Source organism: Cetorhinus maximus, chromosome 19 (genome assembly GCF_964194155.1).
Source record: "Cetorhinus maximus chromosome 19, sCetMax3.hap1.1, whole genome shotgun sequence".
Classification (NCBI taxonomy): Eukaryota; Metazoa; Chordata; class Chondrichthyes; order Lamniformes; family Cetorhinidae; genus Cetorhinus; species Cetorhinus maximus.
The window spans coordinates 71,551,799-71,616,194 of NC_135897.1; the positions used below are offsets into that span (position 1 = coordinate 71,551,799).

Below are 64,396 nucleotides of genomic sequence, written 5' to 3' on the forward strand. Positions count from 1 at the left end.
AGCAATAACTATGTGCAATGTCTACCGCCAGACAGTTACATGGAATATGTATTCTCTGAAAGTGCATATCCTATTTCCAAAACAATATTCAGATCTGTACTTAATGTCATCTCATTTTCGAACTCCAATACAATACATGCATAGTTCAAATGTTAAGGCAAAATTACAAATGGGTCTTCAGTGATGTCATAGCCAACATTAAATAAATGGGTCTTCAGTTAATTACTTTTTTCATGGCTTATTTCTTTTTAAGAAAAAAAACACACTTTATTAAATATTAACAGAGGTGCATATCTCAGTTGTGAGACTACCTTTTTTATATTTTCTTCATCTAATGCTTCTGTGATTGTAAACAAGGGAGGAGTCAAAAGGAGACAGATTGAAACTGATGTTGGAAGCTCTATGTAACATGATGCCAGTGAACTATAACTATAACTTTGCATCTGGCCTTATGTCCCACCTCAGCAACAATCACATCTGCGAACAAACAAAATGTTTACTCTGAAGTCCAGCTTTACTCAATAACTTGAGGCAATGCATATTTCCTCAGAGTCATTTTGATTGCACTAGGGTTCGCAACAAATAAGGCTGTTGTGCAAATCTAAAACAAGGTGAAACCAAATGTGGACATTCTTCTAACATATGGCTGTCAGAACCATTGGGGGAGGGGAGGGAAGGGAAAATCTCCTTCTAATGACCAATGGAATAAATATTGATACAGACTTGGGTTGAAGTCATCTGTGTGCTCTTTCAATGTAGCTGAATAAGAGAAAGAAGCCTATTAAAAAGAGTAAAAAATAATTTGAGAACATGTTAAATAAAACAAATTTAAATTTGGAAATAAAAAATAAAAAAGCGCTCAAATTTGAAATCCAGATTGATAATATTACTTAAAATCAAACATAACTTTTGTCTTGTAAATATTTTGTGAGTTGCAGTGTACTTCATTAAAAAGAGTGTTATTCGGAGCTATAATGTGAGAATGTGAGTACATGTCCTACACATGCTTTTTAACACAAGTGTGTGATACAATGAAAGTTTGTTATATAACTTCTAAATATGGTTTTTACTTCTCCGTTAATCCATTAAATTAATTAGCACAAAATAATGCCTTAAATACAGGAAAAAGGAAGTGTCCATAATAATTACTACCTAATCAATCACTAACTGCCATGACTCAGGATATCCTGGATTAGGTTATATTGTTTCAGCCTGTGCTAAATTGATTCCTTGAAGCGTGAGTATTTTTCTGTCCAATGAGACTGAGGGAAAGTTTCTGTATTTGAGTGAAGTGCTCAAAGCCAATAAGGCTAGAACAAAATCATCTGTTTTGTAAAATAACTTTGAGTTGCATCTTTTTATCAAGTGAAGTTTTAACGGTCCTGGATTTCCTGCTGTTGCTTCACTGTAGCTTTAGGAGTATAGCTGAACCCTTGTTTACATATGTAAACCCTGCACATTTGCTAAAGTTGTGGTGACATGGTGACAGAATGTGCAAGGTAATTAGTCTTTTAAGTATGCCCCTTTTATTTTCTAGATTGATTAGATTGCCCATCTCTCCCCTATACTGCTATCTTTTAAATCTCCCCACACCAGCCATAATTCCATGAACTAGGGGAATAACTTCTGTGTTGCTTTGTGCAACATAACTAAATATACTCAAAAACAACACAATTATCATGTTGCTACATATGTAGAGACCAAAAGCAATTCTTGTAAGCAGCAAAGTTGTCTATGTCAATGCCATTCCTAAAGCATCCACAAGGTCCTCCCCTTAACTGAACATGTTAATTGTTGCCGCCCGACTCCATGCCCAAACAGAAATTTCTTACCAGTTGGGGAATTGTTGGAAAGAGAATTAAAATGGACAACTGAAGTACAACATTGGCATACACGCCAACCTAGACAATGAGCAAATGCCAACACAGCCCCTATTTCAAGAACAGGCCAGAAATATAAGAATAAGTAGTTATTAGTTCGTCTCTTATGTTGTTGTACACAGTAATTTGGAACATTAACTCCCTCCCCCACGTGTCTCTGTTGTCTTCATGTTGCCGCTTCTCTACCTCACCACTGTGGCTTTTTTCTCTCCCTTTCCCTTCTGATTCTGTCTCCCTAGTTATTAATTTTGCTTCTCTCTCTCTGTCCTCTTTTGCTTTTTCCCTTTTTTTACTCTTTTGGGATGGCAGTGTCACAGTGTGGCCTGGAAAGGAGACAGCAATGGCTGCAGTCTACATTTGGAGTGGTGGCTGTGGTGGAATGAGGCTGTCAGCAGCTCCCTTCTCATTTCCTCCCCCTATTACTAGTGTTTCCCCACTCCCTTTCTGCCATTGCATCCTCAATGGCTTCACTTTTCCACTACCCTCTGCCCTTCCGATTACACCCCGTGATCTCATCCCTATCTATTATCCTTTGAACTACCCACTCAACTCCTACATTCCCTCCCCAACAATCCCACCCTTGACTTCACTGTGTCTCATCTCTGTATATAGTACACTTTGGAAAGGATACTTGGATGAGTGCAGCAAAGATTTCCCCAGAAAGTTTCTAGACTCCAGGTGTTAAATTATGTGGAGGGATTACATAAGATCATAAGAACATAATAGGAGCAGGAGTAGGCCATTAACCTAGCTCCACCATTCAATCAAATTATGACTGATCTTATACCTTATCTCCACCTTCCCACAAACTTCTATCTCAACTCAATCTTACATAGACTAGGCTTGAATTCCATGGAATATAAAGGTAAATGGATACTTTGATTGAGATTCTTAGGCCAGAATCTTCAGGATGGTGTGTGGGGGCAGTGACATCGGGCGTGCATCCTGACGTCACTGCGCATCATTCCGATCTTCAGTTTGACGGCACGCACCAGAATTGTCTGCACGCCCGTCGAACTGTCAAAAGCCTATTTAGGCCATTTAAAAACTAATTAAAACGATTAACAGAGCTGCCTGTCCAACCTTAGGGTTGGTGGGCAGGCGAAGAGCCCAGACGGCCTATGGAATTATCATGAAACCTCATCCACGGGCGGGATGAGGTTTCATGAAGGATTTATAAATCAAGTCAATCTTTTCATTAAAATTCATTGACATGTCACAGCTCATGTGACACTGTCAATTGAGGGAACATGTCTGAAATTTTTTTTCTTTATTTAAATTTTTAATAAAGAAATAAAACTCCCTGAGGCAGCTCTGTGCCTCAGGGAGATTTCTGCGCTCTTTCTTGTGCATGCGCGAAAGAGCGCAGGCTCTGACACAGCCTCCTCCCCCCACCTGCACAGGGTGCTCTCAGTGCTTCTGGGTGCAAGTCACGCTGGGTGGGCCTTAATTGGCCCGCCCACATAAAATGGCGGCATGCATCCATGCCCGCTTCCGCTCCTGCTTAGCCCCCCCCGACGGAGATAAAATTCTCCCCTTAGAGTTTTGAAGAGAAGTAATAGGGTAGATAGAGAGAAACATTTTCTTCTGGACAAGGGAACATAATGTTAAAATCAGAGTCAGGTCATTCAGGAGGGAAGGAAAGATGTTTATTAGGAGTGTAGAATGCTCTCTTACAAGATGCAGTAAGTGCTAGCTCAGGTTTTTTGCTAAACAAGGATATTAAAGGATGTGGAGCCAAGGGATGTGGATGGAGTTAGGATCAGCTTTGAATGATGGAACAGGCTTAAGGAGCTGGGTGGTCTATTTTAATGTTTCTATCTCATTCTAACCCTCCATCACGCACTCCTCTCTATTGGGATCATTCTTTAGTTATCATTTTGTAAAGCTAGAGACATTAATGTGTCTAAGAATTAACTTAATTTATTCTGGTTTCCAAACATTCATCATTTAACATTTCATGGGGTAGTACAAGTCCAGTACCATGCCTGAAACCATCTGTGCAGGAAACTTCTAGATGTTAATCACGAGAAAGCATTATGTAACCTTGAAGGTCATGTTATGATCTGGTTAGGAACAGGTAACCTTTTGTTTAAAGTAGACAAAGTTTGAAATCCCAGTTACCCACTAAGAGATCCATGGTTTTAAACAAACAAAAGCTTTACAAAGTAAGAAAAGTACAACAATTTACAATACCTATCTTATGTTAATTCTGAATATTAGAGAATGAGGCAAATATAAATTAACAGACAAACTGTGATCAAACACACCACACTATACATTAAATGGCAGATGTGACCAAGGTAGATCACACAGACTTCTCAGCAATCCACCCAGACATCAGTGACCACTGCGAGTCACAAAATCTCTGAAAAATTCTGTCTCCCTCAGGAGGGGTTTCAACTCTTCAATTTCAAAGTTCTAGCCCCTGAATTCTCTCAAAAGCCGCTCCCGACTTGGACTACCTCAAGGACTGTTCACTTCCCAATTGTTCAATCTCTCCTCCATGGAATTCACAAAGCTGCACTCCTACATGTAATTACCAGCATACTTCCAACTCTTTTGCAGATCACAAGCTTCACTAAGCTGGCACTGCCCTCTGGGCTTCTCTGAACTCCAATATCCCAGTTGCACTGAGCTACAAATGACTTTGCTGAGCGCTAATTGCCTCCAGCACAGAACCAGCAACCTTCTACCACCATCTCAACTCTCTAGGACTTCTCAGAGCCCTAGCTGTCTGGAGCATGAAAACAGCTTCCAGGGCTTCTCTGTGAGCTGTTAGCCACACGAGGTCCAAACTGCAACAAATCCCCTCTCCCCGAAAATACACAGATAAATTGAAACTAGAGAACCTTCTTAAGCTCCACCCACCTCCATGATGATGTAGCCTTTCAGGATTCACTGAATGCTTTTAAACGAAATTACCTGTGATTCCCAAAACAAAACATCTCTCTGGACTGCACTTCTTTGCAAGCAGTGTAGATATCATGTCTCCAGCTAAGTAAGCCCTGCTGTTTTATGGCTCTAATCTTTCTAGCTGCTAACCCGTCACCGTGGCCCCAACCTTTTAAGTGTAATAGACTCTGAGCTGCTTTAGTTGCATTTATCCCATTTTCTATAGTTAAACTTTAATCTTCCCAGAATTAAACATTATCTCTGAAATATTTCCATGAACCAGACATATATTTGTCACAGTTGGCAAAGCAAATTTTCCACCTAGTCAAATTTTCAACTTTTTATATTTTCTATCTGCTGGTGGAACACCATCGGGTGTTTTATGACCCCCCAATTCTTTGAACAGATTACCAGATCAGGATGAGAGGTCTCGTATCTTTTTATATCATGATGTTACTTTCCATCATTGCTTTTCAAGAGCCATAGCACTGTGGTACAAACCTTTGATGTATCCTCCATGGTGACCAATTCTTTTCTTATGGTGCAGTACTCTCCTCTTTTACATTCCCCTTCTGCTGTGAACAAAGATCTGAGTTTTAAAGAGGTATGGGAGCTAAATTGGATAGCCCCCGAAATTGCACATGGAGATTATGATGCGCAATTAACCTGTGTCCATTCAAAATTGATGCAGGCAGCAATGCAAACTTCATGCCACCTGATCATCACAATGATTGTGGCATGCAGCCTAGTGCTGTTGACTAGGGAGCCCACGTTTGTGCGAGATGAGCACCATTTAAAGCTAGCCTGCAATACTTAATGCCAGACTACACCTCTTAAGAGGTGAGGTGCATTCTGATTGCAGCAGGTGCTGGAACTTTTTAAAAGAAGAGTTGAAGATTAGGCTGACATTAAAGAGCGTGGAGTACTTACAACTTCTTTGCTCAGGGACTAGATTGATAAAAATTTGATCACTGTTGCTACCAAGAAATGCTCTATGGCAATGGAGTCTGGAAAGGAAGGGTGAGAAAAAAAATTAAACGTTCAGCAATTTGAAAACAAAGCAATAACAGCATGTGTGAAGTGAAGGGAACTAGTCCATATCAAAGCCCAAGGGCAGGGCTATCAGACCTTCCACGGGACAATAAGCACCAGGCTTTTAGTTGAAAAATAACCAAAGGAGAATCCACGTCTGTTTAATACAGATTACAGATATGTAATTTAATTTTATGTGAAGAGTTTAATAGAAGTAATTAAATCAGTACCTCTGAGTAATCTGAAGTGGCTCTTTATTACTTCCCCTTTATCCGCAGCAGAAGAATTCTAAGCACATGGAGGTTATCAGAATGTACAGAGAGTTAATTAAAAATTGTAATCCAATCTGTCTTCATAGTAGCTTCAAATCGAACTTCCAGAAAAGAACAGGTCTGTTTTTTTTTCCCCTCATGTGCTTATAGGTACAAATATATAATTTTCCTCTTGGTAGCTTTTGTACCTATAAATGTAGTTTGGATAAAATTAATCTGTGGAATTCAAATTTAGCAAGTTGTTGAAACAAGCAGCAGAAAACATTGATACACTGGAAGGCTTTGCCATAGAATGCTAAAAGAGGGGTTGGGGGCTGTCACCTTTCCCTATATATAACCTCTCAGCAAGGGCAGCAGGACAGGCACTGAGGTGAAGGTAGGAGCCTTTGAGGCAAAGTAAAGGTATAACATATTACTGGGTTATGCAGAACAGGAAAGGCTCAGGCTTGTGCTCAGTTACTTGCTCTCAACTGAGGGAGCAGTGGAGCGCTCAGGACTTTTTCCACTGAAGCACGAATCATAAAATTACAGAGCTATGTTATGGCACAGCCGATGGTAAATGTGGAGTTGTTCAAATCCCAGAGGGAAGCTTGAGACAACTGCCAGAACTATTTTTTGCAATTTGTATGTTTTGAGATGTGGGCTTTGAATTCAATAGTAACAAGACCACTGAGTCTTACAGGTTTTTATAAAACTAGATTAAACATTTATTAATAAAAGAAATTATTTTAAGCACATGCCTATGTCTACAAATTACTACTATAATAACTTCTAAATCCCATAATTAATCTGACTCCCAGTTACATCTCCATTAAGGCAACAGTAAGTCACATTGATTTTAAAAGATCCAGGCAAAGAAACATGATACCCTGAACAATCCAATTCAGAGTGAGTTTCCTTAATTTTAGTTCATTGTAGACAGCAGCTTGAGGCATAGATGCTAAAGGCTTTTCACACTTGTTAGATCTTAAAATGCCTACCATTGCACACAGCCTTCGCTCCTTTATAAATATTTTTCCATTTGAATGCAAATTCCCATTGTTTCACTATGTCTTTGGACTTCACCTCCCTGATCATAAAAATTTATCATAGTACCAATTTTACCAATAAGCTTTGGGAAAAATAAACGCACTGTTTCTTAACTTCACCTGGCTAGGTAACACATTTCACTCCTCTTTTGAAAACAATCTGGTCTGTTTATTTAAAAATGCAAGCGTCCTTTTACACCTTACATTCTAAACTTTCCCCATGTTTACCTATTTAACATTTCAAACCTAGCTTATCTTTTAACACACCAAAGCCTTCAGACCAGCTGCCTTTAATCCAATTATGTCTCTCTCTCTCTCACACACACACACACATACATATATAGACACAGATACCACTATTTTACAATAAATTCCAATAATATTGTTATATCTTCCTGACAGCTGTGGAAACTTTTATCTACTTAAACAAACCCTTGTTTTGTAGTATCTTTTTTATTTACTGTCATCATTATAGTGCTAGTATTATTTAACAGCATAATTCCATTTGGCCCAAATCAATCACTATAAACTGAATTCTACTGTATCAGTGTGCTTTTAATCAGCTGTATGTTACTGCCCTAGTCAACAAATCTGCATCAGAATTACCCTGATCGCAGCAATTTAGGAAATTACCAGTTTTCAGCAAGCTGTCATCCAAAGGTTATTGAGCTGTGATCTCTAGGTAATTAGGCTGTTAATTAGGCTAGTATGCTGCTGTGGCCAAGTTATTAAGCTGTTGTCTCAAGATAACTAGTTTGCTATTTCAAGGACCTGGTTCTTAGGTACCTGAACTATTATCATTAGCTGCAGTCTTCAAGCTGTAATCATTTTGCAGTTATATAAGTTAATACTCCATTATCACTGGGTTATTGAGCTGTTTTTGCCAGATTACTGGGTTATCAAGTTGCACAGGAACTATTAAATATTTATTTTCTTTTTAACTCTACGGCCGCTTTCCTTCTCTTAATTTGCCTTTAGCAGCAGTGAAGATACTAATTATAGCTTTTCTAATTAAGCCCATCTGAGTTGCTGTCAACTCTGGAAATTAAATTGGCAGGTTTTAGTTACAAAAGTAGCTTAATTTCAAGGTGAGAGTAATTGAGGAACCTTTGGTATTAAATATAAACAGCTGGAGTCTGCAGATGAAAACAGAATTTACAAAGGAATGTGCAGTAATGGTCGCCATTTTAAAAAGAGTATTTTTCAAACTACTGCATCATTACTACCACAATTATACCCCTCCTTTTCTCACCTTTTATGAATAGCAATAAGGGTATAATTCATAGTATTCATGTGTCTGCTGATTTTCTCTGTTGACCTATCTATCCACAGCCTCCCATGCCACAACATTCTAACTTCTTCCATTTCCAATAACCAGACTCATTTCCTCTATGAGACTTGGCACCAGCTCCTTTGATCTTATCCCAGCCAAGCTCTTAGCCACTTAACCACCATTTTACAATGTGCTCACTGACATTGTTCATTCCTGCCCTTCAAAAATTCCCTGCCCCTTTTAAAAAGATTACCTTGAAACGTCTCTGATTAAAGCATTACCTCCAGCTTCTTCTAAGTCATCAACTTGAAATGTTTACTCTATTTCTCTCTTCATAGATGCTGCCTGGCCAGCATCGAACGTTTTTATGCCAACTTCCCCTTGCTCTGTTAAGATGTATAAAGTTTTCCACCCATCTCTTCCTGTTGCAGGCCTACCAGTCCATCCTATTTTCTGAAGAGTCATATTGGACTAAAAATGTTAACTCTGTTTCTCTGCCAGACCTGCTGAGTTTCTCCAGCACTTTGTTTTTATTTCAGAACTCCAGCTTCCACAGTATTTTGCTTTTATCCCATCTTCTGACTCTGGTCTAATGTGCATCTATCTCCCTTCCCTCCACCTAGACTTGCCGACTCTCCAGGAATTACAGGAGGCTGCTGTAAGTATCCCAGGAGAAGGGTCATAGGGACATCAAAAGAAACTTATTTTTTCATTTTCTTTAATTTCTTTAATTATAAACAAAAGGAATTGAGTAAAAGACTGACTGATAGTCAGGAATTATCCAATTGGGTAACAATGAATCAGCTTAGTTTCCAACTGGCATGGGAATGTGATGCACCGAGATGAAGGGCACATCATGCAACTAATATCAGGAGCAAGGGGGCCAGATGGGTTGGAGGCCATGTGAATGGAATGTAACCATCATCGTCGGCTCTGCCTTGATTCAACGATGTCTATATAGAGTCACAAATTTCTGCCATGAATCTTCATGTGATTGAACAGGCCGACACCAGCACATCTTTGGGTACATGGGCCAAATAGGTCCAATCACAGCCTGTAACCCTAACCCCTCCACTGATAACAGAGTTTTCAATTACCATAGTTCTGCACTCTAGAATTGTGTTCTTCAACTTTGCTACTGATTTCTCCATCTCCTGGCAGAATCTTTTTTTATTCCTTCATGGGATGTGGGCGTCACTGGCTAGGCCAGCATTTATTGCCCATCCCTATTTGCCCTTGTGTTGGATCCTGGTCTTTAGTTTAGTTCGACTAATGGATCCAGGTATTCCTGAGTAAAGGGGGAGGAATGTAGTAATCTGATGTGTAATATACCTTTAAGAAAAATGCATAATGGAAGATCACATGATCTTAGCTTTGTCAGGAACCTCTTTTTCAGGTGTTGTCTGAATATCAGGTTCTTCGGTGGGCACCTGCAAATCTGTTTCCTCAACTCTTGTAGGTACAGCCAATCCTTCAGGCACATCTGTACTCAGTTGAGTTCTTTCAACAGGAGATGTTGACGCAGTTTTGAACACCGGAGGAATCATTTCCTGATACTTTGTTTCTCTCCTCCTTATACATGTCTCCTTATGACTTAGTCTTCCACTTTCACGTGGTAAGAAAGAGGCCCAGTCACTGCACTTATTTCACCTGATAACCATTTAGGTCGTTCACCAAAATTTTTCACATATACCATCTCTCCTATGGTAAACTTTCTGTCATGACTATGCCAGTCATGTCCAGTTTTCTGACTTCCCTGAATCTTCTCCACCTTCGCCCCCCTAAATTTGGAACAGTGAACCAGTGAAGCCCAATGCAAACTGGAGGAACAGCACCTCAACTTCCGACTAAGCACTTTACAGCCTTCCGGACTGAATATTGAATTCAACAACTTTAGATCTTGAACTCCCTCGTCCATCCCCACCCCCTTTCCGTTTCTTCCCCCTCCTTTTTGTTTTTTCCAATAATTTATATAGATTTTTCTTTTCCCACCTATTTCCATTATTTTTAAATCTATACCTGTAATGCCCTGTCAGTCTTTCCACCCCACCCCCACTAGAGCTGTACCTTGAGTGTCCTGCCATCCATTCTTAATTAGCACATTCTCTTAGATAATATCACCACCTTTAACACCTCTTTGTTCCTTTATCTGTGACATCTTTTGATTATCTGCTCCTATCACTGCTTGCTTGTCCCTACAACCACACCCACCCCCCCCAACTTCTCTCCCTCCCACCTCCCCCCCCCACCTTCTCCCCCCACCCCCCCCCACCCCCCACCTTAAACCAGCTTATATTTCACACCTCTCCTAATATTACTCAGTTCTGTTGAAGGGTCGTGAGGACTCGAAACGTCAACTCTTTTCTTCTCCACCGATGCTGCCAGATCTGCTGAGTTTTTCCAGGTAATTCTGTTTTTGTTTTGGATTTCCAGCATCCGCAGTAGTTTTTTGTTTTTATCACACATACTGGTGATGAATCTAAGAAGTCTAGTAATAAAACGAGTTCTTGAGGAACTGGAACATATTCATTGTTTTCTTTCAAAGGCAAACGATTAAGTGCATCAGCATTTGCAATCTGATTTTCAGGTCTGTGGATGAAAGTATACTCATACGCTGCCAGAATAAATGCCCATCTCTGTATTCTTGCTGAGGCTATGGGTGGTATAGCCTCATCCTCGCTGAACAATCCTAGCAAAGGCTTGTGGTCCGAAACGATAGTAAAATGACAACCTTGTACCTACTGGTGAAATTTCTTGACACCAAAGATAGTTGATAAGCCTTCTTTTTCTGTCTGTGAGTATTCCTTTTCCGCTGTGCTGAGCATTCTTGATAAATATCAAATAGGTTGTTCTGATCTATTGTCCATTCGATGGGAGACCATTGCTCCCACTCCATAGGGTGATGCGTCACATGTCAAAACTAACTCTTTTCTTTGGTCAAAATGTACTAACAGGGTGGATAAGTGTAACAGTTGTTTCACTTTTGTGAAAGCTTCTTTCTGTGGTGTTTGCCAAGACCAATGTTGGTTTTTCTTGAGTAGGTAATACAGGGGTGCCAGTTCTGTCGACAAATTAGGCAAGAAGCATCCATAGTAATTGATCATCCCCAAGAATGATTTGAGCTCGGAGGTGTTTTTTGGCGCTGGTGCTTCTCTAATGGCTTTCACTTTTTCCTCAACCAGGTTGGGGGTCCTGTGCATCTACCCTGTGACCTAGATAAATGACCTTCTTCACTTGGAACATGCACTTTTCTTTTTTTTTAAAAACACACTCCCACCTGTGAAAAACGTTGCAAAACTGATTCCAAGTTTGCCAAATGCTCCTTTTCAGTGAGCCCTGTCACCAGAACGTCACCTAAATAAACTACAACATGGGGCAGTCCCTGCGGTAAATTTTCCATTGTTCCCTGGAATATGGCGCATGCTGATACTACACCAAAAGGCAAACGGGTATATTAATTGTGACAAACTTCTGGGAGGCCTTCTCTAACTCCAATTGTCGATAAGCATGACTCATATCAAGCTTCGTGTAGGCGGGTCCACCTGCCAGTTTAGCATACAGATCTTCAATTTTTGGTATAGGGCGTTCTGTCCAACTTAGCCACTTAATTGACAGTCAATTTGTAGACTTTACGTTTTTGAATGTTTTGGTTAGGTTTCAGTATGGGACAATTGGTAGAACTGCACAGGTTGTGTAACTCCTAGTTTCTCTAATCTGTCCAATTCGGTGTCTACCTTTTCCCACATTGCATAAGGTACTGGCCTTGCCTTCAAAAATCTGGAGGGAGCATCTGAATCCATGTGAAGTTTTGCTTGTGGTCCCTGGATCTTCCTGAGTTCATCTTGGAAAACTGAAGTGTATTTCTGTAGTAGCTCAGGTAGCCCACTAGCTCTCAGTTGGAAGATCTCAGTCCAATCCAATTTAATTTCTTTCAACCAGTTTCGCCCAAGGGGGCTTGGTCCCTCACCTGTTACCACCGTCAAGGGTAATTTTACTGATTGACTTCCGTACTGTACAGTAACCCTGATTATGCCTTTGATTTTCACATCTATCTGTTTCTTCCAAACTTAATTTACATTCTCCATGATTCAGGTATTTGAAGGTATGCTCACCTATTACCGTAGTGGATGCTCCTGTGACCACCTCTGATAAGCCTATCATTCACCCTTAGAGTTACATAGATTGGTTCTGTTCTTCCTACCTTTAAATGATACAACAAATAAATATCTGAATCTGTTACTTTAGGCTCTTCTATGTTATGGATCTCATGGGGTTTTTTCTTTAGATTGAAAATCTGCCTGATTCTATCCTTGCAATGTCTCATGAGGTGTCTGTTTCGATGACAGTAAAAACATTCGATTTTTAAAAATTTCCATTCATTACAAGGTTGTCTGCTTCCATTTCTGTTACCATTATTCCATGTTTTAGCTGCTGAGTCATTTCTTTTTATTTGTCTGCAAGTGGTGGCTGCTTCCAGCTCCTCATCAGCGCCGTGCATTTTCCCGCCCTTTTTGGCTGGGGCTCACCGCCCAATGTGTTGGACAGCGCCATTTTGCGCTCCCTGTATGGCTTTTGAGTCCCTCACTGCACTTTCCATGGCCAGTGCTATTTCTAGCGCCTTCTGAACATCCAAATTTGTTTCAGACAATAATCTCTTCTGAATCGCATCTTCATTTAGACCACACACCAAACAATCACTAAGCATATCATTTCTAGATGTACCAGACTTGCAATATTCTGTTAACTGTTTCAGACTTGCCACACAACAAGCGACTGTCTCCCCTGGTGCTCTATTTCTTGAATTAAATTTGAACCGTTGTATAGTTACTGAGGGCTTGGGCTGGTAATGACTCTTCACAACGTTCACCAAGTCGTCAAAACATTTTGAATCTGGGGCTGTCAAACTTCGATCAATCCATATGTCTTATTCCCACGCATGGATAAGAGGATCACTTGCCTCTTCTCTTCCCCCAAAGTGTCATTAGCTTGGAAAAAGAATGCAAGGCTTCCAACAATAACGAGACCAATTGTCCGCAGTTGGGTTGAAAGAATCAACTCTTCCAAACTGCGGCATGCTTTGAGGGGGCTGCTTTGACGATTAGGTCAGAAATTCATACCGTGCGAGGTATGGCCTGATTTTGGTTCACTTGATTTCCTTCCTCACTTTTTCTTACATTTTTTTCATCCCTTCTTGCTTTTTCGGTCATTGCCAGTTTGAAGGTATATCACACATCAGATTACTACACCTCGGGAAGGTGCAGGTGAGCTGCCTTCTTGAACTGCTGCAGCCCACGTGGTGTAGGTACACCCACAGTGCTGTTAAGGAGGGTGTTTTGGGATTTTGACCCAGCGACAGTGAAGAAACAGTGATACAGTTTCAAGTCAGGATGAGTGGCTTGGAGGGGAACTTCCAGGTGGTGGGTGTTCCCATGTGTCTGCTGCCCTTGTCCTTCTAGATGGTAGTGGTCATGGATTTGGAAGGTGCTGCCTAAGGAGCCTTGGTGAGTTCCTGCAGTGCGTCTTGTAGATGATACACACTGCTGCCACTGTGCGTTGGTGGTGGAGGGAGTGAATGTTTGTGGATGGGGTACCAATCAAGCAGGCTGCTTTGTCTTGGATGGTGTCAAGCTTCTTGAGTGTTGTTGGAGCTGCACTCATCCAGACAAGTGGAAAGTATTTCATTGCACGCCTGACTTGTGCCTTGTAGATGGTGAACAGGCTTTGGGAAGTCAGGAGGTGAGTTACTCACCATAGGATTCCCAGCCGCTGACCTGCTCTTGTAGTCACAGTATTTTTACGGCTAATCCAATTCAGCTTCTGGTCAATGGTAACCCCCCAGGATGTTGATAGCGGAGGGTTCAGTGATGGTAACATAATTGAATGTCAAGGGGAGAGGGTTAGATTCCCTCTTGCTGGAGATGGTCATTGCCTGGCACTTGTGTGGCATGAATGTTACTTGCCACTTGTCAGCCCAAGCCATAAGACCATAAGACATAGGAGCAGAAATTGGCCATTCGGCCCATCGAGTCTGCTCTGCCATTCAATCATGGCTGATAAGTTTCTCAACCCCATTCTCCCGCCTTCTCCCCGTAACCTTTGATCCCCTTACCAATCAAGAACCTATCTATCTTGGTCTTAAATACACTCAATGACCTGGCCTCCACAGTCTTCTGTGGCAATGAATTCCATAGATTCACCACTCTCTGGCTAAAGAAGTTTCTCCTCATCTCTGTTCTAAAATGTCTTCCCTTTACTCTGAGGCTGTGCCCTCGGGTCCTAGTCTCTCCTACTAATGGAAACATCTTCCCCACGTCCACTCTATCCAGGCCTTTCAGTATTCTGTAAGTTTCAATCTGATCCCCCCTCATCCTTCTAAACTCCATCGAGTATAGACCCAGAGTCCTCAAACGTTCCTCATATGTTAAGCCTTTCATTCCTGGGATCGTTCTCATGAACCTCCTCTGGACTCTCTCTAGGGCCAGCACATTCTTCCTGAGATACGGGACCCAAAATTGCTCACAATATTCTAAATGTGGTCTGACCAGAGCCTTATAAAGCCTCAGCAGCACATCCCTGCTTTTATATTCTAGTCCTCTCGAAATAAATGCCAACATTGCATTTGCCTTCCTAACTACCGACTCAACCTGCAAGTTAACCTTAAGAGAATCCTGGACTAGGACTCCCAAGTCCCTTTGCACTCCAGATTTCCGAATTCTCTCCGCATTTAGAAAATAGTCTATGCCTCTATTCTTCCTACCAAAGTGCATGACCTCACACTTCCCCACGTTGTATTCCATCTGCCACTTCTTTGCCCATCCTCCTAACCTGTCCAAATCCTTCTGCAGCCTACCCGCCTCCTCAATACTACCTGTCCCTCCACCTATCTTTGTGTAATCTGCAAACTTAGCCAGGATGCCCTCAGTTCCTTCATCTAGATCATTAATGTATAAAGTGAAAAGTTGTGGTCCCAACACTGACCCCTGTGGAACTCCACTAGTCACCTGCTGCCATCCTGAGAAGGACCCCCTTATCCCCACTCTCTGCCTCCTGCCAGACAGCCAATCTTCTATACATGTTAGTACCTTGCCTCTAACACCATGGGCTCTTATCTTACTGAGCAGCCTCCTGTGCGGCACCTTGTCAAAGGCCTTCTAGAAGTCCAAGTAGATAACATCCATTGGCTCTCCTTTGTCTAACCTACTCGTTACCTCCTCAAAGAATTCTAACAGATTTGTCAGGCATGACCTCCCCTTGATGAAACCATGCTGACTTTGCCCTATTTTACCATGCACTTCCAAGTATTCTGAAATCTCATCCTTAATGATGGACTCTAAAATCTTACCAACGACCGAGGTCAGGCTAATCGGTCTGTAATTTCCCGTCTTTTGCCTCACTCCCTTCTTAAACAGGGGGGTTACATTAGCGATTTTCCAGTCCTCTGGGACCCTCCCTGACTCCAGTGATTCCTGAAAGATCACCACTAACGCCTCCACTATCTCTTCAACTATCTCCTTCAGAACTCTTGGGTGTAATCCATCTGGTCCAGGTGATTTATCCACCTTCAGACCTTTCAGTTTTCCTAGCACCTTCTCTTGGTAATGGCCACCATACTCACCTCTGCCCCCCGACTCTCTTGAACTTTGGGGATGTTACTAGTGTCTTCCACCGTGAAGACTGACGCAAAGTACCAATTCAGTTCCTCCGCCATTTCTTTGTTCCCCACTACTACTTCTCCAGCGTCATTTTCCAGCGGCCCAATGTCCATTTTTGCCTCTCTCTTACCCTTTATATATCTAAAAAAACTCTTGCAATCTTCTTTTATATTACTGGCTAGTTTACCCTCATATTTAATCTTCTCCCTCCTTATTTCTTTTTTAGTTGTCCTCTGTTGGTCTTTGTAGGCTTCCCAATCCCCTGGTTTCCCACTGCTCTTCGCCGCATTGTATGCTTTCTCTTTTGCTTTTCTGCTGTCCCTGACTTCCCTTGTCAGCCATGGTTGTCTCGTCCTCCATTTAGCATGCTTCTTCTTCCTAGGGATGAATTTTTGCTGTGTCTCCCAAATTACTCCCAGAAACTCCTGCCATTGCTGTTTCACTGTCTTTCCTGCTAGGCTCATCTCCCAGTCAATTCTGGCCAGCTCCTCCCTCATGCCTCTGTAGTTGCCTTTATTCAACTGTAATACCGTTACATCTGATTCCAGCTTTTTCCTCTCAAATTGCAGGGTAAATTCTATCATATTATGGTCACTTCCTCCTAGGGGTTCCTTCACCTTAAGCTCCCTTATCAAATCTGCCTCATTACACATCATTAAATCTAGAATTGCCTGTTCCCTAATGGGCTCCACCACAAGCTGCTCCAAAAAGCCATCTCGTAGACATTCCACAAATTCCTTTTCTTGGGATCCACTACCAACCTGATTTTCCCAGTCTACCTGCATATTGAAATCCCCCATGATCACTGTAACCTTGCCTTTCTTACACGCCTTTTCTATCTCCTGGCGTATCTTGTGCCCCACATCCTGACTACTGTTCGGAGGCCTGTACATAACTCCCATTATGGTTTTTTTATCTTTGCGATTCCTCAACTCTACCCACACAGATTCTACATCATCTGACCCTACGTCGTTTCTTGCTATCGATTTAATTTCATTTCTTACTAACAAAGCAACCCCACCCCCTCTGCCAACCTGCCTATCTTTTCGATAGGATGTATATCCTTGGATATTTAGCTCCCAGTCCTGATCCCCTTGCAGCCATGTCTCCGTGATGCCCACCACATCATACCTGCCAATTTCAAGCTGCGCCACAAGCTCATTTACCTTATTTCGTATACTGCATGCATTCAGATACAACACCTTCCGTCCTGTATTTCCCGTCCCCTTTCTCATTGTCGTCCCTTTATCTGATGTGCTTGAAGTTAGATTCCTAGCCCTTTCCAAACACCCTGTCCTATTTTGTGTTCTGGGGACTTTAATAGCCTCTCCTTTCTTTTCAATTTTTTCATAATTTTCCATAAAGTTGAATCCACCACCCCCCCCCCCCCCCCCCCCCCCCAAACGCTAACCTGCTGCTTTGTTTCCCATTAGTCATACTTCTTGGAGTTTTACCCTTCCCTCCCCCGCCACTTTCTAGTTTAAAGTTCTGTTGACCACCTTATTTACCCTTTTCACTAGAACACTGGTCCCAGATCGGTTCAGGTGGAGACCATCCCAACGTTACAGATCCCTCCTGTTCCAATACTGATGCCAGTGCCCCATGAAATGGAACCCCTCTTTCACACACCACTCCTTTAGCCACGTGTTTACTTCCCTTATTCTCCTGTCCCTATGCCAATTTACACGTGGCTCGGGTAGTAATCCTGAGATTATAACCCTTGAGGACCTGTTCTTTAATTTAGTTCCTAGTTCCTGATAATCCCCAAACAGGTCCTCTTTCCTAGTCTTACCTGTTATTTGTCCCAACGTGGACCACAACAACTGGATCCTCCCCCTCCCTCTCCAATATCCTTTCAAGCCGGTCAGGGATATCCCTCACCCTGGCACCGGGCAGGCAACATACCATGTGGGACTCTCGATCCTGCTTACAAAGGATGCTATCAATTCCCCTAATTATAGAATCCCCTACAACTACTACTTGTCTTTTTGCTCCCCCCTCTTGAATGGCCTCCTGTGCCACGGTGCCATGGTCAGCTGGCTCATCCTCCCTACAATCCTGTTCCTGATCCACACAGGGAGCAAGTACCTCATACCTGTTGGACAAGGTCAAAAGCTGAGGCTCCTCTGTTCCTGAACACAGGATCCCTCTACCTGCCTCACTTGCAGTCACACCGTGCTGACCCTGACCACTGACCAAACTTGAGGTACTTAATCTACCGGGTGTGACCGCTTCCTGAAACAAAGCGTCCAGGTAACTCTCCCCCTCCTGGATGTGCCGCAGCATCCGGAGCTCGGACTCCAGCTCATCAATTCTGAGCCGGAGTTCCTCCAGCAACCAACACTTGCTGCAGATGTGGTCACTACGGCTCGCAATGGGATCTGCCAGCTACCATATCATACGGCTACAGCACATCACCTGCCCAGCCATCTCGACTTAGATAATTAATTTATTAATTAGCTTTGCAGTGTTTTTTTTTCAAATTTGGTGCAGATATCCTACCAACCAATCAGATCACAGCTTTCCTGTGATGTCACTTTTTCAGTTTTGGCTTCAGTTACTCTGTGCCCCGAGGTCACCGCTCCGGTGCTCCTCCCTCTGAGTCTGCTCCCTGGAGACAAGGCCGCGAATCCCCGAGGTAAGCTAGATTTATACTCACCACCCCGGTGCCCCTCCCTCCAAGTCTGCTCCCAGGATTTACTCACCAATCAGCTGCTTTTTCTTTTAAAATCCACTTTCAGAAGAGTGTCCCCCACAGGTCTGGTGCACTCCTGAAGGCACTGTCTCTTCCCCTCCCTCCTTTTTTTTTAGGTTTGAGGAGGGAGGGAGGGATGGAAACACTACAGCAATGTAATGTTCGGGGCTATTCCGTTCTTTGACAGTGGGTCCTCCTCGATTACCTCCTGAGTCGTAGTGGCTGCGGTGACTTCTCCCAGAATGCTTCAGTCACTTCTCACCAGCGCCCTTTGTTGGATCTCCAAGCCTGGATATTGTCCAGGTCTTGCTGCATTTGGACAAAATGGGAAGCGTTTGTCCTACTAGGATCAATGCTGGGACCATTGTTGCTCACCATGTACATAAATGATTTGGACTCAAACATTTGGATGAAAATTTGTAGATGATAGTAAACTGAAGGGTATAGCTAATAATGTGGAGCATTGTGCCAAAATACAGGAAGATGTAACTGGCTCTAGAGTGGGCCCATAAATGCAGATGAAATCAAATGTAGCAAAATGTGAGGTGATTCATTTTGGTTGAAGGATTAATGAGGCCACTTAGTGCTTAGAAGGTAATAAACTGAATAGGTTGTGGAGCAAAGAGATCTAAGAGTACAGATACATAAATCATTAAAAGTAGTAACATAAATTGGTAAAAACCATGAAGCATTTGAAGTAGTGGGGCTAGTTTCTTTTGTAATAGAATACAAAAGCAGGAAGGTAATGATGAATTTATATTAAAAAAAACCTTGGTTGCTTCACACATGGAATGATGTGCACAGTTCTGGCCTCTTATGTTACAAGAAATATATTGAAATACTGGAGAAAATGCAGAAAAGCTTTACAGGTATTCTACCAGAATTGAGTGAATGCAAATATCAGCAAATACTAAGTGGACTGGAGCTTTTTTCCTCTGGAATAGAGAATATTAAAAGCAAGTCTTTAAAATTATGCTGGGATTAGGTAGGGGGATGTGGAGAAAATGTTTCCACTTGTGGGTGAACCCATGACAAGGAGGCATTTACTGTCCAGCCACCAGTAGATCAAATAAATAATTTAGGAGGAATTTACTTACACAGGATGATGAGAATGTGGAACTCGCTGCCACATGGAGTGGCTAAAGCAAATAGCGATGATCCATTTAAAGGGAGGCTTGATGTGTGTATGAAAGAGAAGGGGATAGACGGATACAGATGTAAGTGGGGAAAGGTAGCTAGAGTGGGGAGGGAACTCATCTAGAGTATGAGTGCCAGAATAGACCAGTGGGCTGAATGGCCTGTTTCTGCACAATGTACAGTAATTCAAAAGCCCCACAGGACTTATCTCTCTCTGTGCAGCTTCAATTACCTCCCCTAAATTTTGCCGCAATAGCCGGCTCATTTCTCTATAAAGAACTTTGTTATATAAATGGTTCTGTATTAACTGTGCTCTGTATGTCATAATCTGCTGACTTTTGTGTCACTGCCTTATTGCCATTCTTACTCCTGATTTCCAATTTTTAAATGGCTTTTGAATTGTCAGTGATGATTTGGGATCAACTTTGTTAGTTCTTGCATTCATTTTTGCCTGTTGCGAGGTAGACCCAAAAAGGGAGAGCTCTAAATTTGAGGAGGTGCAGAATACAGATTACCAAAGCTTCTAGATATTTGAGTCTTACTCATTGTTTTCCATGTCATTGAAATGGTGGGTGTCAGTGAGGTCATTTCATGAATGGGACTGGTCAAATCCTGTCCCTGCAGCAGTATTGTTTATAATTGTGAACCTTAAACCAGGGAAAAAAAAAACTCTCCAACAGCTCAACTGTTTCTCTCCGCCGCAAATGGTGTTTTGCTGACACGAGTTTAAAAAATAGCATTAGCAAAAGCCAAGCCGCTGTTTAGTGTATTTCAACAATGACTATCCTACAGTACATTTGGGTGAAAATATACAAATAGATTGTGAGGTGGCATGCCCTGATACAACAGAAGAAAATAGAGATTTTCCAGTCATATCGTGGGCTGCAAGTTATCTGAATGCTTGGCAGTCTTGTGTGGTAACACAGTACCAGGCTGTACAAAAGAGTTGTTATTCCTCCTGAAAACACCAGGGAGAATTTGTGCTAACGGCTGAATGACTGGTTTGTTCAATGGCAATACCTTTTAACATTTACTCCCTCATCAGCTTGATTTGTGTCACAGTTAAAGTGTGAGTTTTGCCACAGGATCATTTATAAAGAATGGCTTTCACTCTCATCTTTTGAGAATAAAGTCTCATAAACAGCCATGTGTCTTGTTGGGATATATTTCTGCGGGTACCCTGCCCATGTGGATATGGAAAGTCAGTAGACTAACCATGGGGAGCAAGGGTGTTGATTCCAGTCTTGTTCTCACTTATTGATCACACAAACACTTTCCCAAACATTGATTCATATTTATCATCCTCCATAGTACAGGAACACAAAGGCTAAGTGTATTGTCACATTGGCTAAGGTCAGCTAACAGCACAGATCAGGAATTGATTCTGGGGATCACTATATACCAAGTTGCATTTACTCATTGAGCCACTGGCAGAGTTTTAGGATCTCTTTTGATGGAGGAATATCACCAATCAATGTGCTTTAAAAGGTGGAATGGGGTGATCCCTCACTTGTAAAATTTTTTAAAAATATAGCACAAAGTAATGGTGTTAAAAGGGGAACATTATCTCAGGGATCCCTCTTTAAATCAGGATAGCTTCAGTCCCATTGCTGCTGCACCGCCTCCCTCCCCCTCACCTGCCCGCACACTGCTTTAGCTCTTATGTCATTTGCTCACATGGTGACATTCGCTGGACATGCATCAGCAACATAGGCCGGTGTTTGTGGGTATAGGTTCTGGTATGGTGATATCACACATGCTTCAGCAACAGGAAGGTTTGTTAACAGTGGCTGAATGAAGAGAGGAAAGGGACAGGAATGCACAAAAACTACTCAACCTTGATCGGTATGCTAATCTATTCTGGTTTGGCAGCCGTTTTGCCACAATTTGTGGCACCTAGAATGAGGATAGACAATTTATAAAAGAAAATCACTTCGCTTTAATGATGGGGTAATAAAAGAGAAGTGAATTCTCTATCACTAAATCAGAACTTCATATCTCATTGTTCTCTGCAAATAGCCTGTCTCAGATTGTCTCCAGGCAGTCATTAAAAAACACTAAATATGATGCTAATATGATTAGCCGAGAAAGATCAGCATATCTGCATTACAACACTTGTGAATATGGAAGTTCCACTTTGAATCTCAGCCAAATATTTGCTGCTCCTTGGCTGCAGGTTTTTTTTCAAGATGAAAGTTTCAAGCATAATGATCAGTGGCCACCCGCCAACCTCCCCGCCACCAGCCTGCCAATGCCAGGAGGATGGTGATGGATAATGATAAAATCACATTCATGCAACAAGCTGACAATTTTGTGACTCAAGTGCACCCTCTGCTGTTAGCACATAGCCAATCAAGGAAAACCTCCACAAAACAGTTCAGGTATGGGTGTGGTGGATGACCTATCAGATAGCAAAGCTTTTAAAAGATACCTCAATAAGGACGGTCCCAGGTTTCTGCGAGGAAGGCAGCGATACATATCTGAAGCCCCAAATACCGTGAAATCAAAGGTAAAATTCAATTACTAAAAAACGGGTTCCTCCAACTACAGTTTATTGGCGATTTGACTTGTGGTTTCACCTTTTGGCACTAAATATATTTCAGTTTTGCAGGAGCTCTCATTTGGTAATTTGCTATTAGTGCTAAGTTAAATCTCCAAACAAACTTTAGTCAAATCATGCAAGACGACTGGAATTTTCCTGCTGACTTTGGTTAGAAAGAGGCTCATTGTCGATTGGAAGTGGAATGAGGAAGCTGGGTCCAGAGTAATGAGCAGAAACATTATAGGGGGCAAAGTTACATTTATATTAAGGGAGCCAGTCATTAGATGGCAAGGAGATTCTTAGATCCATTAAGTTCTGGGTGTCAAAAGTTTGGGCTCAGGAGATCAAAAATTTAAAATGCTCTGTTATAATTACCTTTAAATAATTAATATTTGGACTTCTGGCACCTAGGGAATGATTGGTTATCGATGTAAAGGGAATATCTCTAATATTACACATCTCGTGAGGGAAGGGCCGCTCATTCCTATTTTCCGGTGAATTAATTCTCAATTAGTTTATTTAATTAATTGATTGTATACTGCTATCAGCCATATGTAATTTATTCCTGTTCACATCATTGAGCTGGGATTATGCAGAGTGTTAATTATCTACTTTGTCCTGTCTTCCCGAAATTTGAAAAACAAAAAAGCTAGAGTTCAACAGCTTTCCCCTGACAGCACCACTTGATATTAAGAGATATGAAAGATTGCAGGTTCAGTCTGTGCCAAGTGAGCTGGTCTCAGGACAGCAAGTTGGATATTGGAATTGGGTCAAATGTCTCTGAGCTTTGGAAGAGGTTGTGGTGGGGGAAATAATCAGGCGGGATTTTCACTTTTGACAACTATCCAGGTTCCCGGGCTGGAAATTCTGTTAGTATTGACACATTAGGTAAGGGCGCACAAAGGCAAAGAGCCTAGCACACACTATCCAGGCACATATTAGAAGATAACCAGCTGGTTAAATTAATACAGGTCAGCTAGTACCTGTGGAACTTACTTTTATAATGCTGGCAAGGCAATGTTAATGGCCCACTCCTATTTACTCTGATGGCATTAAGATTCAACCGCACACTGACAGTGGAATCACATAATAGGTCAGACTTTATAGGGGTGGCAGGTTCCTTCCCTGAAAGGACATGAGCGAACAGGAGTTTTTCCGGATTATCTGGCAACTTTTACGGTCATTTTCTGGTGCTAGCTCAGCGTTTACCACAATTATAAAATTTAGCTTCATATTTTGCATGCTAGTTGTGGATTTGAACTTACTAATCCAAAACCATAAACCATTAGGCCACTGTATCCACTAGGAGTGTGAGAAGACAGGATATGAAAAAAGTTCAATATTTTATGTAGAAGCCCTAAAAAAAGTCATGATTGTGGGAGAGAAATGTACATCTCAATCTATAGAGGAACAGGAATAATGGAAAATCAATATCTCAGGTCATTGCAAGCGCTAGGAAGAATAGCTGAGAGGACTCAATGCTCTTGATTTTATTAGCAATTTCTTAATTTTGCCTTATTGTTTTAACGAATGTTATTTGCTGGAGGAGAAGAGAGAGAGAGAGAAATGGTCTCCATCACTTCTGTTCCCTGAATTCCATTAAAACACTAGAGCAAAATAAACAAGTCATTAACACAACTGAAACTGTTAGTAATGTTGGATTTCTATACAGGTCTAACAAACGACTAACTTTGGCCGACTAACAAAACGGGCATGGAGAAACAACAAACTGACCAAGTGTTTACCTACAAGGCTGGTATTCTCACACACAAGTGTATGGCAGTGAAGCTTTGATAACTTACACCTGCCAAGAAAAAAGGCTCAAAATCTTCCATCTCTGGTGTCTACACACATCCTTGGCATCACATGGAATGACAAAGTCACCAATGAAATAGTCCTTTCTATGGCAAACATGCCAAGCCTGCTAGCATGAATCAAGCAAAGAAAGCTTCCCTGGCTTGAGCATGTGCACAAAATGGAAGATGGCTGCGTCCCCAAGAATATGCTATATGTGGAGGTAGGATGTACCAAGAGACCAACAAGGCGTCCAAAGCTCTGATTCAAGGATGCTGTCAAAAGAGACATGAAAGCCTTCAACATCAAACACGACAAGTGGGAAATTCTGGCTGACTATCGATGCAAATGGTGACACCAGCTGTGGGCAGGAATTTGCCAACATGGTGACATGTGACACGACGACAATAGCTGGTGAAATGATCTGTGATGCCTCGTTTGCCCTCATTGCATACCACCGGCAAGGGACAACTTCATGTGTGGCACTGTGGTGTACCTACACCACAGGGATTGTGGCGCTTCAAGAAGGCAGCTCACCACCACCTTCTCAAGGGCAATTAGGGATGGGCAATAAATGCTGGCCTATCAGCATTTGGGAAGCCCACATCCCTTGAATGAATAAAAAAAACTTGTGACAGACTGTCTTTCCAGAACCGGCTTGTTCAGTCATCAAAAGTAGTACAGCAGATGATCTCATCTGAACTCACTGAACTTTTGAGGCGGCATTCCCGGCATCTCTCACAGGAAGGATGTCGATCAACTATCCCACAAGAGGCTGAGGAAGTGGAAAACATTTGATGCCCTCATTGCAGTGATAAATGGGGGTGGAATGAATGTATGATTTGGCTGTTCTTTGCTTCTGTAAACAAGTTAACCATCAATTTATTCTATTACTGTGTGTAACATATGAAGGATGATTTATCTTTTCAGTAAAGATTTGTCAGATAAACTGTTCAAGTTTCATAAACTACCCCCCCACCCGCCCCCTGCTGAAAGCCAGAAAACAAAATTATTAAGCTTGTTATTTTTAAAACAAGTAAATTTGTGTGACCATGTTCTGTGCTTTAAATTTCTGGGAATTCTAACACATCTGGTTCTCTCTGCATGTTCATGGATGGAGCTTGTCTTGTGTTCATTCATTTAGAAGTATTGCGTTGACTCAATCTTTAATTTACGCTTTTTAGTGATCCTTCAAAACAGATATATCATGAATAATCACAGTTGATTGTCTAGAAAGATCAGTGTTTAAACACTTTAAAATACATTGTGAGTTGCATCAGAGTTCGCAGTAATTCATCTTTATAATTGTATGGTTCATAGTAGATTCATACTTTTCCATAAATATATTGGATATAACTAACGAAAAATTATTATTAAAATGGAACCTATTATAGTCTACCTCAAATGTCTTTCTGTGTCCTAACACTTGGCTTAATAGCCATTTTAATCATTATGCACTAATGCATCATAGCTAGATTAAATTACAATACATTGGTAAAAAGGGATGCACAGTAACTACTGTGATTGTTAACTTACCAATGGTATAACACATTTAAAGCTCTTTTACAATTAATGCTTTTGTAGGTCAGGTCATGGGAGAATGGTGTCAGTGTGCTCCCCAGTGTTTACATTGCTAAAATTTACTTTCTTACCTGGTTAGGTGCAATATTTTAACAGCCTTATCTGATACCATAACACTCGTGACTGCATTGCTTATGCCAGGTCATGCCAAGTTAGTTAAACATTGCATCCAATGGAAGCCCACAACTATTCTCGCTCTCAGCCTTTTTTGCTTCTAAGATTCCCCTCCCATGCCATAAAAATTCCATGGATCCCCTGTAACACAACACAAATACTTTTTCTGTATAAAATTCTCTGTGCAAAGTTCCCTGTCACCATGTTTCTGCTGCTACTATCCCAACGCTGCAGGAAATATCGGCTCCCACATTCATCCCACTCCCTCTTTCTCCCTCAATGTCTGACTCTGTCACCAACTGTTCTCGGCATATCAGCAGGTCCTTGGTCTCTGATTTTCAGTCAAACAGCCTCTGTCTCTGAAATCTAATATTTTTACAACTAATAAATAGAAGATACGATGAAAACGAGAAAAGAAAATCCCTCAATTTTTCCCCAAATTGCTCATGGCAATGTCCAGATTCATGCTTCATTCCTGGAAACTCCAGGACAATCCTAGCTTGGGGACAATTCTGGTGTGAACAATCAGGTCTGCCTGTGATGTCCTCTTTGGTAGAGCAAGACAGCTTTAAGAGATATGGGCTCGCAGGTTAAGAATGAATGAGGTTAGGCACTAAAGGGCAACCAGTACCTTTGGAACTATCCTACAGCATGACTCAAAACTTTGCAGGCAGTAGAAGAGAAAATGGGTGGCAGGAACAGGGAATTAGACAGGGAAAATTTTAAAATAAGTTTGCAAACTACCACTTAGGAGGGCAAGGGCAGCAGATGCATGGGAACACCACTACCTGCAACCTCCCCTCCAAGTCAAACACTATCCTGACTTGCAACCATATCGCTGTTCCTTTACTGTCATTGGGTCAAAACCTTGGGACTCCCTCCCTAAGTGCACTGTGGGTGTACCTACATCACATGGACTGCAGCGGTTCAGGAAGGTGGCTCACCACTGCCTTCTCAAGGACAATTAGGGATGGGCAGTTGTTATGGCACAGCAGATGGTAAATGCTGAGCTGTTCAAATCCCAAAGGAAAACTTGAGCAACTGCCACAACTTGTTTTGCAATTTGTATAAATGTCGAGATACATGCCCTGAGTTCAGTAGTAATAAGACCAATAAGTCTTATAGGTTTTTACAAAACTAGATTAACCGCTTATTAATAGAATACACGAATTTCAATATACACATAGGTCTACAAATTACTACTGTGATAACTTCCAAGTCCCCTACTTAATCTGACTCCCAGTTACACTCTTGTTAAGGCAACAGTAAGACACAGATTTTAAAAGACCCAGGCAAAGTGAACTGTCGGATTTGAAGTGAGTTCTCTTCACTTCAATCCCTGGAGGAGGCAGTTTGGTACATACAGGCTGAAGGCGTTTCACACTTGTTGAATCTTAGACTGCCTTCCCTCACACTCAGCCTTCGCTCCTTTATACATATTTTCCCCTTGGAATGCAAATACCCATTGTTTCACTATGTTTCTGGACTTTACCTTCCTGATAATAGAAACCTCTCATAGCACTAAGTTTTACCAGTAATCTGTGGGAAAATAAACACACTCTAAAATTCTAAAATGTGGCTAGGTGACACATTTCACTCCCTCTTTTGAAAACAATCTAGTCTGGTCTATTTAAAAATGCAAATGTTCCCTTGGCACCTATGTTTCTAAACTTCCCCCATGTTTACCTAATTAATATTTCAAACCTAACTTCTCTTCTTACATCAAAGCACCCAGGCTAGATGCTTCTAACCCAATTAAGTCTCTCTCTCTCACACACACACACACACACTCTTGCTCTATTTTATAATAAATTCCAATAACATTATGGAAATTATTACATCTTCCTGACACAGTAAATGCTGGCCAAGCCAGTGATGCCCACATCCTGTGAATGAATAAAACAAACTTTTTCATTTATGTGTCAACCCTCATAGTTTCCTAAGATTGACATGTTTGTCTTCTTTTTCCATGTAGACAGTGACCCACTGCGTGATCTCAGCAACTCCTTCCCTCCTTTACCTTCAGGAGTGGGCAAACAGAGGTCCTACTTGGGGTTGGACTTGCCAGTTTTCTCAGCTTGATCTTACCTTCACACAATGATGTATTTTTCATTGTTTTTAATTTTCTTTTTAAATCCCAGAGGTTACCTATTGCAGACCCCTTGAAACCTTCTTGTGATCCCCTAGGGGACTGCAGGTTCTGATCAATGCAAGTAACACACAAAACATTGCAAATTAAAATAGAAAACGCTGGTAATACACATCAGGTCTCTGTGTTTGTACAGAGAAAAGGTTAGTTAACGTTTCTGATGCAGTACCTATGTTGAAGCATAAATCGATTAAACCACAGACAGCTCACTTGTTTAGCAATATTATAGGGTGAGACCATATTTACTTGTTCAGATCGTTGGACTCTTAGGAATTAGCTTGCAGCCTGTGTTGGCAAGCACTGCAAATACCTAAAGCCTTCTCTGAAGTTGTGCCTGTCTAATGGCTTGTTATTGATCTTTGTAAATTTAGTCCAGCATAGGACCGTTTTGTGAAACTTCTTTCCTTCTGAACTATTCCTCAATACATCGTTCTAACCTTGTTTAGGAAGGGAAGTCTGAGACTGAACCACAAACAGCCACCATCTGTTGAAAAGTTAGTAAGAGGAATCAGGTTGTCTGAGTCAAACAAACATGAAACATGGTTCTAAGATATACCTTTGTGTCTTTTTTCTCAATGAAATGGCTCACTTTTAATGCGATGAACTATCCAATGTCAGGGCAAAAGTGAGGAAAATTAATGCTTCCTTAAAGAGTTCAGGCTGGCAACATCCCTTCAGTGAGCGAGGTGTTAAGGATGCAATGAATTCAGATTGCTACAAATTGCTCATCAAATGTAAATCATAGAACGCAGAGGCTACTCAGTCCATCATGTCCGCTTTGGCTCTCTCTCTGCCAATCAGTCCCCACTCTCCTCTTTTTCCCCACAGCCCTGTAATGTTTTTCATTATTCAAGGTCCAATTCCATTTTGAAAGTTACAAGTGGATCTGCTTTCATCATCCTTTTGGGCAATGCATTCCAGATCATAACAACTCTTGTGAAATTTTTGGCTTTTTGCTATTATTTTAAATCTGTGTCTTTTGGTTACTGACCCTTCCACCAGTGGAAACAGTTTCTGTCTATCTACTGCAGCAAAACCCCTTTGTGCCTACTTTCTCCTCTCACCCAAATCTCTCGCCCCACCTTGCAAACACCTTATTGGATGAGTAAAAGCCTTTTTTTCCCGTTAACATGCTTAAGTAAGTGAAGTGAGAGATTCTTTCAAACTATTTGCTAAGGCTGGATGAAACTCACCCCTCCCTTAAAATATTTACAACAAAGCCAGCCAACATTGCATGAACGAAAACAAAATACAACAGACGCTGGAAATCTGAAATAAAAGCAGAAACCAGCAATCATACAACATTTGTGGAGAGAGAAACAGAGTTAACGCTTCAGGTTGTTGATGCATCCAGAACCTAACTTCTTAGCTCACCTGAAACTCTCCCCTCCTTTAATTGAATCAATTCTTGAAACAATTTGGCCAAGGCTGGATCAGTGTTATTTCTTTCTCGTTGCCAATCCCCCTCCCAAATCATTTATAAAATAAGTTTAATAAGTTGGTGAATTCCCTCTCTAAGAAGGGAAGCCAACATTTTGATGGCTGTTGAAATTGAAGTCTCCCAGATCAGTATCTAATGTGGTCACATTCTCTTCTGTGAGCAATATATTTTTAAAATTATAAATCTTCATGTTGAGATGAAATAAAAGCTGCTAAGCAGAAGAAAGGAAAATGTCTCCCAAAGGCCAAATAACAAGGTGATTTAACAATGTGTTTCTCATGTGTCGGTGCAGACTCGAAGGGCCTCTTCCGCACTGTGTGATTCTGTGAATGGATGTTGAACCATGACAGAGAGATGGGGAGACATGACTGAATTATAGTGTGAAAAGATGTGTTTTTTTTTAAAAACAGCAGAGAGAAGTGGAGAAGTTTAGAGAGGATGGATCAGACTAACATAACTGAAGGCTCTGCTACCATTTTTGAGGTAAAGGAAGTGATGGACAGGAGTCCAGAGTCAGAAGACTGATGGTGGCAGATGGGACAATAAAGCTGGACAGTATTATATAGATGAGGAGTGAAGGTGGATCTAAGTCGTCTTAGTGAGGGAAAGAAAGTAGCTTTTGAAACTCAGCTCATTGTCAAGCAAGATTAGGAGTTAAGGCTTAAGGGTTATAAGGGTAGTGCAGGGAGGTGGAGTTGAGGCAGAAGATAAGCCATGATCTTGTGGAATGATACAGCAGGCTTGAAGGGCCAAATGGCTGAATCCAACTACTATTTCTTATAAGATGCTGAGTTTGTGCAATTTCATTTAGCTTGAGTAATTTTTCTGGGTAGGCAAAAACAATGGCCTTGGTCTTCCTATTGGTCAGTTGCAGAAAGTTGTGATCGCCAAGGCTATTGGACAGGCAGCCTAACAGAACAATAGTAGTCATAGTAGTAAAAAATGTTGAGCTGGACATTCTTAATGTTCATATAGAAACTGACTGCATGGCCTGGATTTTCGCAATAATGGAGAGCCTCTCCAGTGTTGCAAAAATAGAGGAAGAGGTCAAAAATTGGAAGTTCCGCCCCCAAACACAGCATTTTCGCGGGTGTGGGAATGGGCCCAGCTCAAGATTTGCACATGTGCATTTTGTGGAGGCAGCTGCCCATATAAAACCTGGTAGGAGCAGGTATGAACTTTGCTGAGTCATTTGGAGAGGTGGAGTACCCCTTTAGATATGGTCCCAGGGCACCTTTGGGTGGGGGGGGGGGGGGGGGGGGGGGGGGGGGGGGGTCAGGTGCCCCTTGGGATTTATAAAAATTGGCATGAATGTGCGTAAAAAGTGCATAAACTCATTAATTGTCTAGCTCATTGCAACTGTTAAAAGTGTCAAAATGAACTGTCAAAGGCAATTGCAAACTGTCAAGGCATTTAAAAAACTCCAATTTGGTTGAATTTTTTGAAGAGGTGACCAGGTGTGTAGATGAGGGCAATGCATTTAATGTAGTCTACTTGGACTTCAGCAAGGCTTTTGATAAGGTCCCGCACGGGAGACTGTTAACAAAGGTAAGAGCCCATGGGATCCAAGGTAATTTGGATCCAGAATTGGCTGAGTGGCAGGAAGCAGAGGTGATGGTTTAGCGGTGTTTTTGTGACTGGATGCCTGTGTCCAGTGGGGTTCCACAGGGATCGGTGTTGGGTCCCTTGCTGTTTGTGGTATATATAAATGATTTAGACTTGAATGTAGGAGGGTTGATCAGTAAGTTCTCGGATGTCACGAAAATTGGTGGGGTGGTAAATAGTGAGGAGGATAGCCTTAGATTACAGGAGGACATAGATGGGCTGATCAGTGGCAAATGGCATTTAATCTGGATAAGTGTGAAGTGATGCACTTGGGCAGGACAAACAAGGCACGGGAATACACGATGAATGGTAGGACCCTGAGAAGTACCGAGGTTCAGAATCACACAGTGCAGAAGAGGTCCTTCGGCCCATCGAGTCTGCACCGATACGTGAGAAACACTTGACCCACCTATCTAATCCCATTTACCAGCACTTGGCCCATAGCCTTGAATGTTATGAGGTGCCACGTGCTCATCCAGGTACTTTTTAAAGGATGTGAGGCAACCCGCCTCCACCACCCTCCCAGGCAGCGCATTCCAGACTGTCACCACCCTCTGGATAAAAAAGTTTTTCCTCACATCCCCTCCAAACCTCCTGCCCCTCACCTTGAACTTATGTCCAGATTTATCAGGATGTTGCCTGGGCTGGAGAGTTTTAGTTATGAGAGATTGGATAGACTGGGGTTATTTTCCCTGGAGCAGAGGAAATTGAGGGGGGACATGATTGAGGTGTACAAAATTATGAGGGGCATAGATAGGATAAACAGGAAGGAACTTTTCCTCTTGGTGGAGGGGTCAATAACCAGGGGGCATAGATTTAAGCTAAGGGGCAGGAGGTTTAAAGGGAATGTGAGGAAGAATTTTTTCACCCAGAGGGTGGTGGGAATCTGGAACTCACTGCCTGAAAGGGTGGTAGAGGCAGAAACCTTCATAACATTTAATAAGTATTTGGATGTGCACTTGCGATGCCATGGCATACAAAGCTATGGGCCTTGTGCTGGAAAATAGAATTAGAATAGTTAGGTACTTGTTTGACAGGCACAGACTCGATGGGCCAAAGGGCCTTTTTCTGTGTTGTAGACCTTTATGACTCCTTCCCTTTAAATCTTTGAAAAATGCCTGGAGTGTTTAAAAAAAATCATGGCTTGCTATTTCACTGTAAGTTAGCATAAACCTGAGGGCTACCATTACCGAATTAGTGCTACATGACTGATTTCACAGCCTTCCATTATCACAGTAAAGTGCCTTCCATTTCAGCATCAATTGGTTATAATCTCTTTGAGGTGTGACTATGAATTCCAATGTTTGTTTTTATAAGGGATAAGCGCTTGAATGAAGTGTTTGTTTTTATAAGGATATAGTTGAAGGAATGTAAATGTAGTGAATGGATTTTTATGAACGAGTGTGTTTTTAAAAAAAATCAAGCCAGCAATAGACATTTAGAATTTTGATTTATTTAATCTCATCATGGGTTGAGGTCTGCTCATGGTGGACACTGGGTGAGTTGGCATGGTAGGTTTAAGGGCAAAGGGTGATGGGTGGGGGGCATAGGTTGGCATGAGTTGGCACTGTTAACATAGAAGCTATAAAGGGCCATGGAGAGTGGGTAAAGGGCATAGGTTGGCATGGCATGAACAGGGCATAGGCAATGTGTAAGGTGAAGCGAGATATAAGGGCTGTTCTTTGTTTTACTGCTTTTTAAAAATCTTGGACACAGTGCCGGAGCTTAGAGACCTTCCACCCAGCCTGTCCCCACACCCAGCAGCCTCCGCACTCGCTCTGGGGGACGGCAGGGACTATTCCCAGAGAACTCCCACCATCCGGAACAAAAATCCCAACTTCCAGGGCACTTTTTCCAGGGTTGGATTTGCGGAGATGGGAATTGTCCTGACTATGTGCCCCTGACCTGGGAGTGAAAATCCAGGCCCACGTCTACAAAGATGTTGCCAAGCAATAGCATACAAAATAATATAAAAGCAAAATACCGTGGGTGCTGGAAATCTGAAACAATACAAAAATGGAGACCAAGGATGGATGCTTTGGGGAGGTGATGCTCTGGGGAGGAAAGAGAAGTTATTGTTGGAGGTGATGAATAAACCAGGTGAAATGGGAATAAAACAATGATATTTTCAGTTTCTGAGTGGTTTAGCATAGATAAGTTTTAAGACCGAAACGTTGATTTCATTCCACTTTGAAATGAAATCTCATGAAATCTTCAGCTGCAATTTTCAGGTAAAACAGAGTTCTGTGATTCCTTAGTCTCAATTTTTTCCTTTTGTATTTTGGTGCAAAGCTTTAAACTTGCTAAGAAATTGTGCCCGATTATGAGTTATTCTCAGCTGAACTGGCTGTGGTTTCTGGGATGGAACTCCTTTACAATTCTGCACATTCCACCCCTCTTATAAATGATCTTTCCCTTCATTTTTTCTACAATAACATATTACTGTTGTTTCCTGAACATGAAATTCACCTTCTTAGAATGTTTGCTGCTACGTGATACAAACAGACAGAGAGTCAAAGCAACAGAGAAGTAGAGAGAAAAGAAGATTAAGAAAACCAAGTAAACAAAAAGGGAAGCAGATAGAGGGACAGAAAATATTGAAATAAAGAGGAGAAACATAGGTGTGAGCGTAAGTGACAAGTAGGCAGCTAAATGACTGACCTTGGGCCTGCTCTGTACCGACAGTAGGCAATTGAGATATGTTGAGACAAAAACAGAAAATGCTGGAAAAACTCAGCAGGTCTAACAGCATCTGTGGAGAGAAGAGTTAATGTTTCGAGTCCGAGTGACTCTTCTCCAAAGCTAGCTCTGAAGCAGAGTCATACGGACTCAAAACGCTAACTCTGTTTCTCTCTCCACAGATGCTGTTAGACCTGCTGAGTTTTTCCAGCATTCTCTGTTTTTGTTTCAGATTTCCAGCATCCGTAGTATTTTGCTTTTATGAGATATGTTGAGGCTGTGGTAGAAGTTCAGTTGATTAGGGACTGTGTTGATAAATCCAAACAACATCAATTGTGTTGTGGCAGCATCGGCGGAGAAGAGTTGATGTTTCGAGTCCTCATGACCCTTCAACAGAACTAAGTAAAAATAGGAGAGGGGTGAAATATAAGCTGGTTTAAGGTGGGGGGAGGGGGGGTGGTGGTTGGGTGGGGTGGGTGGGGGGAGAGAAGTTGGGGCGGGGGTGGTTGTAGGGACAAGCAAGCAGTGATAGGAGCAGATAATCAAAAGATGTCACAGACAAAGGAACAAAGAGGTGTTGAAGGTGGTGATATTATCTAAACGAATGTGCTAATTAAGAATGGATGGCAGGACACTCAAGGTACAGCTCTAGTGGGGGTGGGGTGGAAAGACTGACAGGGCATTACAGGTATAGATTTAAAAATAATGGAAATAGGTGGGAAAAGAAAAATCTATATAAATTATTGGAAAAAACAAAAGGGAGGGGGAAGAAATGGAAAGGGGGTGGGGATGGAGGAGGGAGTTCAAGATCTAAAGTTGTTGAATTCAATATTCAGTCCGGAAGGCTGTAAAGTGCCTAGTCGGAAGATGAGGTGCTGTTCCTCCAGTTTGCGTTGGGCTTCACTGGAACAATGCAGCAAGCCAAGGACAGACATGTCCCCCCACCCCACCTTAAACCAGCTTATATTTTGCCCCTCTCCTATTTTTACTTAGTTCTGTTGAAGGGTCATGAGGACTCAAAATGTCAACTCTTTACTTCTCCACCGATGCTGCCAGACCTGCTGAGTTTTTCCAGGCAATTCTGTTTTTGTTTTAGATTTCCAGCATCCGCAGTAGTTTTTTGTTTTTATCAATTGTGTTGTCATGTGCAATGTTGACTAGGCAAAAATTAACTATAGTATCAATAAACTGGTAATGGGTCAGGCTGTGAAGTGTGATTACAATCACAGGACTTTGGGGAGGAGCTAATGTTGGACGTCTCTAATGCAGACTATGACCTTAAGTACGTGAGCTTTTGCCTCAATTAGCGTCTCAACCCGGTCTTGGTTCCAGTTTTCTAGAAAAGCTTTGGGGAATCAGGGAGCATTTGTGCAGAATTGTTTTTTTTGGGAGAAGAATGATGGCTGGTACATGGAACAAACAGGCTCGAGTGGCAACATGCCCTTTTCTAATTCTATAGCAGTTAAATGGTTACCTTTACACATACAAACGTCTAAGTCATAGAGTAAATAAACAGATTGCAGTGCTGAAATATTCAAAGTCCAATTTTCTTGCCACATTAAATCAAATATTTTTGTTAACATAACATGCAGCATTCAAGTAAACACAACTTGGTCATGGTTGAACTCAACTAAATTAAAACACACATTCAGCTATGGTGCGCTAGTTTACAAGCAAATTTCAGCATCAACAGAAAGCTTCTTACAGTGAGTTATTTCTTGCCTCACTTCTCAGGCTATTCATGATTCAATGGAAATTTTCCATCAACAGTCATAATCTTGGCTAGCACCGATAGATGCAGGCTGATGGCACGTATTCTGCCAGAAATTTGGCTTCAGTCCATGATCCTGCCACGTGGCAGAACCAGCTTCTCAGAGTTCAGCCAGAATTTTAACAAGAGTAATAATTAATAAGCAAGGGTGCATCTGTAACATCATAGCTGCAACAGGTTATTTGCCATACAGTTTGGAAAGAAAATCTCATTATATGACATGACGTGACATGCTTGAGTCGCAAGATTTTCTACCAGGTGGCAGCTGTAGAACAACTTATATTTATATAGCACCTTTAAACATAGGAAAATATCCAAAGGCGCTTCACAGGAGGCTAGGAATCGTGCGACGGGTTACTCACCTCCTAACTCCCCAAAGCCTGTCCAACATCTACAAGGCACAAGTCAGGAGTGCAATGGAATACTCTCCACTTACCTGGATGAGTGCAGCTCCCACAACAATCAAGAAGTTTGATACCATCCAGGACAAAGCAGCCCACTTGATTGGCACCACATCCACAAATATTCACTCCCTCCACCACTGACACACAGTAGCAGGACTGTGCACCATCTACAAGATGCGCTGCAGGAATTCACCAACGCTCCTTCGACAGCATCTTCCAAACCCACGACCACTACCATCTAGAAGGACAAAGGCAGCAGATAGGTGGGAGCACCCCCACCTGGAAGTTCCCCTCCAAGTCAGTCACCATCTTGGCTTGAAAATACATTACCAATATATTATCTATTCACTGTTGCTGGGTCAAAATCCTGGAACTCCCTTCCTAACAGCACTGTGGGTGTACCTACACCACATCGACTGCAGCGGTTCAAGAAGGCAGCTCACCACCACCTACTCCAGGGCAACTAGGGATGGGTGATAAATGCTGGCCCAGCCAGTGAAGCCCACATCCCGTGAATGAATAAAAAAAATGGCACCAAGCTATACAAGATGATATAAAGAAAGGTCACAAAGAGCTTGATCAAAGAAGTTGTTCTTAATGGAAGAGGGATAGAGAGGCAGAGGTTTATGGTGGAATTCCTTATCTTAAGGTCTTGGTAGCTGATGACGCAGTTGTCAACAGTGATGCAGTGGCCAGCATGCTGAGATCTTAGCGAATTATAGGGATGGTGGAGGTTACAAAGATAGGGTGAGGTGCAACCATGGAGGAATTTGAAAACAAGGTTGAGAATTTTAAAATATAGCCATTGCAGGACAGAAAGTCAACGTAGGTCAGCAGGCGCAGGAGTGCTGCATGAACAGGACCTGATGCAAGTTACAATGTGGGCAGCAGGGTTTTTTTTATCTTCCATAAACTTAAGCTGATCCTAAGTTGGAAGCTGGCCAGGAGATCATTGGAATACAAACTGATTTCCTATATGGAGTTTTCATCAACATAGAACCACAAAAGGAGGCCATTTAGCCCATCAGGTCTGTGTTGACTTAACTAGTTCTGCGACTCTGCGCTCTGCCATAGCTTTTTATCTTCCTATGCTTCAAACATTTATCAAATATTGCTTTAAGGAAGCCATGGTCTCTGACTCAACCACTTTCTACAGCAAAACATTTCAAGCTCCAGCAACACTCCATAAAAGATTTTTCCAAACCTCGCTTTTCACTCTCCAACAACTTTAAATTATTGTTCCCTCATCACTCACTTCCTAACAAAGGAAATAGTCTTACCTATTCTCTATCAAAACCCTCATGATTTAAAAGCTCAAATTCTCTCAACCTTCCCAGTATCTGGTTTAAGGGTGGGGGGGAGAAGCAGGATTGTTGTGAATGGTAGGTGTTTCCTTGTAAAGGAAGGACGAGCTATGCTTCTCAGGTTTTCTTCAGTGAACATTTGAGCTAAACAGACTCACTTCAGTCCATGGCCAAAATGAAATTAGCTGATCTGAACCAGGAGGCAATAGGTAAACTGCAATAGAACACGGCATCCTTGGTTAGGAAAGGAATATAAACTGACAAGTGACGAGGACACTCCAGTAGGGCACATACCTCTGCCACATTGTGTTAACTCAGTGTTGTGACAATTACGCAGCTCTTCCTTGAGGTTTTTCCCTGCCTGGTTGATGCTTTGTAACTAAAAAGCTGAAAAAAACAGCTTCCATCTCATTGAGGAGGCTTCAGGCCAATCCACATTCAACAACCTGTTTGGAAAACTATGCTCACATTTTGACAGTTGTGACAAATTGTGCCACAGCAGCTGAGAGATGAGATCCGGCAACCATTACTGTAAATGCAGTTGTGTACTCACTTTTCTACTTCTCAGTTGGTAATCAAGATTCAGACTGGAGGGGCCATGGTGCCAGTGGAACCATACTCCAACAAGGAGTAAAAGGAGAAAAAAGAAAAATTGAAAAGAGAAAAAAATAATGAAGGGTCAATAACTTGTGCATCCATCAGTCATGAAGAGTTATTGAAGAAAGTCTGACAGCAAATGACTAGTCTGTCCTCTCAATTAGAAGTGATCTATAGGCAGGGGGAAAAGATCAATAAATAAAATAGTGCTTAGTTTTTAAGAGGAAAAAGTACATACACCAAGGCAATGAATCCTGATGTGTGCCAAAAGCGGTGCACGAGTTTACTTCCCATTTCTTCTCTAGTAGGTTTCACTGCATGATTACGGGAATCAACCATTTCCCCTCTTCTTGAATGTTGACCGTAACAAGGTCACAATCCCAGCTGCCACTTTTAACATCAAGAACCAGTGTACTCCATTAGCTACACATTAAATACTATATTTGCTCATCAGCATGTAAGGCAGCTGCTAAGTGAAACTGATGATGGTGCTTGAAGAATCCAATTTTGAAAAGAACTGCACTGTAAATCTGTAGAATTAAAGGCAAATCTTGATGTGAAAATGCACTCAATTGGGAGGTGAAGTGAGATTGCTAAAATCATTGTGCATGTTATTTATAGCAGCAGTAACCAGACATTACAATTAAGTGTCTTGGTTTTGATGTTGTCATTTACTTTAGCCAGTTTTTTGACTCACAAAATTGAGTGTTTATAGAGTCACAAATATTTTTAGTACAAAATGAGCAGAAGCTGGGTTTGAAAATGTACTATCACAAAAGGGATGAGCATTAGCCCCTGGCTCACTACTTTCTGGTTATGATTATGCAGGTAGGTTTTGAAAAAAATAAGCTATGGCAAAATTATAGGAAACACTTGGTGATATGTTCACTTTCCTCTAGAATTTCCAGTGTCTTTTCTGTGCTATCAAAATAAACACCCAATCCAAAATGTTTTGTTCAGTGCAATTTTATTTGCTTTCTGATGAGTCAACTGGGAACCTTAAATATAATTAACCAAAAAACATTTTTAAACACTAGTTTTGAAGTGATCTTATAGAATAGAGACAAAGGCAACTTTTCAATTTAATCCCAATAAATAAATGCTATAGATCAGCACCTTCAGGTTTGTTAAAAATGTTAATTTATACAATTTCACTGAAGTTCCCTTAAATGCAAACAAATCATACCCATAATCAAGATGTCTGGCTAACTTATACAGCACCAATTCAGGGGATGCGATTCCACTTATTTTAAAAAAACACTAATTAAAATGCTTGGCTAAGTGTAAAAAGGCATGTCAAAAATAAAATCTACACAATTTACTTCAAACTCAAGTCTTTCAAGGAGCCTGAACAGATCTTAATATATGCAGTCACATGAAAACATAGTGCAGTCTGGGTTTTTCAATGTAGTAAAGTGCTCGAATTTCCACCAGAACAAATATGTAATGTGACACTAATGCGATATAAGTATGAGACTGATAACTAGTGAATCAATTCCCAGACTGCTATACCCAATCTAAACCACTTAGCTACAATTGCTTTCTCACACTTGTGGAGGTTAGCTCCTGGTTGGCAGATGGTTGTACAATACAGGCATTGGTATCAGCATTCTTAAAACATTAAGGAAAATGTTCGAGTTTCTAAGTACCTTCCCCCAGCATTTTTTGAGCAAGACTTAATTCTGCTTTCCATTCAAAATTAAGGTTATGAGGTGTGAAACAGCCTCCCTGAGTAATTGACAAAACTGCATTTCTGACACCAGATCAGGGCTTGTACCTTCTGTGTCATCATGGAGCAGATTTGCAAATTTGGTACCTGAACAGTGGCCACAACCACTATAATAATTGGTTAGAACCGGAAATATTCAAGTGATGATAATCACTAACAAGAGTTTATAGAACAGCACATTCTGTTCAGTGATTCCATTGTGTAAATATTATATTTAAACACTGCCATAATCGTCATATATTATTTTGATCAGTAAGAAGGTACAATGCATTCTTAACATACAAGTTCTCTGTTTACAATCACTTCAATGAATGTATATTCGATCAGATATAGCAGCTGGAAAGTGAGTCATAATCTGCATTCTCAACCACCAGTAGTAATCCATTGGATTGTAGCGGGTGTATGGGGATGCAGAGGTCAGTGCGTGCGTGACATCGTTAATCACTATTGATGTGTCTGACGAACCACCCCCAACATAAGATTCCATTTTTGAAATCTGTTGATCAAAGTATTCCTTCCCATAATCCTTACGGACAATGTCCGGCAGGTCCTTCCACATTTTTTCTGTGATCATTTTGACACGTTCAGGACTGTAAAGACTGGTAGCGGCTATGAAGTTACCAGGTTCAACAACACTAACTTTAACACCCCAGCGGTGCATCTCGTAGCGCAAGCAGTCCGAGAATGCCTCCACTCCAAACTTGGTGACACAATAAGGGGAACGAGCAGGATTGGCCATCCGTCCCAGCATACTTGTGATGTTAACCACACGACCTTTCCACAAGAATGAATAAAATTAAAATGAGAATAAAACATTGCATTATTAGTAAATGAGGAGAGTTTATACTTTATTAATACTTCAGAACACCACATAAAGGTTGCATTAGGTGGATTGTTGTAATCAGTATTTCATCTGGTATAAAGTTTTAAAGTATAACCCACAATACATTTACACATAATAATGAGTCTATTAAATAAACAAAAAATAATTAAGCACTTATTTGTAAAGTTTTATCCTCTTGCTTTCATAGCCATTTCCCTAGCATAATTTCCAACAAGATTGTTCCATTTTCAGGGTACCACTAATCTAAACTTGAATGGACACAGTGAGAAATGATTGTATAGATCAGATTTATTTTCCCTTGTTTTAACTCCTTCTCGGTGAAAAGGCTGGATCAGGGTGAATGGATTTTGGGAAAGAAATTGTGCCCTATCCCTCCATGAACAGCGGATGAATTTACAAATAGGATCAAATGATTTCTGAAAAGAATCACCCGCTAATGCAGGCATTAGATTGATTTAACAATACTAATTTAATAACTTTCAAAGAGAAATTTATTCCAAATAGACTCTCTCATCAATGCAATACAAAGCTGATAATGAATTTGTGAAAACAAACTCTTTAAGGGCAGGCTGGTTAGCAAACTCAGGTAAACTTGTTCACAATCATTAATGAGGAACTCAAGTATCCATATTCTTTCCAAACTTGCCTAGTGAGCATCTCTGGTGAGAAAGGGCTTCTTATACGAACTTGGACATCACAGCTTATCATGGGGTGATTTTTGTCTCATTATCTCTGGGTTCATTAACATGAAAGAACCTGTAGCAAGATGCAAATTCTGAAATCGCTAATTGCACCCTTGCCACCCAAGGTAGGCAGCCAGTGCTCCCACACAAAACAAGCAGAAGACTATTCAAAGTTAGGGTCCTAACACACACTTATCACTTGGAAGCCATTTTGGTCTCTACCCATATTACTCATGTCACTTCCTTAACCTGCCGACAAACAGGCAGTATAAGTTGGGAGGTGGCCATAATATTTAAATAATCCTTCTCTGCTCACAGGTAAAAGATTGGAATGTTTGGGAAATATTTTGCTTCTATTACATTGTGGTTTTTGACTACATAGACCAGTGCTTATGTTGGTGGCAGAACATTTCCAACTCTTGAGGGACTTCTGGCAATTCCCTCTAGGGGAACAGGAGGTGACTTAGGAGGAGTGTGAACACAAGAGCTGCCCCTGCAGGAGGAAGACATTCAGGAACCTTTGACCTTCCAGAGTGTATAGGCCCAGGATAACACACCAGCAGTTCAAGAGCCAATGCATAAGGAAGCAGTAATTCACGAGGGAGGCTATCGGAGTTCTGTTACTTCATAAAACAAGATCTATGACAAACTTCCATAGCTAGTGCTTGTTTCAGCCAAGGTCACTGCAGCCCTCAAACTCTTTGCCTCAGCTCCTTCCAAGCTGCCACAGTGGGTATCTGTAACATAAGTTTTGGGGAATCTTACGATCTGTACAAACCCTACACCCCTAGCCTTATGCTGCTGCTTGTCTATAGCGAGAGTGATGAAACTGTTTACAGTAAACATGACTGTATGGCCCAGTTGATTTTCTGGCACCAGCGCAGACATTGGGTCAAGGGAACCATGAGGGTGTAGACATGCTGTCATTTTGAGAGATGGCAACGTGTTCATTTCCCATTGCATGGCAGCCAGTTCTACAGGGCTATGGCTCATTGCTTAGTGGCAGAATAGAAAGTAGGTAAGTGACCACGCAATAAAGTGGATGAATTAACAGCGCAAATAGATGTAAACAGGTATGATATAGTCGGGGTTACGGAGACATGGCTGCAGGGTGACCAGGGATGGGAACTGAACATCCAGAGGTATTCAGTATTTAGGAAGGACAGACAAAAAGGAAAAGGCGGTGGAGTTGCATTGCTGGTTAAAGAGGAGGAAATTAATGCAATAGTGAGGAAAGGTATTAGCTCCGACGATGTGGAACCTGTATGGATAGAGCTGAGAAACATTAAGGGGCAAAGAACGTTAGTGGGGGTTGTATATAGACCCCCAAACTGTAGTGGTGATGTTGGGAATGGCATTAAACAGGAAATTAGAGACAATAAAGGAACATCTGAAATTATGGGTGACTTTAATCTGCATATAGTTTGGGCAAATCAAATTAGTAACAATACCTTAGAGGAATTCCTGGAGTGTATACGGGATGGTTTTCTGGACCAATACGTAGAGGAACCAATTAGAGAACAGGCCATCCTAAGACTGGGTATTGTGTAATGAGAAAGGAATAATTGGCAATCTAGTTGTACGAGGCACCTTGGGGATGAGCGACCATAATATGATAGAAATCTTTATTAAGATGGAGAGTGACGTAGTTGATTCTGAGACTAGGGTCCTGAATCTTTATAAAGGAAACTACGATGGTATGAGGCGCGAGTTGGCTGTGATGGAGTGGGAAATGTTTACTTAAAGGGATGACGGTGGATAGGCAATGGCAAACATTCAAAGAGCGCATGGGTGAACTGCAACAATTTTTTATTCCTGTCTGGCGCAAAAGTAAAACAGGAAAGGTAGCCAAATCATGGCTTACAAGGGAAACTAGAGATAGTATTAGATCCAAGGAAGAGGCATACAAATTGGCTAAAAAAACAACAGACCTGAGGATTGGGTGCAGTTTAGAATTCAGCAAAGGAGGACCAAGGGATTGATTAAGAAGGGGAAAATAGAGTACGAGAGTAAGCTTGCGGGGAACATAAAAACTGACTGTAAGAGTTTCTATAGGTATGTGAAGAGAAAAAGATTGGTGAAGACAAAAGTAGGTCCCTTACAGTCAGAAACAGGGGAATTTATAATGGGGAACAAAGAAATGGCTGACCAACCAAATACATACTTTGGTTCTGTCTTCACAAAGGAGGACACAAGTAACAAACCAGAAATGTTGGGGAAGACAGGATTTAGTGAGAGGGAGGAAATGAAAGAAATCAGTATTAGTAGGGAAATGGTGTTGGGGAAATTGATGGGATTGAAGGCCGATAAATCCCCAGTGCCTGATAATCTACATCCCAGAGTACTTAAGGAAATTGCCTTAGAAATAGTGGATACATTGGTGGTCATCTTCTGAGACTCTATAGACTCTGGAACAGTTCCGACAGATTGGAGGGTAGCTAATGTAACCCCACTATTTAAAAAGAGAGGCAGAGAGAAAACAGGGAATTATAGACCAGTCAGCCTGACGTTGGTAGTGGGGAAAATTCTAGAGTCCATTATAATAGATTTAATAGCTGAGCACTTGGAAAACAGTGGCAGAATTGGACAGAGTCAGCATGGATTTAAGAAAGGGAAATCATGCTTGACAAATCTACTAGAATTTTTCGAGGATGTAACTAGTAGAGTTGATGAGGGGGAGCCAGTGGATGTGGTTTGCTTGGACTTTCAGAAGGCTTTCGACAAAGTCCCACATAAGAGATTGGCGTGTAAAATTAAAGCGCATGGGATTGGGGGTAGTGTATTGAGATGGATAGAAAACTGGTTGGCAGACAGGAAACAAAGAGTAGGAATAAACGGGTCTTTTTCCGAATGGCAGGCAGTGACTAGTGGGTTACCGCAAGGATCTGTGCTGGGATCCCAGCTATTCACAATATATTAATGATTCAGAGGGGGAACTAAATGTAATATCTCCAAATTTGCAGATGACACAAAGTTGGGTGGGAGGGTGAGCTGTGAGGAGGATGCAGAGATGCTTTAGTGTGATTTGGACAAGCTGAGTGGGCAAATGCATGGCAGATGCAGTATAATGTGGATAAATGTGAGGTTACCTACTTTGGTAGCAAAAACAGGAAGACAGATTGTTGTCTGAATGGCTATAAATTGAGAGAGGGGAATGTGCAAAGAGACCTGGGTGTCCTCGTACACCAGTCGCTGAAGGTAAGCATGCAGGTGCAGCAGGCGGTAAAGCAGGCAAATGGTATGTTGGCCTTCATAGTCAGAGGATTTGAGTACGGGAGCAGGGATGTCTTGCTGTAATTGTACAGGGCCTTGGTGAGACCACACCTAGAATATTGTGTGCAGTTTTGGTCTCCTAATCTGAGGAAGGATGTTCTTGCTATAGAGGGAGTGCAGCGAAGGTTTACCAGACTGATTCCTGGGATGGCGGGACTGACATATGGGGAGAGATTGAGTCGGTTAGGATTATATTCGCTGGAGTTCAGAAGAATGAGGGAGGATCTCATAGAAACCTATAAAATTCTAACAGGACTAGACAGGGTAGATGCAGGAAGGATGTTTCCTGATGGGGGAGTCCAGAACCAGGGGTCACAGTCTGAGGATACGGGGTAGACCATTTCGGACCTAGATGAGGAGAATTTTCTTCACCCAGAGAGTGGTGAGCCTGTGGAATTTGCTACCACAGAAAGTAGTTGAGGCCAAAACATTGTATGTTTTCAAGAAGGAGTTAGATATAACTCTTGGGGCGAAAGGGATTAAAGGGTATGGGAAGAAAGTGGGAGCAGGCTATTGAGTTGGATGATCAGCCATGATCATAACGAATGGCAGAGCAGGCTCAAAGGGCCGAATGGCCTACTCCCGCTCATATTTTCTGTGGTTCTATGTTTCTTTCTGACTGGAACCCTTGTCTATTTGCCATCCCAGTTGCCCAAGCATCTCAGAGATCCTATAACACTGGGGATAACTCCCCTGCTCTCCTTCGAAATAGTGTCACAGGATCTTTTATGTTATCTGAGAGAGCAGATGGGCCTCGGATTAACGTCTCATCTGAAAGAAAGCACTTCTGGCAGCGCAATACTCTTCCAGTGGAATGTTTGCCCTGGTGTTGTGCTCAAGTCCAAGAGTGGGACTTGAACCCACAACCTTCTAATTCATGTATGAAATTATGGTGATGCAGGGCTCTGATGAGTGTGGAAGAGATGTACAACAAAGTCCCAGTTCTGGAGAAGTTGTTAATTTGTGTCTCCACAACTGGCAGATTTTGGAAACAATGCTTGCTTTGCCATTTACCTCCATTGAGGCTGTGAAGTTTTCCTGGTCACTAGACGCCACTCAGAGGAACATACCCTTATTCCTGATGCCCATTACTCAATTAGCATCATCCAAATTTCTGGATACCCTAGATGCAATCATCTCGCCAGCAGATTAAAATCAACTGCCATAAATCAATGCACTGGAAGGCCACTTATGCAAATAGTGTATTGTCCAATCCAATTGTGTTACCCACAGCGCATGCACACACACGCACACCTCAAGCTCATCTTCACTCACCTTTTCCTCTACGAATATAGGGAAGGAAACCTTTGGTCACACGGATAGTTCCCCATAGGTTAACCTCTGCAACCTGCTTATAGGTATCCAAGGTGGTGAACTCTATTTCCCCAAAGGTGGAGATACCAGCGTTGTTAATCAGACCCCAAAGACCTAATCAAAGGAAGCAATTACTGTTTTGAAATATTTCAGTCATGGCTGAACTGACATTAGTGACAATAGTACTTAACCTAAAAAGAGAAAGGAAATGCTTCCACTTTTCATATCAGAAAACATTTACTGGATAATTAACAAAAATAAATTCTTCACTGACGTGGAAATCTTTAAGGTAGGGTCTCTCCCCCTAGCAGGTTTCTTCAGTGGTGTCAATTGCTCACAGGATCCTGGTGTGTCTCTGACTGGTACCAATACAAACAGTAGAACAAACCACACCCTGCTTGTGGCATGGTTTTCCTAAGCCAGGTAGCTTCAGTGCTCCCACCCAATGTGATGTTGCAATATGACTCTACACAGCCACTTCAGATTACAGAATATCAAAAACTGGAATCACCAGAGCTTAGCCACAGATGGTTATGTTGTGACAAAATTGGCATTCACTAATGCAAAAAAAGGAGAGTATTTTTAACCAAAAAAATTCTCTCTTTTTACTATTCTTCCACAGCTCTATACACACAAATACACCCTCGGCACACATGTGGAGCTGAACAGGATTCCTCCTTCCACCCATGCTAATTTTTCTTTCTATTTATAAGAACGTCATAGACAAGAGCAGTGTAGAAGTATGTCCTGAATGTACTTTCCTCCTGACTGAAAGAAGCAATTCTGTATTGAAAACAGTATTTGCAGATAATTTTTTTAAAAATTCTAAAATTTCTAAATATTATTGGCTTGCACATAAATATTCACCATAAACTCTATTTAAAGAAGCTGTATAGGTGGGTTCTTAAAACCAACTGACCCTTTTCAGAATCTGTTAAATGTTCTTTCACAAACTCCACTGCTCTTGCCACCTCTTCATCTTTGCAAACATCTAACTGGACAACAACCATCCGATCACTCTTCATATCCTCCAACTGCTTTGTCCCTTCCCCACCTTTATCCTGAAAGCAGAAATTTACCATTAGTGCAGAATCTGTATAAGATTGTAATTCATCTCTAGCACAGTCACAATTCTACAATCACAGCAGCTTAATTCATCCTTATGAAGTAGTGCAACTCAAGCAAGATATTTGTGTTAATCGAGGGATAAATATTGCTCAGGACACTGAGGATAACTCCCCCACACTCCTTCGAAATAATGTCTCAGATTTCCCACAGGTTCAACCCGTGATGCTCACATTAACTGAGGACAATATGAAGTGAAGATGAACATGAAGTGAAGATGAACTACCTTCCACACTAAGAAAGGAAGAGAAAGTTAGCATTGGTTTGATTACATGTAATCTTTGCTTCTTCTATCAAACAGCACTGAAATAATCCTGTCACAGCAGGACATTTAATACTGGGTACATAATGGTCAAAATGTTCAACCGTAGAACGGAACGGACTGCACTTAGACTTGGGCCAATCTACTAATATGGCTCATATCCAAAACAGTGATTGCAAAGCATTTATACATGGACATTGGGTAAAGGCAGGATTGGGCTTGGCTGTGACATGCTCATGGTAAAAGGATCTTCAGGTTCACATTGCCCCTTGAGTGAAGTACCAGAGGGTAAACAGCAGCTATTGATTTCTACTCCAACAGGATTTAACGCTTTCAGCACAGGAAAAGGAGGTGAAAGTAAAAATAATATTCTACCACTTGCAAAATTTCTTCAGGGATAAGATCATATCGGTGTCCAGAGTAATCAAAGTATTCAGTTTTGTTTTGGTATTCCAGTCAGCATTCTGAAAATTCAGTTGCCTGTCAGGAATGCTGAGTTCAATCCAGTAGGGATAAGCATAAATCTGTTTAAACAGTCAGGTGAAATAGAAATTTGAATCTGAGCAGATACCAGAACTTGGTTTTTTCAATTTTATATATCAATCCATAGCCCCAAGAAACTGAGTAACTAATACTTTAATTAATTTCCACTTAAAACCTTTGAAGCTGCAATAAGAAGAAAACTTTTCAGTCATTAGTCTGAGCCACATTCATCAAGGGTGAAGATCAATATACCATTAGCCGCTCTGTAATATATATTTTTAAGGAATTGCTAAGACAATGATTTAGCTGCACTTGTGATTTAATAAAAATCTGCTTGGTAACTGGAAAGACCAAACATTTATTTTGTAGTCTTGTGTATTTTATCTTGAGGTTTCTTACAAGTTGCCAGCAGAATGCATTTTTCTAACAATTATAGCTCCAAAGGTTTTCCTGAACCAGAGTTCCTTCTCAGCAACTGAGAGACAAGCCACTGAAGCAGGTTGAACAGAGAGGAAGAATGACAGCACTTGGCTAGATAGTGCTACAGTCTGCCTTAAATAGGACAACTCCCATCAGGAGACAAATAAGTGCATAGTAAAAGTCATTAGGGTCAAATATATTAGTTATTTTCTGTATAAGGAGCTACTTATGATAAAGCATTCCAGTCCTTTTTCTGGAGCAGCCTTTTAATGATATTGTGCAAAACATCAACAGGTTTTGCTCCTTTTATTATTTGATAAAGCATTAAAATATTAAAAGGAGAGGATTTTTTCCTATTTTAAACCAATTATTTTTATCAGAAGCTTTATGAACAAAACATTGTTTTGAAGCCAATTCACAAACCTTGTGTAATTAAGAGACAATAATATTCATACCTTTAATAGGCATCCTGCAAATATTTTGAATCCTTTTTCATGCAGGTGTTGTGCCAAGGAAAATCCAAATCCAGTGTCACACCCGGTAATGACGACACTTTTGCCTTTGCTCTGGTTTAAATAATAAGAAAGTTATAATGCTATAAATGTTTTTTTAAAAAAAGTTGCATTTGTGTAGCACCTTCCTTTACATTAGGAACTCTCAAAGCGAGTTACAGCCAATGAAGTAGTCCAAACGTGTTGTTGTAATGTAGGAAATGCTGCAGCTAATTTGTGCACAGAAAGCTCCAATAAACAGCAATGAGATAATGATCACATAATATATTATATGATATTCAATGAAGGATCAGTGTTGATCAAGACACTTGGGAGAACTCCTCTGTTCTTCTTCAAATAGTGGCAAGAGATCTTTTACCTCAACCTGAGAGAATTTCGGTTTCACATCTCATCCCATTGCGCTTCCCTACAGTGCAATAGTCCTTCAGCGTTACACTTAAGTGTCAACCAAGATTATGCGTTCAAGTCTCTGGAGTGGGACTTTTAACCTTTTGACTCGAGTGGCGAAAGTGGTACCAACTGAGCCAAGGTTGACATCCATGTTTTGTCTTTACCATTTCAGCATTTTTCTTACTTTAAAACCAACCTCACCAACCCCGGCCACGTGGAAGAAAATCTTAGGCTCTGCCAACATTTTCTTATCATTAGATAGCCACAAGCACCACAAATCAATTCCTCTTCCATTTCTAATCTTGTAAAAGTGACTCTTTGCTCAGTTCTGTTCTCAGGTGACTCACTAAGATCAGGCAGCTTGTGAGTGGGTGATCCTGAGAAATGATAATACTACTAGGCATGCTTGAGACAGAAAAGAGGGGAAATTCTAAAAATTATATTTACACAACCTGTAAAGCTTTTAAAATTCATTTTATTGCTTTGAAGTTGAGGGGAAAATAAAGTATTATAAACCTTCCAAAGCATGTTCAAAGCCCAATAGAACCTGGAGACAAACCAGAGTTAACAGTGTTCCAGACTGATGCCATTGTAACCATTCTGCTGGAAACGCAGTTAAACATTTGTTTGATCATTCTGTATGAATGTTACAATGCAAGTTCTAACCTCTCCAATTCAAACTCTACCATCTTCTAGCTAAGAGATCCTGGGAGCTTAACTCTTCTACAAAAAAATACCACAAATCAATATCCAGTTCCAATGTTGGGTAAATTTATATTTCCAAAATTAAAAATATAATGTAAACTTTAGCCTCAATTTTAGCTTTAGTCAAACAGAAAGGTAAGTTGTTTGGCTCTGTTTTTGTCAGCTTTTCGCATTTTAATTTCAGTCTTCTCTTTCACCACGCCTGCCGCACCCCACACCGCCACATACATTCTTAATTTGTAATTTCTTAGTTTGTAATTTCTCATTCTTCACGTTGTCTAATGTAAAAATTTGGCAGCCACCTAACCATCAGAACAGAGAACCAGAAGTTCTGTTGAACAAATTTAATTCTTGTTTCCCATGACAGATTATCACGATCAAATCCAGGCGTCGTTCTTGCACATAGACATCAAGCTAGGGCTTTGTCTGTAGGCGGTAATATGGTATTCAATGAATGCAATTTTGCACAGCATTGCTTTCACAGAGAGCTATGTCATGAAACTATTAATGTATAAAATATTTTGGAAAATATCTTTCTTTTAAAATAGAGGTTTACTCTGCAAGTATGTCTTAATTGGATTAAAGCCAGCTAGTCTGGGTACTATTTTTGATATGTAAGAGAGATAGCGTGCATTTGCATTTTTTGAATAGAGCACTCAAGAAGTGGGGTTAAAACCTGATGCCTATCTAGCAGATACCAACCCATATGTTTATATTACTAATAAAATTGGTACTGTGAAAGGGGTTTCATTTTTGAAAGGTAAAGTTCAAAGAGGCTGTTGATACAATGAGAATTAATATTCATTGGGGCTGGTAGGTATAACTTCAGTAGTTTACACGTGTGCAGGCAGAGGCAATGTAAGATCAAAAGGCAACTGCATGCCTCCAACTGGCTCCACAGTGAAAGGAACCTCATTTTGAATTCTTAAGGCGGAAATGCTTTGCCTGGTGTTTGGTTAAGTCTATGGGTTGCTGTTGCCTTAACGGAGATTAGTTTGGGAATTTGTTAAAAGTTATGATCGTAATAATTTGTAGCCATGTGTACATATATTTTAACCTGTATAAATTAATAAAATGTTTCATTTAGTTTAATGTAAAATCTCAAGAACTAGTGGTCAGATTCTTGAGTTTAGAGTCTCATCTCAAACATAACACTTAAGACAGTTGTTTAAAGTTTCCCTGTGGGTTTATAGGAGAGAATGTAATGCCCTTATCAACACCCCCCCCAACCCCATGTCTCCACCACAAAGCGGACATTGGAGTGTTACTACTTTTAATTACACAGTAAACAACCTAGCGCTCTGAACAAATTCCGTTATAATATGGAGTTTATAATAACTTTATAAAATGCCGTTGCATGTATTGCAATGACCTTTAACTACTTCACTTTGGAACAGAAAGCCTTCCAACACACAGAGCCACTCACCGCTACTGGCTGGCTTGCAAGCGATCGAGCAGCTGTGATGCAAATAGCTGGCTGCACCCTACTGAAAGACAGGATAATAAAAATAATGATCATTCCCAGGATTTAAAAATAGTTTCTAGTAAAGTTTTAGGAGAATGAAAGAAAACACATTTTTAACAATTCTCCATGGACTTAAGTCCATGAGGCAGAAGGCGGACAGTCATTTTAGACTCAATTATTTCACAGAGGAAAGGCAGGTCATATTAGTAAATTTAAGAGGGACAATCATCTTATTTGCACACGCAAGGAAGACCACATATCGACCCTCTGCCTTATATACTCAAATGAAGCTACAGTGTGGAAAAATGCAGACCATAATTTGCTGTGCGAGGGCAGCTAATGGTGTGTCTTCCATTAGTTAGATTTCTTCTTCCATGCTTAGGCTTTTTTTCTGCATGGCAAGTTGCTAAAAATGGGAGCTGAAAATGTCACAGTGAGGGAAATAGAATATCTGGGACCTGGTGTTCTGACCCCAGTAGAGACCAATAACATACAAAAAGATATTTGAAGTTTCAGTTACTAACTGGAAGGATCACACAAGGTTTCAAGTTAAGGCTTTCACTGTAACCACCAAACTAAAAACAATATTTTCTGAACACTATTCATTTGCCAACTTATACTCTAAGCAACAGAAAAATTCCCTCATTTAACTTCATAATGATCAAAAATCCCCTGCCATGGTTATACTTTTCTCTGTCCCTTAAGTACACACTTCATTCTCCAAGAACTAGTCCAAAGCTATTCTTAGTGCCCGATGACTTGCTTTCTTTTTCAGCCAGATAACTTCTAATCCCTGAAATGACTTCCACACTGAGGGTTACCCTGGAGATTCCTCCCTCTAGCCAAAGCAAGGCAAATCTTTCAGCCTCGTTTAAATTCTCACAAACCTGGTCTCTTCAATCTGGTGTGAGCTCCCACCTGCATTCTGCATGGTCAACAAAACAGATTAGCTACCTATTTCTCTCTCTGTTCTCAGGTTCTTGCAGACTGACTGTCTGTGAGGTTTGGGGATATCTTAAGATAAACCCTGTAGCCCGATACAACAATGGCTGCTATGGACTCTTCCCCTCTCAAAGCCCACCTCCATGGCAATGTGAATTACACGGGTCTTGTATCCAGGTAGAAATGCTAATTAGCTATAATTTAGGTGCCCAACTCCATTCTATCTTGAAATTAAATAGACAGTTTAAAGCATAACCATTTATACTTATACAAAACTGTACCGTTTTGGTCTTTTTACTTAAAAAAGGATATAATCCACTATTAGTTCAAAAAAAGTTCGTGACTGATTCCTGGGATGAAGGGGTTATTTTGAGGAAAGGTTGGACAGGCTGGGCCTGTATCCATTGGAGTTTAGAAGAATGAGAGGTGATCTTATTGAAACATGTAAGATCCTGAGGGGACTTGACAGGATGGATGCTGAAAGGATGCTTCCCCTTGTGGAAAAGACAGAGAGAGAAGATTTCTCTTCATCTCTGAGGGTTGTGAATCTGTGGAAATCTCTTCTGCAGAGAGCAGTGGAGGCTGGGTCATTGAATATTTTTAAGGCTGAGTTAAATAGATTTTTGATTGACAAGGGAGTCAAAGGTTATAGAAGGCAGGGTGACCAGATTTTCAAAACTTAAAACCAGGAGGCATTGAAAAGCCTTGGAAAGGTGGGGCTCTGTGATGATGTACATGTTGGGCGACCCATGGCAGGAGTCTTGGGGAGGGGCAGTAGAAGGTAGGTCATGTGATGACATCTCCCAGAAGATGCACGGGCTGAGTTGGCAACCTTATTAAGAAACCCAATTATTGAAGGCATAATTTACGAACCACAGACTTTTATTTCAATTACATTTTTGCCTCATTTTCTTAACAGAAAAATGAATCAAGGCTTCATTTGTCACAACGTCACAGGGTCCTTTATTCCACTCTAATTACTGTGCAATGCACAGTGGTAAAACCAATCTCTGTTTAAAAGCCTTGTTTATTTACATTTGCACACTGGGTTCTAACAATAGATGCTTTCAGCCAGAAGCTACATTTTAAACTTGCGAACTTAACTCAAGTGTGGGAGATTTTGTTTGCACCCAGAGTCACAAGCTGGAAAGCATGCAGACATTCAATCGGAAGTTCAATGTCACCTTTTGGCAAACCCAAAGACGCCCCTCTTGGCCACACCCTGTGAATCAGAATACCGTCCACTCGCCAACCGTTACAGGATGATCGCATATGTGCAGAAATGCTTCTCGCCGGCATCCAGAGCTGGTGCCAGGGGCAAAATCCTTTTCAAAATCCAAAAGGGACTGGTTCTTATAGGGACAGCTTTTCGCTGCCCCGATTGGTTCGCCTTTCAAATGCTTTGATTTGCCATTCCATCAGAACTCTTTGATTGGCCAATCAGGGGTTCAACGGAGGAGGCCAGCGGAAGAGAGCAATAGGAGAGCTGGACGCCGGTGAGGGGGGGGGGGGGGGGGGAGATGACAGAAGAGCATGGGGTGGGGTGCGAAGGCGGAAGAGTGGGGGGGGGGTGCGAAGGCGGAAGAGCAGGGGGGTGCGAAGGCCGAAGTGGGGGGGGGGGTGCAAAGACAGAAGAGCGGGGGGTGGGGTGCGAAGGCGGAAGAGCGGGTGGGGTGCGAAGGCGGAAGAGTGGGGGGGGGTGCGAAGGCGGAAGAGTGGGGGGGGGTGCGAAGGCGGAAGAGCGGGGGGTGTGGTGATGGAAGCTAGTGGAGGGAGAATGGGGAGGTTGAGGAGAGGTATAGGCCAGTTGGGTGGTTGGGGGAGAGGCATAGGTCAGTCGGGGGTGGACAGGGGAGTCGGGGGTGGGAATGGTGAGACGAAGGCCAGTTGTGAGGGTGGGGGGGAGCCAGAGGCCAGTGGGGGAGAATGGGGAGTGGGGGGTGTAGCTAGAGGCCAATGGGAGAGAGCTAGAAGTCTGCAGGGAAGGCACTGATCTTTAGGAGGCACTTGGTTCATTTATAAGGGTTACTGGGGGTACTTTATAGGAGGAGGCTCCAAAATCTAACCCCATGACCACCTGGGAGCCCTGAGGGAATTAGCCTCCAGGTGATGACAGAAAATTGATACCGGTGTCCACCAACCACAAGCCATACTTGAAGAGGTGGTCAGACAGTGTCCATTGATAAACCACCAGTCGATTGCTGAGAAAGGCAGGCAAGTTCAGTTGAGCTGTGGCACGTTCAACCAAACTTCTGATTGAACGTCTGCATGTTTTCCAGCTTGCGGCTCTGGGTGCAAACAAAATTTCCCACACTTGAGCTATGTTTGCAAGTTTAAAATGTAGCTTCTGGCTGAAAACCTCTATTGTTAGAATGCAGTAAATGGAGAGCGAGGTAAAGGGGAGGGCAGGGGAAGTGAAAAGGAGAGGTGCTGGTGCTGTGCGAAAGGGTCAAGTGCTGACAGAAATCTCTGATATGGTTCATGTAAAGAGGGAAAAGCTGCGCAGGACATGAGCTACTTTGAGCAAACTGTTGGGACACTGGGATATTGAGTGAAAATCCAGGATGTCTGGTCACCATAATAGGGGGCAGACAGGAAAGTGGAGTTGAGGCCACAATCACAGCAGCCACGATCTTATCAAATGACAGAGCAGACTTGAGGGGCTGAGTGGTCTACACCTGCTCCTGATTCATATGTTCGTTCATATGTTTACAAAACCTGACATTCCTAACACTTCCTTGAGAGACTTGGAGATTAACAGTCTACCCACAGTCATCACTGATGCCTTTGCCATTGTCCATAGGTGTAAACATCTTGCACCTTCCTCCCAGTTTAAAAAAAAATTTCTTTCACGGGTAGATCTCTGCAGGCGGAGAGGCATGTTAGTGGGATGGTGAAAAAGGCATATGGGACACTTGCCTTTATCAATCGAGGTACAGATTACAAAAGTAGGGAGGTCATGATGGAGTTGTATAGAACCTTGGTGTGGCCACAGCTGGAGTACTGTGTGCAGTTCTGGTCGCCACATTATTGGAAGGATGTGATTGCACTGGAGGGGGTGCAGAGGAGATTCACCAGGATGTTGCCTGGGATGAAACATTTAAGTTATGAAGAGAGGTTGGATAGACTTGGGTTGTTTTCGTTGGAGCACAGAAGACTGAGGGGGCGACCTGATCGAGGTGTACAAGATTATGAGAGGCATGGACAGGGTGGATAGGGAGCAGCTGTTCCCCTCAGTTGAAGGGTCAGTCACGAGGAGACATAAGTTCAAAGGGAGGGGCGGGAGGTTTAGGGGGGTTGTGAGGAAAAACTTTTTTTTACCCAGAGGGTGGTGACGGTCTGGAATGCGCTGCCTGGGAGGGTGGTGGAGGCGGGTTGCCTCACATCCTTTAAAAAGTACCCGGATGAGCACTTGGCATGTCATAACATTCAAGGCTATGGGCCAAGTGCTGGTAAATGGGATTAGGTAGGTAGGTAGGTAGGTCAGGTGTTTCTCACATGTCGTTGCAGACTCGATGGGCTGAAGGGCCTCTTCTGCATTGTGAGATTCTGTGAACATCGCTGGCTAGGCCAGCATTTATTGCTCATTCTTGAGAAGGCGATGTTGAGCCGCCTTCTTGAACTGCTGCAGTCTATGTAAGTTCAGGGAGTCCAGTAAATCAATCTGGGCCTCACTATCCCCATAGCAACCAAACCACCCAGGTTTGTTATGAAGCAGGATTCAGAGCAGGTCACATGGCCTCATTCACTACTCCTTTTTAAACTTAAATTAAACAGACAATCCCAAAACAAACTTATAAACTTAGTATTAAATACTGAGTAAACAGGACAAGCAATTTTACAGCTTTCGGGACTCAACATTGAGATCAACAATTTCGGATCATAGCCTCTCAAATTTTTTCAGATGGCAGCTATTGGTGATGACTCTGCTAGTTCCCATTTACACCTCCTCAAAAGCCATAATTTATTTCTTTATCTGTCCCATTACTGTCTGCTTTTGCCTTGCACCATCATCCTGTCCTGCTTTCCACCCTATCACAGGCTCTCTCCTTTTGATCTGTCCCTTGCCCTTATCATCTCGCTGTCCCTGTACTTACCTAAAACCTACTACATCTCTAACTTTCCAATTCTGATGTAAGCTCATTGACCTGAAACTATAGGTGCTACCTGACCTGCTGAGTACTTCGAAAAGCAAAGCAACGGGAGGGCTGAGAAAAGGCCGAACCAGGTACGGGGGTCCGAGGACTGGGGGGCGGGGGGGGGGGTGCGCGCGTGTCGAGGACTGGTGGTGGAGGGAGGGCCAAGGGCAGGTAGCAAGGGGGGGGGGGGGTGGCGGTTTGAGGGCAGGCAGGGGTGGGGAGAGATGGGGGTGCAGGGCGAGCATGTATCATGTGATCCTGTCTTTGAGATTTTGGAAGGACAATCAGTGCATAAAGGACAGTTGTTCATGGACCTACAATGCCATCAGTTACACACGTTCTGCTGAATGAAGGACAGTCTTCATTCAATGGGTTGTGCTGCAGTCATGTGTAAGCACCTTACAGTTACTAACTCCCCTTATTGTCCAGTTGCTAACCAATTAATAGGCGCTAAATTAAACAACTGCTGTAGCTGAGAGTCTTGTCCTCATCCTTCACGACCCTGAAGTAATGGAAATATCTGCATAATAAAAACTCTTAACTTGAAATATTGTTGATTTTATCCAGTTTCATATTCAGTCCAAGTTAAACAATCGCAATCGTCCCAGGGCAGACATGAGGACATTAGGAGAGGTGACACAAGGTAGGTCAAATAGACCAATTTTGAATCAGCAGCAAAGCCATTGACAATGGCTTTGGTCTTCCCAATCCTTTGTTGGAAGGGACTGTGGAATTTTGATGATGTTGGACAGGGAGGTTAATGGAATGGAATTAATACAGCACTGGAAATGATGGAGAGATAATGGCTATGTATTATCAGCAAATATATGGATAATGTCATTAAGGGGGACATCATGAAAAACAGGGGGGCAGAAATTGCAATCACAGGGAACACTGGGGATGGTTTTGTCAGCATGAAGGGATGAACCACTTGCTGGAATTTTGCTGGCTGCAGTGGGAAAGGTTTTAAATTTCATGGATGTAAGTAAGGCACCTTGTGACATCCAGAGCGGGTGAAAGGCACCGTATAAATGAAAGTTCTCTCCTTTGTAAAATAATATGAATTCAATCAAGGTCGACATAGAAAAACTATTCCCCCTAGTGGGGGGATCTAGAACAAGAGGGCAGAACCTGAAAATGAGAAATAGGTCACTTAGGAGCGAAATCAGGAAGCACTTGCTTAACATGAAGATTAATCTTTTTGCTTAACAAAAAGATCTGAATGCTGGGCTAATTGACATTTTCAAGGTCAAAGCTGCTCATTTTTTTTGTTTGGTAGGGGTAAAGGAACATGAATCCAAGCAGGTCAATGGGGATAAGTTCATGACCTAGTAATGGAGGAACAGGTTGGAGGGGCTGAATGGCCCACTCCTATTCCTATGATGACATTCCCTTCCCTACAACCACGTTAACCAGGATCTGAAACTCTTTTTAATGGCCTCAACTCTATAATCTAGGCAGATAATTAAAGAGCTCTGCATCTCTAAAGCATACCATTTTCGTCTCCATGACAGGTGCCAAAGTTGGCTCATGAAAAATCAAATTTACAATTAAATTACATTGATTTCTCCTGGGGCATGATGGTAAAAGTGAAAAAGCGATTGGAATATTGAACCTGCCAGACAAAAAGGCACCACTTATCCAGAGAGCAGCCAACAGCCTGGATAGCCCTCACCTCCCTTTAAGCTGAGGCCCAGCTTTCTCTCCGCACTCTCTTACCTCAGTACGGGAGGAGCTGCCCTCCACAGCGCGGCAGTTACACCCCGACTCACACCCCGGTACATGGCACCAATGAAACGAAACAACCCTCAGCAAGGTCACCGGCTCACACTGCGGCTACCGTAATACATGCAGCGCGGCTACCCGGTACCGTAATACACACAGCGAGGCTACCTCCGTACCGTAATACATCCAGTACGTGTACCATTACCGCAATACGCCCAGTGTGCCGCAATCCATTCAGCGTGGCTACCCGATACCGTAATAAACCCAGTGTGGCTACCCGCTACCGTAATATACTCAGTGCGGCTACCCATACCGCAATACACCCAGTGTGGGTCCCACTATTGTAGTACACCCAGTATGGGTACCCTAAACAAAAACAAAAACAAAAATACCTGGAAAAGCTCAGCAGGTCTGGCAGCATCGGCGGAGAAGAGCACAGTTGATGTTTCGAGTCCTCATGACCCTTCAACAGAACTAAGTAAAAATAGGAAAGGGGTGAAATAAAAGCTGGTTTGGGGGTGGGGGCGGGGGGGTGGTGGGTGTTTGGACAAGAAGAGCTAGGTAAAGGGCCAGTGATAGGTGGAGGTAACCAAAAGATGTCACAGACAAAAGAACAAAGAGGTGTTGAAGGTGGTGATATTATCTAAAGGAATGTGCTAATTAAGGGTAGAAAGCAGGGTACCCTAAATTGTATTGCTCCCAGTATGGGCACCCCAAACTATAACACACCCAGTGTGGGCACTCGATACCATAATACATACAGAGTGGGTACCTGACACCGTAATACACCCAGTATGGGTACCATTATCATCATACACCCAGCCTGAAAGCCAGTATTGTAATACACGCAGTTCAAAGATCCCCTAACATAATATACTGAGTCTGGATACACTTAACAAGTGCTAGTCCAAGTGCCTGAGAACCGTAATACACCTAGTCCAGGTACTTTTACTGTAATACACCCAGTCTGGGTGCCCAGCACCCAGTTCAAAGACCCACTACTGTAATATACCCAGTCGGAATACACTTACTGTAATACACCCTGTCCAGATATCCAGTACTGTAATATACCCATTCCGAGTATCCAGTATTTGGTAAACAATACCTTAATACGCCCAGTCTAAGTACCCAGTACTGTAATACACCAGCCTGGATACTCAGTAATTTAATACAACGAGTCTATGTACGCTTCCCATAATACATCCAGCCCAAATGCCTGAGTACCCTAATACAGCTAGGTATCCAGGCCGTAATACACCCAGTCTGGGTAAACCTACCATAATACACACAGTCTGGGTACCCTTACCATAATACACTCAGTCCAATTGCCTATATACTGAAATACACCCTGTCCAGGTATCCTTGACATTATACGCCCATTCTGAGTTCCTATATACCATGATACACCCAATCAAGGTATTCTCACCCAGTTTGGGAATCCATGCCATAATACACCCTGTCCAGGTATTCTTACTGTAATTCATCCAGTCTGGGAATCCATATCATAATACACCCAGTCTGATTGCCCATTTACCATCATACATCCAGGGTAGGTATCCTTACTATAGTAAACCCTGTGCAAGTACCTCAGAACTATAATACACCCAGTCCCGGTGCCCAACAAGCCCTCTAGCTGAGCACACTCCTGATTAATCTCTCTTTATTTCTATGTGGTTCTCTTTGGTTGTTTTTTTTTCCTTTCTTTTGCTCTGTTTTTTAAAAATTACTGGCCAACTGTTCCTAAGGTGTCTGATGACATTGTTTTTAAAAAGCTGCACACTTCGCTACGACCAAAGAGATAAATTTGTCCCCACGGGAGAAACAACAGCAAAAACCCAGAAACCCACTTGCTCCAGATGTATTTTACACGGTTTGTCCTACCTCCCTGGATCATAAAAGTATTTGTGAACGATGGATTTTCAGACTGGAGGAAGGCATATGGCGGGGTTCCCTGAGCTTCAATATCACTCCCACTGCTTTTCTTGATATATGTTAATGACTTAGTGTATATGGCACAATTTCAAAATTTGCAAGTGTATTGTGAACTGAGGAGCATAGTGATAGACTACAAGTGGACATTAATAGGCTGGTGGAGTGGGCAAAAATATGGCAGATGAAATCTAACACAGAGAAGTGAGAAGGGATACATTTTGGTAGGAAGAACATGGAGAGGCAATGTAAAATGAAGGGTATAATTCAAAAGCGTATGCAGGAACAGAGAGACCTCGAGTATGGCACGATGGAGTCCTGGCAAAATTGAAATCAATGGGAATCAGGGGGTAAACTGTCTACTGGTTGGTGTCATTCCTAGCACAAAGAAGGATGGTTCTGGTTGTTGGAGGCCAAGCATCTCAGTCCCAGGATATAGCTGCAGTAGTTCCTTAGGGTAATGTCCTAGGCCCATTCATCTTCAGGTATCTCATCAATGACCTTCCATCCAACACAAGGTCAGAAGTGGGGATGTTTGCTGATGATTGCAGAATTCAGGCCCATTGAAATTCCTCAGTCTTTGTCCAAGACTGGACAACATTTAGGTTTGGACTGATAAGTAGCAAGTAGCATTCACACCACATGAATGCCAGGCATTGACCATCTCCAGCAAGAGAGAATCTAGCTATTACCCTTTGACGTCCAATGGCATTATCATTGCTGAATCCCCTGCCATCAATATCCTTGGGGTTACCATTGACCAGAAACATAAGCCATATAGAACTGTGGCCACAAGAGCAGGTCAGAGGCTGGGAATTCTGTGGCGAGTAACTCATGTTCTGACTCCCCAAAGCCCATCCACCATCTACAAGACACAAGTCAGGAATGTGATGGAATACTATCTACTTGCCTTGATAAATGCAACCCCAACAACTCTCAAGAGGCTTGACACCATCCAGGGCAAAGCAGCCCACTTAATTATGCACTACTCCAACCACTACCTTAAACATTCAGTCGCTCCACCACCGATGTATTGTGGTAGCACTGTACACCATATGCAAAGTGCACTGTAGCAACTCGCCAAACCTCTTTCTACAGCACCCTCCAAATCTGCGACCTCTGACACCTAGAAGGAAAAGGGCAGTAGACATGTGGCAGCAAGTTCCCCTCCAAGTCACACACCATCGTGATTTGAAAATATATCGCCGTTCCTTCACTGTTGCTGGGTCAAAATCCTGGAACTCCCTTCCTAACAGTACTGTGGGTGTACCTACACCAAATGGACTGCAGTGGTTCAAGAAGGAGCTCACGACCACCTTTTCAAATGCAATTAGGGATGGGCAACAAATACTGGCCTTATCAACACTGCTCATATCTCATGAAAGGACAAAAAATGTGCATAAACTGTTGAAAGTGGAGGGGCATGTTGAGAAAGTGGTAAACAAAGCATACAGGATTCTAGGCTTAAAAATAAAGGCATAGGGTACAAAAGCTTGCGATGACCCTTTTTAAAATATGGGTTTGGCCTTACCTGAAGTATTGCATCCACTTCATCCATTAAGGATACCAATTGGCCACAACAGGACATAGATAGACTGGCAGAATAGGGAGACGAGGGGGAGGAGGAATTTAATATAGAGAAGTGTGAAGTCATCCTGTTTTGAAGAAGAGATAAGGAGAGGCAATGTAGAATAAATGGCACAATTCTAATGCGTATGCAGGGACAGGGGGACTTGTGGGTTCCTAGGCATAGATATTTGAAGGTGGCAGGATATAGTGAGATGGTAACTAGCAAAGCATATGAGCTCTTGAACTTCATAAATAGGGATATTGACTACGAAAGCAGAGAGGTTATGCTGAACCTTAAGCTCTAGTTTGGCCACAACTAGAGTATTGTGTCTAGTTCTGGTCACACACTTTAGGAAGGATGTGAGGGTCCTTGAGAGGAGAGCTTTAGCAGAATGGTTCCAGGGATGAAAGATTTTAGCTACAAGGTAAGATTGCAGAAGTTGAGGTTATTCTCCTTGGAGCCAAGTAGGGGGGCAGTGGGCCATGGAGAAGCACGGGTGCGAGATGAGAGTGAGAGTGCAGTGCACAGAGGTGAGAGTTTCAGATAGTGCAACCATTCTAGGCAGTCTCTTCATTGATGTGAGCCTCAAACATGGAGTCCCCATTGATCATTGGAAGATGATGGCACTGTGATGCAGATCTCCGCTGTCCCACCAGGGTGCATGTGCAGTGACAGTGTGATGACTTTAATTAATGACATGTCCTTCTTCTCCCTTTTAGGTTCACCAGCAGCGTTCACTCTCCCGACCCTGAAGGGCCACCCCAGACACCGGAGGATCACCGGGCGTCATTTTCACCTGCGTCACACCTGCTCTCTGAAGCAGGCACCAACGCAGATACCAGCACCTCAGTGGGCATTAGAGTGGCAGCTAGTTTCTTGGTGCACGTTGATGAGGGCACTTCACAATCGCTTGAGGTGCAGGCAGAGGCAGAGAGTGCCCAGGGCGATGGCAGTCGGAGGACTGCTGGAGACCAGAATGATGCGCAGTCGAAGGCTGATGATGAGCCTCTGGAGATGTCCATTAGGTGGCAGATGCTGGGTGTCCAGCGAGATGTGCGGGAGGATTGGGCAGAGATCCATGAGGGTCTGCATGCCATGGTCTCTGTGATGGAGGAACCCATGTGGAGCGTGAGCACTGCATTGACCGTCATGGCTGAGTGCACTGCCTCCTCCATTGACATGGTGAGGCAGCTCCAGGGACAGAATGAGGGGTTCCCGGGGCTGCGCTTGGACCTGCAAGCCCTCACACAGGCACTGACCTCAGGTGGTCAGAGTCAGTGTGGGAGATGGATGAGGCACCCAGTATCCCAGCCAGGTGCCTGTCCATCAATGGTGTGCAGGGAGGTCCAGATCAACCTCACGTTGGCGGATTAGCTGCCTGTCATCTCTGTGGGCTCCTCTCAGGGCGCTCTGGATGACGGCAGCAGCTCCTCCGCCCCTCTGCCAGTGACCATGACATTTGATGAGGCTGTGGTAACGGGGAAGATGCCAGCCATGGAACTGGCTGCTCCCTCCCAGGTGGGGCCAGCAAAGGCTCCACTGGCCAGAGGACAACCGCCAAAGTCATCAAGGCCAACAAGACAGCAGAGTCAGCAGACTGTCTCCAATGCCGGTGCCAGCAAGAGGAGAGCACCTAAACGTAGCACTCGCAAACGTAAGCTAAAGGCACCATGAGCACAAGAGGGACAGGTCACGGTGATTTTGTGTTCATTTCTGTTAACTTTATCTATACTGGTCTGGGATTGAAGACCAGGAATGTTTATGTAAATAGTTTTGAAGTATCACAAGGAGATAAATTTTATTTTTGTCATCATGGCCTGTGTATGCTTCACCTTTTTATTTTATTGGTGCAGGGTACACTGGTATGTAATACTCGACATAAGTGGTTCTGAACTTTATTGCACAGGTACTGAATGTTCTTTGTGTTCAAATGAAAGGGTCCTTTCAGACATCCAGGATGGAGAAGGCAGCCCTGGCATACGTTTGAAGCTGATCTTTGGTGGCCTAGCTGAAGGAGCATTGGATCAAGGCGTGCCTGGTGTCCCTGCCTCCCTGGAGGTTACTGAAGTCTGCCTTCATGTCCTCAGCATTCTCCTCACCGTGCTCCTCTTCTGACTCACTACGGGATTCATCCTCTGTGGCTTATGGAGCTGCGTCAAGATCCTCTTCCTCCAGCGGGTCCCCCCTTGCCAGTGTCAGATTGTGGAGAGCACAGTATGCAACCACTATCAGTGATACCTGCTCTGGGGGTACTGTAATGCTGCCCCTGAACAGTCCAGGCATTGGAAGCGCACCTTGAAAAGACCTCTCTCCCACTGCCCTTGTGGAGGCGTGACTCGGTGGTAACAATTCTCTGCCTCTGTTCTTGGGTGGCAGACAGGCATAGTAAGCCACCTTTTCAACGGATAGCCCTTGTTACCTAGCAGCCATCCATCCAGTTGGGCTGGAGCAGTGAATAGCCTTGGCACCTGGGAGTGTCTTGGGATGTACGCGTCATGGAAGCTGCCAGGGTACGTTGCACAGACTTGCAGAATCTGCATCCTGTTATCACACACTATCTGCACATTCATGGAGTGGCATCCTTTCCTGTTGACGAAGGCACCCAGCTGACCTCCTGGCGCCTTGATGGCCATGTGTGAAGTAGATGGTACCCTGGACGCAGGGGAACCCAGCAATCGCTGTAAACCCTCTGGCTCACTCAGCCTGGCTGGCCTCGTCTGTATGGTAAAGTATAAGTGTCAGCACCCGCCTGAACATACCTTCTGCCACCAGCTTGACGCAGCTGATTGGGAGACCCGACAAAGATCCCCCAATGAGCCCTGGGGGCATAGACATTGAGGGCCACTGTGACCTTCAGAACCACTGGCATGGGACATTCATCCACACAGTCGGATCTGATCTCAAGCCCAATCATCTGGCAAATGGAGGTCATGGTCTTCCCTGAGAGACGGAGCCTCCTTCAGCATTACACCTTGGATATATTGAGCTGGCTGCATCGCTGCCTGTAAAATCTGGCAGCAGGATAGTGGTGTCATCTGTGG

The 64,396-nt window shown here is 42.4% G+C and overlaps 1 protein-coding gene across 2 annotated transcripts; it reads right to left on the reverse strand.

Annotated features, from left to right (window-relative positions):
* Nucleotides 1–38,795: 38,795 nt before the first annotated feature.
* Nucleotides 38,796–57,985, reverse strand: LOC144693903 (D-beta-hydroxybutyrate dehydrogenase, mitochondrial-like). 2 transcript variants are annotated; one of them, XM_078564088.1, is made up of 6 exons: nt 57,851–57,985; nt 51,012–51,072; nt 48,434–48,544; nt 46,608–46,749; nt 45,650–45,802; nt 38,796–40,348 (listed from the first exon to the last, which is right to left on the reverse strand). In XM_078564088.1, the coding sequence occupies exons 1-6, from the start codon at nt 57,913–57,915 to the stop codon at nt 39,879–39,881; spliced, it is 1,002 nt and encodes a 333-aa protein (XP_078420214.1). In that variant the 5' UTR covers nt 57,916–57,985; the 3' UTR covers nt 38,796–39,878. The 2 variants fall into 2 exon arrangements, with proteins under 2 accessions (XP_078420214.1, XP_078420215.1); XM_078564089.1 differs by having other exon boundaries at nt 51,012–51,069; nt 57,851–57,967.
* Between the last annotated feature and the right edge of the window lie 6,411 nt (nt 57,986–64,396).

Coding starts and splice junctions, on each gene's coding strand:
- LOC144693903 (XM_078564088.1), bottom strand. CDS start 57,915: ATGTACCGGGGTGTGAGTCGGGGTGTAACTGCCGCGCTGTGGAGGGCA. Junction 48,545..51,011: donor TTGCAAGCCAGCCAGTAGCG/GTGAGTGGCTCT, acceptor TATTTAAACCAG/AGCAAAGGCAAAAGTGTCGT. Junction 46,750..48,433: donor TTGCAGGATGCCTATTAAAG/GTATGAATATTA, acceptor TTCTGCTTTCAG/GATAAAGGTGGGGAAGGGAC.